Source organism: Catharus ustulatus, chromosome 1, assembly GCF_009819885.2.
Source record: "Catharus ustulatus isolate bCatUst1 chromosome 1, bCatUst1.pri.v2, whole genome shotgun sequence".
Taxonomy (NCBI): Eukaryota; Metazoa; Chordata; class Aves; order Passeriformes; family Turdidae; genus Catharus; species Catharus ustulatus.
Genome location: NC_046221.1, coordinates 138,490,926 through 138,551,873, shown reverse-complemented (window position 1 = coordinate 138,551,873; position 60,948 = coordinate 138,490,926). Strand labels below are relative to the sequence as shown.

Here is a 60,948-nt window from a genome sequence, read left to right as displayed (position 1 = left end):
AGCCAAGGGGGCTCTTGCTCCTCCTACATCCCTTATCTTTAAAGGGAATTAACTGTTTTTGTGCTTGCAGAAGAGCATTCTTGAAAAAGTACCAGCACTCATTAGCTTCTTTATCCTCCAGGAAGCTTTTCCTGGAATCTCTTTTTGAAAAAAATTAACACTGCAGTGATTTCAGACATGGCTACAGGTGTTTTCCACATTTTCTAGCTGCCTCTGTGTACAGGTGAAAATGTGGTGTTACCGATCTTTCACAGACTTGGAAGACTTCTAAAAGCAGAAGCAAAGCTTGCACTTGTAAGTAGCTATATGCCCAGCCACCCAGCCCCTCAGCAGCAGAAAGAAAGCAATTGATACTGTTCCCACTCTTCTGGCTAACTGGCTATAGCCCAGAAAGACACTGGTCTCCTGGGTCCCACACCTCTTCTAAAGATACATTAAAGCCTGGCTGTCTGAGAGCAAGTCCAAGTTACGGACTCACATCAGTGAGGATTTCTCTCCCATCCAGAGCTTTGTTTGCAGACATAGCTCAAGGCATGACTTTGTTAGCTACATAGGTAAGGTTGGCCAAGGAAATAGCAGTCGTGAAAAACAAACTGTGGCAGCCTTTGTAAGAGCAGCCTCTGAAAAAACCCATCTCAGTAACAACATATTTGGTTTATACTTCACTTGGTGAAGTATTTGAACTAAGGAACCACTTAAAGTCAGAGTCTATCGAACAGCTAAGAGGAAATGCTGTTAGCACAGGACTTGGGTATGTGCGAGGAAACAGGGAACCACTGAGTTCATTGTGGCAATCTGGTTCTGAGTGATCTAAAAATACTGAGCCACATTGAGGGAGCACTTGTCATGGTTTAACAGATTGTTTAGTTTTTATTTGGGGAGGGAGTCAATGGGCTGAGGGTGGGGTTCCCAGTGGGGACCTGGCAGAACCAATCAGCTGGCTAGTTGTGAAGATTGACCTGGTTAAACTACAGTAATTTCCCAATTACAAGCCGCACCTGATTATAAGCCACAGGTCCGGGTGTCAGCAATGTTTAGTTCTTTGTCCATATATAAGCTGCACTGGACTATTAGCTGCACTTTCATTCGCAGCGAGGATCCATGTGCAACTTTCACAAAGTTGCCAATTAGTAACAGAATTGCAGGATCGCGGGGTTTACTGGCTTGGCCCTGCTCAGGGTGGCCGCCAGGGAGGGGCCCCGGCCCCACTTGCCGCTGCCACCAGGAAGCAGGGAGCAGCGTGTCCGGCTGCTGCCACGCCCCCCGGGGCCAGGCAGCGCTGCCGCTGCGCCGCCACTGCTCCGCCGCCCGGGGCCAGGCGGGCTCTGGCTCAGCTCGGGGCTGCTGCTGGCTTGGATTTCCAGGTTGGGAAATTTCCAAAATTTGTTCATATATTGGCCGCTCCTGAATGTAAGCCGCATTTCCGGTTTGGGAGCAAAATTTTAGTCAAAATGGTGCGGCTTATAATGGTGAAATTACTGTACTTAAAAGAGCTGAATATGCCTCTGAAATCACATTTAAAAATGAACAAAGCCTGGGAAAAGCTCTCTTGCATCCTACCTTTGAACAGGGTGCTGGTCCCTTCTTGGGGAGCTCGCTGCTGCTTGTTTTTATGGTGGTGCCACTGGGAGCCATCCCAACTCCAGGAACAACCATGCGGCCAGGACCAGGGCTGGGTGTGCCCCCCAGCAAGGGCAGCGCTGCGTGGCTGCGGCTCTCTCAGCACGGCTTGCAGTGAACTTTGCTTAGCCATTTTCAGCCAGCCATGCTGCGGCCAGAAGGACAAAAGCAGCGGCAGCAGCTTCTCTTGTTTTTGGCACCCCCCATGAAAGGAAGGCGCGGGGTGGCACCGGCAGCCAGCAGGACTTGCACGTTTTGGCGGGGACCAGGTGACCGACAGAGACATGGCGAGCCATTTCCCTGATGCAGAACCTGGATGAAATCAACTTTCCAGCCCGCAGAACTCTACAGAAAGTTTCAGTTGATAAAAGCTTGAGAACAAATGAACCTATGAACATCAGGAAAAAGGAAAGGGTGGAGACACGTAGAGAAAGCAACATGGAGACAGCAAGGTCAGTGAAGGAGTCAAATTCTAGTTGAGAGCCTTAGTCTAGGGCTGAAATTCTTTTGTGAGGCTATGGTGAAGATATAATTGATATATCAGACTTTTTTTCTTTTCCCCTGTAACTCATAGAATGCACCAGTGAGCAGAGGCACCAGTGCTGAAAGAAGTAGATGCTGCAGTAGCTGAGATCCAATGAGAAGCTTGAACAGAGATGAGAAACCATGCCCCAGGGATGGAAGACTAAAACCTCTGCTCCCAGCAATAAAAGAAGAGAACTTTTGTTTCTTAAAATTGTACCCTAACAAAGTGAAATGACCCATGGCGGTAGTTATGAGAAAAACGTACCAAAATGTAGGAAGGACTTCATGATTGCAGACTTCCAGGTGGTTGCTGATTCACTGAGATCAAAGTCACGAGAGAATTGTTCCTTGAGAAGTCTCCATGGCATGGCAAGAGACTCCTCTCCATAAGAGAACTAAAGAAAGACTATTCTAGAAGTGGTAAACTGACTGAAAGCCCCAGGTTTTGCCTCTTTACATTGTTAGTGGGAAAGAAAAGAGGGTGGGGGGGGGAAGGAGAAGTATTCTGATGGTTCATTCTGATTTTCTTACTATTTTTCTTGTAATAAAGTTTTCTTTATACCCTTTAAAGTTTGAGCCTGCTTTGCTCTCTTCCTAATCCTTATCTTGCAGCAGAAAATGAGTAAATGGATCCAGTGGGTGCACTGGCATTTGGTTAGCACTAGACCCACTACAGCACTTAATGCTACAAATAAGACAGAAAATATGTTTGTTTATAGCAGCAGATATTCCTAAGCATGTTTTTTTAAAGAGTATTTAACATGAGTTCATGTCAAGAGTTTTAAGCACACTTTTCAAAATACACCAAGATATCACAGTTTCAGTTAAAAAAACAATATTCAGTGAACCAGAAACCTTCAGGTTGGTACAGATAGCCAGAAATTCAAAAAGCAGAAGTTCAATAGTTTCCTCAACTGAAGGGACCTACTACGGAAAACCGACAATTTTAGCAATACAACCAAGTTTCAACAGAACAACCCATGAATCATTAACAAGAGATTACAGGATACAGAACACAGGCAACAATAATTCCCACCCCCCACCCATGAAGAGACAGAAATCATTCCATCTTGCTCCCAACATCCACCCAAACTAACAGCAGGTCTGTTAGTCTTGCAGTGAGCAAAACCTATTGTGCTGCCACTTCAGTTTCAAGTTAAGAACTATCAGTCACACAGCCCTTCCTGCTCCTTCCCCCCTAAATTCATTCAGCTGATGCTCTTTGTTCTTAAATGAAGTAATCCACTCTGAATTTTAACATCAAAATATTTTTAAAGAAGCAAAATTTTCAGCGTTTTTTTTCCCTTTCCAGTTACAGCAGAAAAATGAAGAAATCTTTTAGTACTGGCCTGAAAAATCAGAACCGCTCATTTTTACTCAGTCTCACAAGGAGACTCACAGGTACAAGTGAGAGACCTGCAATTTGACCTGCAGGCTGAAATCCTGACTGGCAACCTAGCTGAGTTAAAGGCACAACAACTAATATATGAAAGTCTGCTTAAACCATGCGCTCTGATGCCTACACTTTTCAAAAGCCTCATTGACAGGAAAATCCCATGGCTAGGAACTATTGATAGGGTGGTTTCAAATGAGATACAATTCAGTTACAACACAACAGTACTAGCAATATTTCTATAAATTTTGAAATGCTTTTAATATGTACATTCTTTCTTAGTAAATATTAAAGTAGTGCTCTTCATTTGCACTTTTTCTTTAGACTTCTAAAAGGGCATCAGAAACACAGTTTTCACCCCCCTCCAAACCAATGCACAGTTACCTTTGTAACAAGCACATACCAAATTCTGTACACCTTTCCCTCCCCACAAAAGAAATAAAAATATGCCATGACTATCCAATTACACATCATCACAAGTTTAAATTACACATACAAATAATTCCAAAGTATTTAGAAAAAACAACATATTGGATTTATGAAACCATTCCATGCATTCAGCAACAGAAAAAAAAGCCACCCAAAGAAAAAAGAAAAAAATTATTAAGTTTCTTTAAAATGGTGTTTTTTGCTCTATCCAAGTACCGAGGTCTGGATTCAGTGTATCATTAAGACTAACCACTGCTTGAATCATAGAAACATGACAGTACATAGATAACCAAGTTTCTATTTATAGACAATATGATATAGTTCCTACCTCTTCAATGAATGTCAAATAAAGCAAGTCTTGCTTTCTAAGACATCGAGACTGCACATTAAGAAAACAGTAAGAGGTGCTGCTAAATAGATAACATTTTGAAAGGAAGGCTAGGTATTTATACGACCCTGCTTAGCAGTAGCTGTTAGTTAGCAGGGTTCCTATGTTTCAGCTAGTTTGTTACTTTTTCCAGAATGACAAGCTGACTAACCCAGAAATATCACCAATTTTCTTTTCAAGAAGAAAAAAAAAAAAGGAATTTATGCAGTGAAAGTCTTTGTGGGTAGTCTCTTTCATTACATAAACTCTTTGTATTTTCCATGAAAGAGGCTTGTAGCATAACACACAGATTGGAAACAGATTTCAGACATACATTAAAAAACCTGATTTCAAAGGGCATTTTTTAATCTTTACTATGAAGACAAGTAAAATGATAATATTATTTACGTGCAAAGGACTCTGCATGATTTTGTAATATCCTATTTTTCATGTTTACCTTAAGACATTCCTTGAAAAGCTGTACTTCAGTTCTAAACTTATTTTACATGAATCATGACAAGTATTACTCAAACATTACTCTCTCCCAGTAATTAAATCAATACCATCAATATGCTCAATTTATTTTAACAGATCAATTTAGAGTGTCATGTTCCTGATATACAGGAGTTAATACCTGTGCAAGTTAGTATCCATTTATTAGGAAAGCTCTCCATTTAGCAGGTGCATTCTCAGTACAATTAAACCCAGCTTGCTGCATTCTCTGCTCTTGCCTTGCAATACTGTCAAACTGCAGTCAAGTACAGTAAGAACACAAGATTGTTGATCAGTACCATGTGTTACAGCTGTTAACAATTCTGTTTGTGCCACAAAACCAGAAGTCAATAATTTGAAAAGAATCCTTACTCTTTAACTGAACTTACCAGGTGATGTTAAATACCATCCTTAGAAAACCAATTTTTGTAAAGGCTATTTACAGTGTACATGGCTGAGCATGTACCTTACAGACACAAACACATCTCCATACCACATCATTACAGTGCCTGAAAATGACAACACATCTTCAATGCCATTTTAATTAACAGTTTCAAGCGGGAAATGGTCTTTATTTTACAACTGCTTTACTTGCATAATTTTTTTTTTTTTTAATATAAAAACACTAACTCCTGTCCAGAAGTCTAGACACATTCTACATACTACAGGTTAAGGCAGTAAAAAAATGTGTTCCTGATAACTGTTTTTGACAATGTCAATTAAAGCTGTCTGAAGCTACTCCAGTTCTCCAACAGATCTTTGAAATCCAAATAATTTGTCAGTGAAAAACTCACTTTGCTTTGTTCAGAGTTTTAGTAATACAGACGACAGAATTGGGTATGGCAAGTCAACAAGTGTTAGGAGAAGGAAAAGTTTGATTTCAGTTAATTTCATGAGTTTAGAAGTTGAAAGAATACATTATTTAGGTGGGATTCTGAATCAACCAAGAATTGTAGGGAATGAAAAAGATAACCAATTTTATGCACATTACTGCATTCTTAAAAATATACTGTTATCTTCAATAATTCAAGTAAGGTAATAGACATTATAAAAAATAACTTCATGAACCATACTCAAGTTTCAAATCACATTCTCAAACTTTTAACCCAAAGCAGTTTTATTGTGTTAACTTCATATAATAAACCATGAAGGTCTGACTGTACAAATGGTTAATGATTTGCACTTGTGATTCCTGCAATAGCTAGCAGATTTGCTAACCAACTTACTGTAAAGATATGGCAGATTACGTATTTAATCAAAGCACTTTGATTTAGGCATGAAACAAATTCAAATGGCTGACATTCTGTGCTTCTAATGCATCACTCGTAAGAGAGGCAAGAAACACCCACTATTGTACAGACGATTATTTTTACAGAAAACCCTTCCTTGAAATTAATCTTTTATCCGCAGCTGTAGATGAGAGTATAATCTGTTGTAAACAGGGCACTGTGTTGTAAAACCAGTTTTTTTAACTTAAGATCTCTCTCCAAAAGTTGGAAAAACAGACTCTTCAGAATGTCTTTCAAATGTAGCATGTTCTGTTTGCTATATCATAAAGTTACTTTCATTTGATTCCTTTTTAAAGATGTTTGTGTTCACAGCAGTTCTGTTTTTAAAAATTGTTTGAAATTTATATAAAATTCTGTACATGTTCACAAATTATTGCATAAACAGCATAATCTTCATGACAATATTCAGCAACACATGTCCATCTCAGGAAGTTCACGTTTCCCTTCTTGCTTTTTTCTTCTTTTTAACTTGTTTGGGAGATTCCCAGCTTTCTTCAGACTTTGCTAAAAAACATAACATAATTATAGTGTTAGGACTGAGAACATTTACACAGAACTAGCTTTTAAAATCACATAATCAATCAACTAGAAGTTTTATTCCTCTGCTTCAAATGAAAATCATTTCATTTGAAATGCATCTAAAACAATGCCTGCCAATTTCATCCTACTTTTTTACCCCACAAATACTTAAGAGTGGTACACATCAAAGGTAATTCATTTTGAAAATGTATTATTTACAGTAGTCATTGTTATTTTCTGGTCTACTAGAAATAACGTACTTGTACACAATTGACATTAAATGTTCACTTTTACCAGATTACACTGCTCTTAACCTCTAAATATGTGACATGTCAGAAGAATAATTTTTAAAGCATTGAACTATGTAAAGATGTGGTTACATGGCATCCATAATCCAATACAGAAGCACTATGTTCTTAATAAAACAGACTGCCTTAAAACGTGCTGGCTGCCAAAAGTGGTAAAAAAAAAGTTAAATATTGTACATACTGAACCTGAGAGATGCTCTTTCAATTGCTGAGGCATGAATCAATGACTAAAGATTTAATATTTTAGAACCAGAACAAAAAGTTTTAAGTTGATACATTGACTTGAAATATTCCATTGTTTCATGCATTTAAAACCAAGAAGCCAATTAATGCAGCTGAATAAGATTTTGTAATTATTAAGTTATCATGTTTCTTCTGCAATCATTAAAAAATCATTCAGTACTTCAACACTTAGCCAGCAACTTCTTATGGATTGCCAGTATTTATTAATTTTATTAAAGAATCTGAATCAAAACAACTTTTTTTCAGGCAATACCTTTCACATCCTCACTTCCCTTCCAAATTTCCTGTTTTACTGCGTGAGTACCTTTCTCAAGTACTGCAATACTTGTGAATACAAACACTTTTGTCACGTACTACAGAGGGTTCATTTGACATTCCTGGGCACTGCATATTTTCACAAAACAATATACTTGCAGTAATTAAGCCTGATCTATGTGCTGTTAGACTACAAAAAAACCCTCACCCAATGCCTTTCTACTCCCAAATAAGCAACTGTTTCTCTCTATGATTACATGGAAGCATATGGAAAATGATGCTAATGAGCTAAACTGAGAAACTGAAAGACCTCAGCAGGCTGAAAATTGAATTATTTGTATTTTTCCCAAAATTTCTGGTAGCTAAATATTCTGTCAACTGCAATGTCAGTAACCATCTGTTCTCCACTGAAGACCTGCAGACAGCCCTTTGAAACAGAGCTGACAGAAGTCCTTAGTCACAGCACAGAGCTCCAGTCCCAATGGTGATGAGTGCATCCAAATGTCTGTTAAGGACTGGGCAAGCTCAATAGACATTTTCAGTCATCCAAGCATATGAAGCCAATTTTTCCTCACAATGAAAATAAATACATTAAGGTGCTTTTAACTTTAAGGAAGTTAAAAAATATGGCACCATGTATAAATAAGACACACAATGCTCTGATATGGCACTTTAAACTCAAACCCCACAGCAAAGCATTCTGACTACACTACAGGGAAAAAGTACATCCTAACTTCGGACAAACTGCCCTGAGACATACTTACTCTGTGGAGGAGGCACACTGTTTTGCTTAATATTGGGACTAGAAACATCTGTCTCTTGCAGCATCTGTGGCACTTGGGAAGCAATCTTGTCAGAATTACTCTCTGATACAATTACAGATGGCTCAGTAGAAACAGCAAGCGAAGGAGCCTCCTCAGACTGTTTGAGAAACAAAAATAAGAGTTTCCAAAAGTTTTTTAAGCAATACAAAAGTAAAAACTCTTATATGGTGTTATTTCAGCAGCATACTTAGCAGCTGCTGAGAAGATGACATTGAAAAACTAAGCCAATATTAAAATCCTTAAAAATTTAAAATTGAGACTGTAATACTATGACTGCCATCTAGTGCCAGAATTTTTAACTGCAGATAAGCAAAGATAAACAACATTCTTTCTTGGCATATGCTGTATTTTAAGAATTAGACCAATCTATAAGTCACCAAGACCCTAAAAAGATTCTAGAATATTCAACAGAGACGTAAAACAGTGACACATATGCAAGCAGTTGCAAGGCAAGAAGACAAGTTAAACAGGACCAAATAGATAACTCAAACTCCAAACAAATCAGACAAAAAACATTTCCAGTCACTCATATAATTTGCTCAAAACACTCTGTATACTTTACAGAATAACAAATATTGGCGAGTGCAGTCAGCGAGTATTTCAGTGGAACTCACTGCAAAAACAACTGCCAAGTAAAAGGTAGTCGTAGTATTTTTCCAATTACCTAGTTGTTTTGAAGGTTCCCACTAAAGAGACAAAATAAAACTGTATTCTAGTGTAACCCTTATTGTAATTAAAATGACAGTAAAATAGGAAAAAAACACTTTGACATTCCAATAGGAAAGCCAGAATATAAAACCAGAAGACCCCGCAGCAAGTCACCAAAAGGCTTCAAAGAAGAATGTATTGGAACACAGTGTCTCAGCCAAGCAATAAACCCCAAACTTTAAGATGCTATTAAGAAATCATAGTTGTGGTTGTGCCACAACAACCAAGACCTGTAACTATGAAAACCAAATGGGAAGTCTACACCCCTGGATGCAGATGTACAGATCCTACATCATAGTGACCGGTCTGCTTCTGTCGCTATAATTTAAGCATCTCAAAAATTCAGTCAGAACATTCAAGAGAACAAAATGATACAAATTTCTTGTTTAATAGTATCACACCAAGCAAGAAATTAAACAGCTTTAACTGAAAAACCAAACACACGAAATTAAAGGATGCAGCTCTCTAACTTTTCACGAATAGTTTGCTGTGCTCTTACACATGAACTGAAACAAGATTTTTTTAATGTCCATTACTGGAGTATTTCTCTCCAGCCATTGAAAAGTTAGTCATCACAAATATTTTTTATACATCAACCATGCTGATGAAATGAATTCCCATCCTACAGGAATTCCAAGCTTAGCCAATTCTAATGTCTAATAGTTAGCAATCATCAGCTACATAAATAAATCAACAAACTGTGATTTCCAAAATAAAACGAGGACATAAAGCTTCTAGTGTGAGGTAATCAATTCAGGTAACTATTAGTATCATAGTTTTGTTAGGACAGTCACACTTGACCAGCAGGTAAAGCAACTCAATTATGATTTTAATAGCTCCACTGTCTCAGGTTGACTAAGCAACATGTTGCAGCTTGAGTGTTACACTGTGCAGTGTTACTGCAACTGTAATGATACAAATATATACAGCCCTATCTGCACATTTTTCCAAATTCTTCTGTCTGAATTTTTGATACAGGAAAGTGGGTAGTGATGAAAACTTTATAAAATGGGTACTAGTGTTGGATAGGATATTCTCTGCTAATTCAGAAAGGAGGTTTAAAACAACAAATAAAGCCTATTTGATAATATAAAGGGTTATATGCATAATTCTATGCATATAACTTCAATATTGAAGTAGTGACTTGTCAAACTGCTACTTCTTTTTCCAAGTATCTCTCTTCATTTAAAACCTGTGCCTGCAGATAAAATGTAAAAGGTTTCAATGCAACCCAATATACAGCATGGGGGAATACCAACACCAGGTACTGTGATGTGAAGCACAAGGCTCAACATTCAGCTGTTGTTGATATTTATGAGGAAATACTGAATAGTAACTTGCTTGTACTCAGTTTATTTTCCCCTACATCTCATTCTCATGTTTTGGAACATTTACTTTAGATTAAACTATCTACCTTGGAAACTCAAGTAATCCATTTCACACATCAGTCACAGACTGTGTCAAAAACTTTTTACAACAGCCAAGTCAAGCAAAATCAGAAGGCATCTTTGCATGTGTGAAATTAAAATGAAGCAAAGTCTGATGTCAAAGACTGACAGACCATGTGCAGTCAGATACAGCAATTCACAAGCTGTCCTTATCAGCTTCAGCTCCAGAGAATGTTTGTCCTTTGCCCCCACACCAAGTTTAATACAGAACATACCTTGTTTCACAGTTACCACTTACACAGCTGTACATGGACATATATATGAAAAGACTGAGTCTAAGATTCAAGAGTAACAAAGCCCTCAAGCTCCTCAAAAACAGCACAGTTTGATCAACATGAGATACTGATGCCATCAAACTACCTAGGAAGTTGAGATTATAAACAGTAAAGCACTGAGCAAAGTCTACCAGAACTGGGCTTGTACACACTTTGGCAGTGCCAAAAAGTCTGAGAAAAAAAAAATTAACTGCAGATACTTTTCAAATCAATTTAAACTTCTGAACAGCAGAAGCTACAGTCTTTCACTATTATGCCTTTTTCTAGAAGTCAAAAACCTGTCACCTTGCCATCACAATCTAAGTTTTCTGTCTACACATTTTGAACTAGAATTTCTAAAATAAAATAAAACCTCCCACTTCCACAAATAAAGCCACTTGCACACACAGGCAGACGTCTTTCCAAATATAGCTTCAAAAAAACCACCACAAAACCCAACAATACACTAGTCAGATAGAATAGGCACCTGTTGCCAACTTTGATTTAAGGTTGAACTGACCTAAACTAACCAGTTGTAGTAAATAACTGTAGTAAAGCTCTACTTAGATGTAGGGTATTTAGAGAAAGTCTTAAGTACGTCTGAATGTGCTTTTCAAGACATTTTCAACCAAAAAAGGACTTCTGTGCTTTTTATTTGGTGACTTGCAGCCTCTTATAAAAGATTTCATTCTAACGTTTTCATTTGACTTTTATAACCTCAGTATTTTTATTTAATGCTTAGCAATTAAAAATTAAAACTCAGTATTCTGACATATACTCTCTGTGTCACTCTGTGTCACTCTGTGTTGTTCTCTCTTTATGGAAATAAAAAAGTCAAAGCCAGTAGAAATATTAAATATTTTACACCTCCCTAGAATGTGATGTTTTTTAGGGTAGTGGTATCTAAGCTGCTATTTGGAGAAAGACTGAAAGAGAATTTGTATTCTCTAGAATAAGTTTCAACTGTGAGCTGAAGCTCACAGTTTGTGAATTGGCTCAAATAAAACCTTTTCTTATTCAGTCATTAAGCTCAGTACAGCTATCAAAAATCAATTTTAGACTGCACTTAAGTCTGAATATATTAAGTTTGTAACATTTAATTCTGTTGCAATATATAACAGTAGAATACGCCACTAATCTCATGCTCAGACCTTTTATTTCTTAGTTTTCTACATTTCCAAGTTTTAAACCATTGCTTGAATATTCAAAACAAGAAAGTAACTTGCCAGTAAAGAAAGTTACTATTGATTTGGAAGATACTGCTTTGCAGAGCAGACATACTTTTTAAAACTCCTAACTGCCTCTACCTAAAATCCAACTGTGTTCAGTTACCTTTATATTCATAAACATACAGCCTGAAACAGTATTCTCACTGTAACCTTGTCTACACAAATTAATGTGTCAAATGACTTGAGCACTTCCAAATCAAATTGTAAGATAAATCAAATTTTGCATCCCTACCTTAGCTGGTTCACTAGTACTTATGGTCTTCAAAGAAAAAGCTCTTTCCTGCTGTGCTTGAACTTTTGAGGTATCCGCCTGAAATTGCTCTCCAGCTTCTCTATCCAGTTCTTCAGCATCCTACAAAAAGGGGAATGGGAGGGGAAAAAAGAAGAGCCTGTGTTTGCAGTCAAGTTCTGACTCTTCTCCCCTGTGAATGAGTTTTGTTGCCATAATCAGCTTCTACAACACAGAAAATCTATCAAAAAGAATAATTGAAGTAGTGGGCTCATACTAGCCTATGCTAACACTCAAAACGCATAGAACAGTATAAAAAAAACCCTGAAGAGAATCCAATAAAGCCCAGAAAGCAGGATGCTTCATGCAATTTACTAACAAAAATGCCCATCTCAGAATGAACTGCACTTCACACTCCTGTTAAATTATAGGAATGTGAAATTAAAATGAATTTAAACCCTTTGCAAAAGTATCACGATAACACTTGACTGCTCTTGGTTGCTTTGTTACAAGTTCTAAAATGCAAGCTGTATAGTTTTCTATCCTTATTACATTTCAATATTTTTGCAACCCAGTTTAGCTTGCCGTAAGGCCTGTAAAGAAATTGAAAATATGTCCTAAGTATCCAAGAGTCTTATCCTTTACTCCTTAGACAATCTAAAGTGGAAAGTTTTAATTTAAAATGTGGAATTAGAGTGGTTACTCTTGTTAGTGGCACTAGAAGAATCCTGTGGTTGTGGAGAGGTCTCTGAGCTTAAACTGGAAACACTGTTCATTCACTTATTTCTTTATGAAAATGCAGTCACAGCCTAATGTTGATTCCTGACAGGAAGGAACACATACTGGCTTACTCCAAGCTCTTCAGTTAGCTTCTACTGCCTTGAAAAACACTGAAGTCAACAAGCAAGTGTGAATATTTAAGAATACTCAGTGAGAAAGATGAAGATGTTTCAATGAACACATTCCATTTTCAGAGGATAAATATACAAATTTTAAATGGGTTTGAAGTAGGACTGGCAAGTGAAGTTACTAAACTGGTTTCTGTGATGTATTAAGCAGTTCAATCTGCTCCTATCAAGCAAAATTCCCAATTCTACATAAAAATTTAATACAGGTAAGTTCTTATCTGTAAAATGATGACTTCATAGACTGATGGACTGAAAGAAAACGTAACAAAAACTGGAATGGTTGGAGAACAATGAGTAGAATAACAAATCTGATTATATCAATATAGAAAGTAGGACTCTACTTGACACAATTTGAAAGACAGCTCACAAGAAGTGGGAAAAAATTCAGAATGCCCTCACTCACCTTAAGATTGATGTAGGACACTCACAAACACCTGTTAACCCTAACCTATTCATCTTGACTTACACTTAGTCATAGCAGAGACCAGAACAGATTTCCATTAAAAAAAAAGGTGCAGCCCTAGTGCTCCCAGACTGAATTTGCCTCAAAAGTAACACGGGAAATCAACACAAGCTCCACATCCACATAGCCAACTTGAAAATAAAATTTTATGTGACAGGAATTTAATGTTTTAGAAATTTTAATAAAGTGAGTATGTGGTAACCATAAGAGCAAAGCCAAAGCAAGTATAACTGAAATTTTTGCTTTCCCTCTCTAATTCATCTAGTCAGATTCCACTTAACATTGGTCATTTTGTAAAGAACGTAAACTACGAATGGCTGTCACAACAAACACAAGTAGGATGCATTCTGACCATAAGCTATTAAAAATTTACTCCCACTAGCAAAGTACTTGTTTCATCTATTCAAACATGATTCAATTGCCACGTGACGTGCAATCTGCTTTTGCTATTTTTACAAATCTGCTTAAATGAAAGTCTTCAAAAGCTATTTAAGTAACACAAAAACTCCAACCATCTTCAGTTTGAAAATATTCTTTCCCTCATTGAAATCTGACTCACAGAGTTGCTCCACCGAGTCTGAAGCATTGGCACTTACCATTTCACATAAATCAAATTAAAACAGTACTTCAAAAAACCCCATTATATTCTCACAAAACTGTACTTGAAGACAGCTTAAGAGAAAACTTCAGTACTGTTCATTCTAACTAGCTATATTCACCAAAGCAACTGTCATTCAAAGGACATGAGGAAAAGGCTTCTCAGGCAGAGAACAATTCCACATGGAAGTATCCCTACAGTACAGAATCCAGATTTGATAGAAAATAAGTAATTCAGGATAAATACTTCCCATGTTGCGCTTTTCATAAATCCAGCAAAACTACAAATTATCCCACAGTCAACTTGTGAATACAACAAATTAAGGAAATAATAGTAAAAGAAGAACTACTTTAAGTCTTGAAAAACAATTGTAGACACTTCAATTCCATAAAGAAATTAATTTCCCCAAAATAATTTTTGTTCAAAATACTAATTTCCAAAGATAAGGTAATTTTGTGAATTCCTTGCAATTGCCTTTTAAACCATCCAGATTTTACCTGTGCAGGAGAGTTAGCTTCTTCACCCTGCTTCTTCTTTTTCTTCTTCTTTTTCTTGGATTTGCCACTTGTAGAACTCTGAAGAATTGGCTCTGCTTTTTCTCTTTCATTATCTGAAATCTTCGTATGTGAACAGAAGGTATTTAGCATTTAAAATGACAATGAAACATATCTTCTATAGACAAAACATAAATTAATAGCTATAAGGAACTGGATATACTAGTGGAAATGAACACATTCTCATCTGTTCAGCTCATTCTGGAAAGACCCACATTCTTTATATGCTATCTGGTAATACAGGTAGAGGAGTTGGGAATAGAAAAGGCAACAGACCACCAGGCACTAAAGGCATGGAAATGCTGTTTTTCATACTGAGAATTAAATATTGTCAAGAAGTATTTATAAAAACAGATCTAAACCCTCCCAGTCTATACTGGTAATGTAGTCCTTATAATTATGGCAAGATAGAAAGATTTAACATGGGGCTAAGTGATTTCTCTCTTCTCAATAACATTCAGTGTTTTCCTATTCTGTGTACACAGCAAACACAGTCATGCTATTCTTACCAGTGTAACCCTGGTAAGAGATTACCTTTACCATTACCCTTCAAGTTACTTTAAGAAATGGCAGTGGTAAGGACAAAGTCTTGGAGCTAAGAAAATATCACCTTTTACCTTCTGAGTATCAGATCTCTCTTCACGCTGAGGAACAGAAGCAACTTTTTCTTCATCCACCCAGTTTCCCCACTCTTCTGCTGGTGCATTCCAGTCAGAGCTTGGATCAGCTGAAGAAAGTCCATCTACAAGGATGAAAAGGTTTTTTCAGGAATATTGCCTTACTCTACATGTGGTCATTTCCAGTTTAAAAATTAAAAAATCCCTACACATATATCTACTTCTGGATATCACTATATAAATAGTCATTTCCTGTATTTCTGAAAAAAGGTAAAGACTTTATCAATAAGTGGAGGACTTTTTAAAGTAATGAGTATGACTGATTTTACAGAGCCTAATCACAGCAGCAGCTGGCTAGATGCAGTTGCTTCAAGGTATTTTTCTACACTATGTGAAGAGGAACAAATTTAAGAGTTTTTCTCTATCTTAAGCTTTTCTATGTATTTTCTTTCTAGCTTGCAAAAAAATTAGGATGAACTGCAACACCGATCAACTTTACCTTAGAGTAAGATTCCTTTACAAGTGATATATCTGAAGCCGTAAATCCTACTGATGACTTATAACACTGATTTTTTTAATAATCTTTTCGAGGACTCTTAAGTCAATACTTTATTTCATTATTATTCATTTATGACGGAATGATAGGTTTAAAGGGTCAGTTATATAAAAATTAAAAGTATCAGAAAGGAAGAACTAAGCCTTAGACTGTCTGTTTAGTAGAAAGTTGAAGCAAGTCCATTTTAAAACAGAACAAGTTGTAAAAGATTGTATTTTCATTTCACATTTATATTAATATCACAACTATTTCTCCCCCTACTCAATACCAAACTGAAGAACAGGCAAATTTGATCTGCCAACTATGGTGGGATTCAATTTAAACAACTAAAAATAAAGTCAAAATAAAAAGCAGTAATATAGCAAATTAAATTTACTGTCAAACATTATGAAGCCAAAAAACACACTAGTATCTTAAGATTAGTGAGATTATTTAGAAGTTAGAAACTTTCCTAATAAAAACATTATCTTAATGACACCTACTTCAGATGCTAAAATTTACTGATTTGAAAAAGAAAAATATTACTCAACATGTTTCAGTTTATCTACTGCCCTCTCAGTAATTGCTTAAGAAAAGAAATCCATTCTTAGTAATGATAAAAACTAGCAATATTTGTACATACAGTTGATTTTCTTGTCCTGATCCTGATAAAGCAGTAGGGTGTATCTGTGTATCACTTTGGCCTAACCTCACATTCGCCCACTTCTGTTAGTATACTCTTACTTGACAACTTTGATGCAATTCTATTAACAGAAGCTTCAGCCATAAACATTCTACACTCAGATGTGAATAAATTATGTTTTTGATAAAATATAAAACTGATGACTTTCAAATGATTAAATGAAATGTGCTTTCTTTATCCTTAAACTAGATAAAACACAAATTATAAGCTTCAAAATCATCTGGTAACAGAGCAATCATACCAATGGCAGTGGAGTTCAGGACTGCATTAATCTATTCCACTTTTCCAGTCATTTAACTGCAATAAGTTGTTCTTAGAGGGAAGGTAACATGCAAGGCTTTTGTCAGCTTCTGGAACAATTCTTCAGGACAATGCCAAATGAGATGCACTATGTTTTTTCATAAACAGCGAGGAGAAAGTGACGAGTGAATGCTAATTTTACTACAACTCCCAAGTAATTTCAGTTATTTCTATCCTGAATATGCTTCCTATATATATAAGATCTTCCTGATGTTTGCCAAATGAGAAAGCAAGTTAGATTAAATACAAGAGTATGATGTCACCTTAACTCTCCTGCAAGGTACAAACATGTAGAAACAAACTGACTCAAATTCTTTCTAGTACTAAATACATACTTCGCAGACTTGCAATAGATTTTTCTCATCACCTGCAGCAAGACTGTTATTATAAAGATTTTCCTACCTTAAAATGCACGAGCTCTCTCACTTTTGAGTTTGAATATTCAAGTATTTTTCCTAAAAATTAACCACTTCCTATCAGAATTTACCAAAATACTTCTAATACTTTCCAACTGTCCATTAACTTACAGAACTCAAGCATTCCAGGTTTTTCCTCAGATACCTACCACTGTCTAATACAAGTCACTAATATAAAAAACTACACTGTAACAGTAATTAGCACACTGTTAATGAACATTTTAGAGGAACATACTTAACCCAGACCATTCGTCATCAACAGGGGGTTGAGCATGACTTAAATCCCACTGAAAATCTGAAGTACCAGCCTGAGAAACCGATTCACTGTTGGAACCTGAAAGAGAATCAATAAAATTGTACTTGTGAGTTAACAAGCTTCCTGAAGTTTTCTTGGGGGCGGAAGTCCAATCAAAGTAGGAAAGGAAGACAAAAGGCTCAAAGAAACACATCAGATTAAGGACTGAAGAAGACAGGAAAATTAGTAGGTTCTTGTGCATGAAGTATATTCAGAAAACAAGGAAGTTGAAGAAGGAAGACAAAGTCATGAGAAGAACATGAAAAGAGATAAGGGTGAGTAAAAGCAGTCTCCTCAAACTGAAAAACACAATGAAATTTTATGGGTAATAAAACTGTTACCCTGTATTAATAAGATCTCATACAGAGAGAAGCTTAAAAGAAAAGATCACTAGAACAAAACTTCATTAATCACACTGCAGATCAAACAAATTATACATTACTAAGAATTAAATTCTCATTTAAAGCAAAGGTTTGAAGAACATAAAAGCAGCAGGACAGTAAGGTCAACACCAGTCACAATAACGAAGTGTTACACATCAAACCCAATTGTTTTCAAAAAATAAACAAAACCATTTCATAAAAAAGTAAAACAAAAACTAATTGCAATAATGAAATAAATTAATATTTTACTGTATGACGAAACTTCTGAAATTCACTTTGAATAGAATCCAGGTTTCTATTTTACATAGACCTCTGCAAGAGACACCCCAGATGACAGAAACATGAACATGTTCTCATTTCTTTTGTGGTCACTTTGCATTACAACATTGCTGGCCAAGGTGCACCAAAGAAAACTAACATACTTCACCTTTTCATATTTCTCTCAAAGTTGAAATGGTGGTATTGCAGCTGAATCTTAGCTCAGTGTGCTATCCTACTTTACTAAATGGGCTTTCCTAGAAAGAAATCTTCAGATCTGAGACATCATAACACTAGCAATTTCTTATGCCCATTATTTAGGCTTGTATACACAAACAAGAAAGTTAAACAAGAAATCACAGAATCATAGAATGATTTGGGTTAAAACATACCTTAAAGATCACCTCATTGCAACCCCCTCTAATTTCAACCTTCTTACTAATATTCTGTGATTGATCTAGCTTTTGATTATCAACTTAAAACAGCTACTTTACTGCATAATTTCAGCATAATAAAATAGCTTTTTAAGTGTCTTCCACCTCTTTGCAGTACTGTTTTCAAAGAAAAAAATCAGAAAACGCATATTAGTAACACTTGGCAAACTCTACTCCACCTGGTGGAATAGAAGAGAGTGGAAAAATCTTTGGAAAGGCACACATACCAGAAACTGCAGGAGTTAATCCAAATGAGGAGAAAGAAGTAGAATTCTGTTCAGAGGTATTAATCCGTGCATCCACATTCCAAGCAGCTGTGGGGGAAGGGGAGAATGTTCAAAATTTAGCTACTTAATTATGAATCGTATCAGAAAAACATTGGCTAGTCCAGCCATGATGACATTTCACCCAACTGAGGGCATTAATCAGTGCTGATAGAAATGTTACTTTATGAACACACAGCTTGAAACAATTTTCAAGCTTTCCAAGATCATCTTCCCTTTACAGCCTTTTCTATATATAAACTTCACATGAAAGAGAAGTCAATTATTTTTTGAGCCCCAAACTATTATTCCTCCCACTACTGCAATCATGAAGTTCTGAAAAGCACACCTAGATGGAACACAGCTTGGAGTATATTATATATATATATGTGTTAAAGAATGGAACAAAATTCAGAACAATTTTTCACAAATAGGAGATACTGCTTAAAAATGAAGGCATACTCGATGGTTATATGTAAGGCAGTAAATAAGCAGAAATAGCCAGTAAAGACTACAGGTGGTTTTTACTTAGAATTACAGTTAGTTAACTGGGGGAGAAGAGGTAAAAACTGGACAGGTATTCCAGATGTTGTCCAAAAAGCAGACAGTTACCATCCCCCCAATTTAGACTCCTCTGTTAATGCATTCTAGTATACTGTTGGTGTCCTTTGCTGCTAGGATCAACAGCTGACTCATGTCCAACTTCGTGTCCAACAAGACCACTTATCCACAAAGCTGCAATTCAGGTAGTCAATATCCAGCCAGGGTTGCTTCCAACCAGATTCAGCACCTGACATTTGTCCTCACTGAACTTCCTCAGGTTCCTGTTGGCCCATTACTCCCATCAGGTTCAGGTTCTTCTGGATGGGATTCCTGATCTGGACTGTTCCAACTGATTCTTGCCCTGCATTTGAATTTGGTATAATCTGGAAACTGGATGTGAACGACATGGTTGCCTCCTCCAGGTCATTTACTAAGATGATAAACAGGACAGTTCTAAGTACTGGCCTGTGACATCCCCCTTGTCACCAGCTACCAGCCTCATTACTGACCACTACCTTGGGCCTGACCAATTTTGCACCCTTTCTAGTTTGGATACAATACTGTGAGAGACAGTGTTGAAAGTCATCATGACTAATCAAGTCATCATGGAAGACTTTCACTGCTCTCCTTCACCTACAAAATTATTTATTTTACCAGAAGCAAATCAGCTTGGTAGACACAATGCATTCTCAGTAACAAAACCAACAAAAAGCTGGTCAGTCACTATGAACTGCCTTATTACAATACACAGCACAACACAACACATCTAGCCAGAACATGAGAAAAGCCCTTTACTTCTGCTTGGCAATGGTAAAGCTTCCAAAGGTGTACCAGATCTAGCCTCAGGAACTCCATTTCAAAATACGCCAGAAAAGTAAAAGGTGGTCTAGACTTCTGCAGATTATGGTTGGGGTAGGGCTGTGTTTTGGATTTGCGTTGAAAATAGGGTTGGTAATATAGGGATGCTGGTGAACAGTGCTCACACAGAGCCAAAGCCTTTTCCACTTCTCATATTGCTGGCAGTGAGGCAGTTGGGGCTTGTCTTCCCAACAAGAAGTTGGAAGAGACAGCCTGGACAGGTGACCCCAACTAGCCAAAGGTACATTCCTTATCATGTGGCATCATGTTCAGTATATAAAGTTGGGGGAAGAAGGAGGAAGGGAGGGACATTTGGAGTTATGATGTTTGTCTTCACAAGTCACTATTACATGTGATGGAGTCCTGCTCTTCTGGAGATGGCTGAACACCCGCCAGCCCATGAGAAATAGAGAATTATTTCCTTGCTTTGTTTACATGCAGGGGTTTTGCTTTCCCTATTAAACTGACCTTATGTCAACCCATGAGTTTTCCAGCTTTTCTCCTTCCAATTGTCTTCCCCAACCTGCTGGTAGGGGAGTGAATGAGTGGCTGGATGTGGCTTGGTTGCTGGCTGGGGTTAAGATTCAACAAGACTGAAGTAACTGTTGACTACAAAGTAACACTGCTTTCTAGAAGAGATGAGGCTTCTTTGGACTGAACCATGAGAAGGGCCATGTTACAGCATTTACTAATGAACTGATGATTGTTGCCCAGAGAGAAATAAAAAAAAAAAATCTCTTCGCCATTATTACTATGGACAGTACAAGCAAAAAAGGCAGAAAATTGTACTAAGCACTAAAAAACAATTTCTAATGAGAAAAACACTCTAACACTAAGTGTCACAAGAGCTGAACAATGTTATGCCTGGGGTCTAAAAAAACACCTGCCAAAACTATATACACAGTTGATTTGATCATGTTGGACAAAGAGAATAGACTTACAACCTGGGTTTTAAGACACTATTTAAAAGAAATTACTCCTCAAAATGACTTAGTAATCATCTTCAGAACTTTACGAAAGTGATATACAATATTGTATTCCTTCACACAAATAATTTTATGTCAGATAAAAAACTCAGTTTAATTGTACAGAGACATAGATACTAAGCCATCAGAAATTGGAGTAAACAGAAATTGCGCAGTTAACATTTCACTAGACCCCATCAAGATATAAACAAAAACATTTCAGAGATCCACTACTAAAAAATACATTTATGTAAAAGTGCTTAAGTGAAGCAAGTTCTTGGAAACTGCTTACCAATAGGATTGAACAAAGAACGCTCTTTCCATGGCCTGCCCACCAGGCTTACACCCCAATCCTTTCCATTTCCATTAGCATCTCCAGTGTCTTGGCCCCAAGCCAATGTTTCAGTCTTCCTCTTCCCAGCTGCAGTCGAAGGAACAGATGTCCATTTCTCCTCCCCTACACCAATCTGTGACGAGATTTTTACAGACTTCTCATTCCAGCTTCCTCCATTTACTGTATGGCTTTCACTCAATCCTGGAGAAACTTAAATGCGACAATTACAAAAGGATTATTTAAAATAAGAACTGGATGAAGAATTAAAATATCCCTTACATGCACATTCACTTATTAAAAAACCCCCAAATGAACAGCAGCTTTGCTACCCCAGTGTGATACAGACAGGGCTGCTGCTCTGTCTCAGCTGATTTTCCAGTTCAGATGATATGCACCATCTGCTTACTAACTTGAGGAGGGAGGAAAAAACAGCACCAACTGCACTCTCCTTCCTCATCCCTTCCTTTATAGAGCTGATGTACTAGTGGGTGCCTCTGGATTAGAAAAAAGAGGTGGGGATGGTACTTTTAACACTGTCACCTAATTTCTCTTAGAGAGTATGGAGATGACTTGTGGAAAAGCCCATGCACTAAACAGAGTATTTTCTGTTTCATAACTGCATGCAGTAGTTCTCCAAGCAGGATGTAGATGAATTTACCAAGAATGAGAAAATACTTCCCAAATATTACACAGTATTTACAAACAGCACATATCATACTGACCATAGAGTCCCTCACAGTAAGAGAGTAAAGTCACAGTAACACTCAATTTGTAACATATTTTGTTACACTAAAGTAAAAGACCACAACACTGCAACAGTCTGTTACATATTACCCTGATGAGAAATTACTAGCCACTGCAAGTTTAATGTATACTTTGAGAAGTCAGCAGTACACTGAGACAAAGATAACAGAAGTTTTTAAAACCTATGTCCCTATAAAATATAAGGGCTAGTGCACCCAGCCTCACTTCCTATATATCACAAACCTTTCTCAAAGTGCTTTGTATATCAAAAAGTATATATTTCTCTTTTCGTATACACAAAAACAAACTGCTCTTCTACATACAATTAAGAAATATTTGCACATAACAAATGTAACACTTAAACAGTAAGCCAAACCCTCACATCAGTATCAAGTTTGGTCAGTATCTTATGCTAACAAAAAATACAGACCAAACATTTTATTTTACAAATGAACTCCTAACTCAGGCAGCATGAACATGCCCAATTCAAGCTGGCCTTGCTGACATAGAATTAATGAGGTGAGATATGCCTAGATTTTCTCAGACAAATCAATTCCAAACACAGACATCTGTAAGGTCACCACTGCTGTACAAAAACCACTGCCCTTTCTCTACAGCACTAGCATTGCTTCTGTCAGTCAACGTCCTCCCAGTGTAATATGGGAAAGGCAACAAAAGAATACTGAAAAGACAGAAACCTAACTGCAGTCAGTAGAAAAACCTTTTTGCAACTTTACAAAGACAGCAGAGGTCCTGAAGCAGGAGTTTGATTCTTCTGTTTATTATACTACACTCTTTTCACTGAATCACAGAAAACTGAAGATTGAAAATAATCTCCCGAAGTCACCTAGTCCCACCTTCTGTTCAATGCACAGCTAACTTCAAAATTATACTATGTTATTGAAGTTCTGGAAACCATAAAGGCTGATTGCCCAGAGATGCTCTGAACTATCTCATTAAGAGCTTTTTTCCTCATGACCTATCAGAATTTCCCCTGCTGAAACCTGATTATTGCCTCCTGTCCTCCCATTAAGCAGCTCTTGTACCATGGTACAAGAGGTTTGCATGTGAAGTAAAGCTCTCAAAAACAAGCAGAAAGGGATTCACTTTCTGGATCAGTGCTTTTAATAACTCACTTGTTGACTTGCTTGTTTACACTAGCTAGTTTTGATTAAAGCAACACAGCTAATGTTGGCTATATGTAGATAACAACAACCTTGATTTTATTACATCAAACGAATTCACTTCAAGTATTATTACAGCAGTATCCATTACTAGAAAACTAAGATTCACTAGCCAAATATTTTAAGTGTCAAGTATATTCTTTTCATAAAGATGCATACATATGTAAAAACTTTCAAAATGAATGTATTTTTGTATCTCAAAGGAAAATTTAAAGAACTGAGTAACTTGTATATTCAACCTGAAACAAGGTTTCAATCAAGGACTTGTAAGCCCTTTGCAGTTATAAGGGTTTTCTTTGAGCAAATAATTAATTACCACAAATAAGTGAAAAGCTAGCATAAATTATTTCTCAGAGGTTAAAATTAGATGCCACTGTTCTGTACATGAAAATTTTTACAATAGGTAATCTCTCCGAAAATTCTGAATTGTATTTCTACTTGTAACAGACTGTTTTCAACTTCTAAAGAAATAGCTGCAACCTAGAAATGTAACATTTGCATAGCCAAAAGAGCCAGATGTACAATAAAGTTCTGTGTCAGTAACTTAAAATCCTGCACCAAAAGTTGCTGTTTTCACTTCTGTAAAATACTTCTGTAATTACTTAGGATGCCCAATAATGAAAATTTTTTACCTTGTGGAATTGATGAGTCCCCCTTTGCAGATTTAGAACTGTTAATCTGTGCATTCAAAAGTGCATCACCTGATTAAGAAGAGGAAACAAAGCTAGATGAAGCTTTTTTAAACCGCAACACTTGTAAAAACCTTCTAACAATTCAATACTAATATTTTAAGAAAATAATATATTAGAACCTCTCAGTAAATTAAGACAATTCCAGAACATTTAGGGATAAAATTAAAATGCTCTGTTTTTTATTATTCATGTTTATGTTGTGGACAGAACACACTCAAAGTGACTTAAGACCCATATACCAAGTAATTGAAGATTTCAAAGAACTTTAGCTACTTTAGCTCTTTTATGAAGAGCATAAATCTAAAACACAGGTTGTCATTTACAAGTAAAAAGTGGTTCTAAGTATTTCAGATCTGTAACTATTTCTAAACTTCTACCTTACCATGAAAACACCAGATACAGCTGAATTCTTTTTGGATTAGTCTTGTACAAGGTGATAAATAAGATACAAAAAAGTATGGTACATAAAGGATTCTAACTGGAGAGGTTACAGTAGTTATAATTAGCAACAGTGCATAGAGATGGTTAGAACTACCATTTCTTGAAGGTCTGTATAAACAGATAGGAAAAGAAAGGCAACAGGAAACAACTGATCTAGTCCTCAGGGCAACAATTATGCACTCAGTCAAGGTGCAAATGAGTGGCAATGAAACAGGAGGCTGAGGCATACAAACTTCAAGAAATTATTTCAAGGTACCAGAGTTGTTAGGCTCAGTCCTTCTGTCACTTTGCTAGAACATCATCAAGTTTCATTTAATTAAAGCACCTATTTCTCAGTTTTACCCAAATATGCATTCCTGTGCCTACACACACTTTAAACCAGCCCATGCAATCTTTTGTGTCTGTAACAGCAGCAGCCATATCTATTGAATCCTCAGCTACAGTAACTGACTACTAAATCTCAGCTACATGCGCCTTACCATTACAAACAGCTTTAGTACAGGATGCCACTAAATCTACATTGGAAAAAATGTCTACATGTTAAGCAGCGAATGATATGAATTTCAGGGGCATAACCTTCCCACAAGGAAGCACCCAAAAAGTTAAGGAGTTGGTGCTGCCTGCAGCAGTGCTGAGGATGCTTCTGAAGTTTCTGGAAACACAGGGCAGAGTCAAAGCACAAGTGAAGGGACAGGCCTACACAACCGACAGTGCACTAGTGTGGATGGAGGTCAGTGTCTTAGCCACTTGCTCTAAAACACTCTCTTGAGCTTCCCCAAAACTATGGCAAGAAAAGGTGGGAGCAGCTTTGCACAATGAGAAAGTATTTTCACACAGTTTGAAATAATTTCCTCTAGAGTTTCACCTCCAAATACACCTAACACACATTCAAAAGAGTCACTATTTGAGCATTTGAGTAAAGTCATCTTTCTAGGACACGTACACAAACTTATCAAGCATCATACCTTTATTTTTTCTGAGACCAACTGGAAGTGATGGTGTAGGCATCAGCTGTTCAATGGACACAGTAACTGCGTTTTCTGTACCCTGGAGATTTGGTTCTCCTGAGCCACCATCGTTCAGCACCTTGTCTCGCTTACGTTGCTGACGCTTCTCTCTGTTACTGACTTTTGTTTCCCAGGCTCCTAAAACATCATCCAAATGAAAATATTACTAAGAGAGAAAGGAAAGATTTTTAGCTTGTACCACATCAAACCGAAGTCTGAGGGCAGTTTAACCAGTCAGCTTTAACCTTAGTGTGAAAACACTAACAAAATGGTCAAAGGTAAGTTTTTTCTGTGATAATATGGCTCTGGTTTCACAGAGCAAAACATTAATAACATGAGCACCTACTATTCATAACTCCTCAGTTTTTATAAGATTATTTAAAAAATCAGTTGAAGTTACTAAAAACTGCTGTTTCAAAGATTGGATTTCCATATGTAATATGTGAGTTACGAGTTTGTTGCTTTATGAAAATCTTAAACAGCATTTAAGCCATAAGGCTTGCATTTTGTGTATGTTTGTGTTCAGTACCTTCATCAATTTCCTTTCCATCTAGACGAGACGTATCCTGAACCGTTTTGGAATCTCCCTTTGATTTCTTTTTTTTCTTTGTCTATAACAAAAATGAAACATTATCTTAATAATTACTTACTGGTCACTTGGCATAGTGATTCAGAATTCCCAGACCCCACCCAAAATACAGAAATAAATTTAAAACAGATTCTCCTGAACAACCCTCTGTGAAAGTTTATGCAGCACAGAAATGGCAGGTGGAGGGAACATTACTTACGCTGTAGAATACAAAGCCAGGTAGAAGAAGCTATGCTGGCAGCATCACAGTCACAGAGGAGTAAAGAGCTGTTTAGCAGATCCCACTCTGTCAAAATTTGTTTTGCCCAGATGTATAAAGTTACACATGGATAAATAAATAATGCCAGTAACTCCTTTAAAAGGTAAAAAAATCCCAGTATGGAAATTACTTCAAAACATAAGCTGTGATTAGACCGCATACATTACAAATTTTTTTTCCCCCCAAGGTTTCATCAGTTATGGCTTCTTGGATGTAAGAGCTAAGCTAAACAAATAGGAACAGATATGACTACTTCTGCAAATAGTTTTGGTGCAATAGGTAGCAACACAGAGCATTAAAAAGACAGTATTGAGAAAAAAGCAACACAAGACATTGGGAGAAAATATACTGCTGAAAGCCTTGGAGTAAAATGACTTGACTACCTTCGTAGAAAGAAAATACAGTACTGAAAAGCTTTTCAACCTAGTGCAGAAAGGTGTAAGAACTACCAAATAAACATGAATGAAAAAAAAAAAAAGACTTTAAAAAGAAATACGGTTATCCACTCAAATGTTATAAGGGGAACTAATCACTTACTGTCTCTGAAATATTCTAAGAATGCTGGATGCCTTTCTGGAATACATTTGCCAGAGTCAGACTAGCCATTGCCAGCTGAGTTCCCACTATTAGGTTTTCTAGTCTTAAATGTCCAAGAAGCGTCTAACAATCTCTCTAGAATACAGAATTGGTAACACCTGAATTGTTACCAAGCTGCTGCAGATATTCCATGGGTCCCCACAATGGTATGCAGCTCACATGCTTTAGAACTACCATGTCCTGAAAGTAATCTGTAGCTTCAGCGCAGGTACTGAGAGTAGTACAGCTTGCTAGTGCAGCAGAGATGATTAAAAACTCACTGCTTACATGCAATGCTGCACCACCACACCTATAACATTTAGGGAAATGATTTGAACAGTTAAATCCTGGTTTAATGTACTAAGGGACTCAAACTGAATTCTCACTTGCCCAGTAGACTACCTTAACACCAGCTAACTAACTTCTTAAAAGCCTCCAAAAGAGAAGGACTGGTTTCAAAAGCAACCTGAAAAGAATTGGTTTTAAAAATATGAACAAATCAAATTATTTGCTAGAGTAACTTCTAAGGAAAGAATTTAAAAGGAAAGTGAAAATTAGCATTAAAATTAGTTATAAATTGCCTTTTCAAGCTCCACAAAGGAAGATTAGCAAGTTTGTACCTTTGTGTCCCATTTGCAGCTACACTGAGACTGGAACTTGGGATCCTAAAGTTTCCATCCACAAAGCTACAACTACCCAACTGTCCTCTGGCACTAACAGAACATCTGAAGTTACTTCAGAAGTCTCCCAGACAACAGTCCAAGATGACCATTCTTCCAAATTCTAACTTCAGTCTCCTTAAATAACTAGCTCCTATGGAAGTTTGGCCATCAAATTTTACACTTTTCAGGAAAACAAAGTTTAACAGCTGAAAAAGAATATTGTGATTAACAAACACTTTTAAAAAAGATCAAGAATGTAATTCTTGAAAATGTGTTTGCTTTCTTAAATTGTGTTACTCTGTTCTGAAAAATCAGAACTATCATTTTTAACCCAGTTAACCCACCACCTGCTAAACTTGGTACTGTACCAGTTGCTATCTCAGTACCAAACTGACAGAAACAGCAAGAGATGCTAAAGCCAGAGCAAGCCAGCCGGTCATTCTGCAGAAGTCCATGCATTCAAAGTGTCACCTTCTGCAACACACAAAGACGCCAGTGTTGGCTCTGCCAACAGTCAAAGAGCACATGAGGAATACTGCAGGCCTGCCAAAATTTTTTGAGTCTTTAAGATGCATTGTGCCCCATGCAAGAACAATAGAAAAATAAACCTTTCTTCTTGATCCCTAGCTGAGTAATTATTTCTAGTATTCAAGACAAAGCAGTTATATGCTTGCAAACTGAATGGATGATGGCATTTAAACTTCACAGTCTTATCCACAGAGTCACTTCTTAGGTAACAGTCCCTTACACTAAGCAGCAAAAAAACCCTGTACTGTGGCAAGTCACTAATTGCAGAATCATAAACCCTGTGAACAGCCAGAGTCCAGACATTATCCAAAGCTTTCCCTCCCACAAAGCAGAAAAACACGCGTGAAATTCACAACCCTGCAGCAGCCAAGAAATACAGAAACACAAAGGATGTGTCATTTTCACTGAAAGCATATATTGAAACAAAAAACCAAGAATGCTCTTCAGGTCATAGCTTATATGTATTCATATATGTACACACATGCACATACAGCTTCAATCACAGCCATTGTCTCATACCATCCATTCCAAAGATGGTACAAAGACGCTTACACAGGACCCTTACAACCTCAGCAGGATTATGATGTTACAAATGTTACAGATGCCCTGACAAGCCTTACCAAACAATTAGAAGCCTGCAAGTTACCAGTAGTTCAAAGGAAATTCTTAAGTATGCTTTTAATTGAAGGGTAACAATTTTCTCCTGACTCAAGCACTCTTTGCCCCTAAAGAGTGATATGAAAACACAATTTGAATCATCATTCACATCCATTTAATGCTACTCATTTCCTAGAGCTGCAGCTTCACATTTTAAAATTCAGATCACTGTGTTTGCAATTTTAAGACAAACTTGAGTTTAGGATTTAAACACCTTATCTGTTTGAAAATCTGCAAATAGAGTTATTCATTCATGTTTAAACTGTGTTATGTTCTTGAGAAAAAATGAAGCAAAGTCAATCCGATATGCAAAACACGGGGAAGAGAAAGAGTCACACAGCACGGATCCTTAAGGCAATCCTGCTTCACAGAAAAGTCACTCAATTTGCCAATGGTGGAAACATTTAAAGCTCTACAGCAAACTAAAAGTAGTTTGCTGCCGTCAGTCTTTTAGTCAAACTACTAACCACAAAAGAAGTTATTGGAGGATAATCAAGTACACTTATTAAAGCTTGAATGAGCTAAAGAAATGACAACAATCATGGAATGGCTTGGGTTGGAAGGGACCTTAAAGATCATCTAGTTCCAACACCAGCCATGGGCAAGGACACCTTTCACTAGATCAGGTTGCTCAAAGCCCCATCCAGCCTGGCCTTGAACACTTCCAGAGATGGATTATCTGCAACTTCCCTGAGCAACCTGTTCCAGTGCCTCACCACCCTCACAACAAAGTGTTTCTGACTATTTACGTATAATCGTTTATTTTTCCTCAGTATAGTATAACAAAAGCATTTTACTGAAGGAATAAGTCAGAAAACAATGACAGTGGGAAAACTTCATGCACAATGTTAGCAAAAGAACCAAGCAAAAAAACTACCAAAGGCCCAAGCATAACCATGTTGCCCATAAATGACAGCATATATGATAAAACAAGAGTTGTCCTCACAGTTCAAAAAGTAACACTGCCTGTAGTATGGTTACCTTTTAGATTATACATTGCCGATCAATGTTTAAGAATTTATTTTAATGTAGATGTTCAATTTGCGTAACAAAAAGCTCACACCAGACTTCAAAGCTCACATCTATCATCACAAATCAAGAACTCTAATTACTAATGGATACATCTGGCAAAATAAATAAGCAGGCACATGGTTTTAATCCTTTGAATAGTAGTCCCTCAATTGGTAGACCATTTACAAGGCACTTAACAATACCATCATTATGCTGCATCCACATAGAAGCCATCAAGACGAAACAAACTTTATTTCTGTAGGCTTAACACTGTCACATGATGAACAGAGATATCAGTGTTTAGTGGGGGGGCTGGGAGTGGGGTTTCCTTGACAAACACTCTGTGATAAGGCATGTCTCAGAAGTTAAGAAAATACTTCTTTAGCTCTTTCCAACTCCAAATTAGATCAGTACTCTTCATAGTAAGAAATCTGCCTCTTCATTCATATAAGTGACAGGATTCCAAACCAAAACCAGAGTTATTAGCTATTGAAATTATACACATCAAACTTCAACATTGTTGCTTTGTATCCATCACTAACCTTTTCATTTTTCTTTTCTGTGTCCACAGGTTGCTTTATATTGTCTTTACGGACAGTTTGGATTACTTCATCTTCAGACACATCAAGGAAAGACCGTCCATTAGGCTGTGTAAATGAGTGTAAAAAATAAAAAAAATTAGACAAAGCAGAAGAAGCAAAGCTCAAATTACACTATTACTGAAATGCAATTACTTGTTGATGTAAAAATGCTTGTAAGGTTATTGAATACAGCAGACCAAATTGTAGATTTGTGTTCAAAGAATTTATGGCAATTCTGTATTTACAAAACACAGAAATGAAAAAGGAAAGAGAACAGGTCTTCTCCTTTCATCTCACTCCTATTCAAGCCAGGAATTCCATAACAAAAGGTCAATTTCTGAAATTTACCAGCTTTTAAAATTACCTGCAGCTGATCTGAAAACTGATTCAGACCAGCTACAGTTGTATGTGCCATAAATTATCTAATTAAATTAACACAATTACCACTTTGTACCAGTTCAGTGAGAGGACTAATTTTTAAAAGCAGTTTCTACATTGACCTAACATCTGCAATTTCTATCTATGCATATCCCTCCCAGCTCACTTCCTTCACAAGTCAAACTTCATAGTAGAACAGAAATTAGACTCAAACATGAAGCATGACTAAGCACGACACCCCATTGTTCTTTTCAGACAGACTTGATTACAGGCATTACATTAGTCTACCATTTCCCCTCACACAATTAAGGAAAGAAAATTAGCATGTATTATTCAACATATAAAATTAAAACTCTGGACAATCATTAAATGAGTCTTTATACTACCTTTGACAGCAAAGGCATACACCTTAGCCTGCATATTCCCCACACAGAAATGTAGTAATTTAGAAGTCATTTATTTCTAACAAAAAGCTATGACTGAAGTTACTCTGATTAACTGCAGAAAAGATTATACTACTGTCAGCCATTAATTTTACTGCATGAGAAACAACTGTTAAGAACAGTAATTGATAGAGTCCCCATAAAAGTCACTGGTTCATGCTCAGAATTCAAAGTTGCTTTAATTCCTACAATTCTTTAAATTTCAAGCTCTATTACCTTTAGTTAGTTTTTTGTTATTAAAAACCCAAAAGCTATTTTAACTCTGCATCACACAAAACTAATTGCTTTCAAGGAAAACAAAAGCCATATCACAACTTATTGTGGCCTATTGCTTTAAATAGATCTGATCCTCAATTTAACTGTTACAGGCATTTAAGTCTTTCCACAATGTATAATGTTTAAAAAACCACACTTGGCATGATTTAGCCAGTGCATAACATAGTATTGCTTACTGTAGTTAGCAAGCATGCCAACTTCTTCAAAGTAACTATAAATAGAAATTGAAAGATCAGGTCACCTAACCCCTCTTCTCCTGCAACAACCAGCTTTAAACTAGACTTGTCATAGCTAATAAGCAGTACATTTCCTTCAGCATTTTGAAAATAAAGTATATTTTACTAGTCTGTGTCTAGGAACTCTCTCTCTCTTAAAGGTTCTTCTCAACAAAGTCCACCTTATTGGTATAGGTATATTCCACAAGGATATCAAAGAATGGATATTTAATCTTGAAAACAACTCATTACCAAAACTCAGTTCTTGTGCCTCTCTATTTTCTCCAGAGCATGTTCAGCAGTAAAGCCGGGTAACATATTTGATGCCTTTTGTATTGCATGTGTATCAAAAAAGTTTTCAGCCAACTAACTTCTAAAATTCTGTTCCTTGCTTTTCTTCTTAGCTATTACATATACACCTTAAATTGAAAACTACTTTCTTAATCTCTCTCAACTATTCAGTAAATACAAGTTTCAATCTTTAATTTTAAAAAACTCCAGCTGTTTCTCTGAACTAATAAACTAATTCATGTCCATTAAAAACCCTCTGGAAAAATTCATCCACATGACTGTTCAAAATGCTGTCTGATCATCTGATCACGTCAACAACAACCTTTAGAAATACGTTTGAAAACTTACACTTTGATACATTCAGGGAGAAATACATCCCTTAGTTGTAATACCCTTCTTTTCAGTGGAAGCTTTCCACATTTATTTTCTGTCCACAGATGAATCATAGAATTTTAACCAAAATCCATGTGACCATTTTTGGATACACCAAAGAAAGCAACAGAAGTGGGAAAGAAAAAAGTTTTTCTATGGTATTCAGAAATGTTTGATTAAAAAAAAAGACAACCACAGCCCAAAGTTTAAAACTTTCTGTGTAATATATTAAACATCCACTGACAAAATTAATTAATTCAAAATGGTGCAATTTATTATTTTCCATCTTTTTTACCCTCATCTTAAAGCTGGCAGGCATGATGCAACAAGACAGAAGCAATGCTGCCAGTAACAGTACTGATTACTGAATGCTTTTCTTGCCAGAGGACCTTAAAATTCCAATACTTAAACCTTTTTCCACACACATTCATATGAGGATGTTAAGATATACCAAATGTAGAAATCGTTTTGCCTAGACTGTCAAAATGAGAATTACCCATTAAACATGGTAATGCAAAGGATAACTCAGTTTCATGCTTCAAACAGTATTAATGAAATTACTATCACCTCAATCTTACAATACTGTATTAACCAAAGTCCTCAGTTACATGCTACAAAGATACCTCTGCCCAAAATATCTTTGGCCAATAAAATAATCTATTTACCAATGCTTTCTGTAAGCTTCTCTTCAGAAAGAAACAAAGCAAGTTTCTCTATGAGGCCTGAAGAATTCTACAGCCCGATTTCTGCCATTTGACCACTAACACGCACACAAACCAACACATGAGTATGAACTGAAAGTATCTAAGTGCAAATAAGCACTGAACAGCCATAGCCCAGAAAGTTCTTTCAAGCAGACCAAATATGAAATGCAAATACTTTTACTAGAGTGTGTAGCATTTATTCTCCAGGTGCATGACAAACAATAGGAAGTACACAGTCAATTTGGTATTTTCCACACCTACAAATAGATGGTGTGAATGGCTTCCTAAAGTGGTAGCAAAGCACAGAAGAAGGTCACTCTCAGGTTTCTGTAGTGTTTGGCAGATTGCACAGAAATCATGTAAAAAACAGCTTCACCTTTTTCTGCTGAAGTAGGAGAGGTACAGTAATTATTCAGAAGCAGAAGGAATCAAAATTAAATATTAAGTTTCATGGACAGAAAAAAAAAATTCTTAATGGTCAAAGAGCTCTGTCTCTTCAAGGAGTTAAAATAAAAATGATAAAATAAAAAGCAGCTTCAGGTTTACTGCACAGAATCTGATGTAAAGACAGCATGATACACCTTGCTCCAAGCAGCCCGCGAAAGCCAGAACTGGCTCTGTAAATTTTAATGTTAATGAATGCTAAACAGTTTCAGCTCCATTTTTTTTTTCAGTCTGTTCACAGCAAGTAAATAAACAAAATCTCAGTTACTACTGCATTCAGTCAATGCAGTGCTACTCAAAGAAACCAATTTTACTAAGACCATGAAGTTGTACCCTACTTATACAGGTACTGAATGAAGCCACATGCAAGGAAAAACGCAATTAATACTCTTCCTCAGAAAAGCTACAGTGAAGGACATTTCTGATCCTGACTTATGAGTGTTACACATCACCTGCCATACAGTCAGCTCAGTGATTCTGTATTAAAGTAACCCTACAGCTTTTAATTAGACATCTGTAGTGTGTTCTTAAGGCCACAGACCAGTTGCGCTAAGCTTTCTGAAACGCCCGCAATGGAAATCTAGACCCTGGCATAGCAAGCCCTGTAGTAAATCTACTGGTAATAGGCTTACTCTTTTACCCTCCCAGCCCTCAGTATTAGCATCACAGCACACAAACCACATGATGAAAATGACCAGGCAGGAATCAGTAAAAATTTTTGTTTCATCTTTAACTTTCCAATGTTATTTTGAGAATTTTTCACGAGTCAGAAAACACTGGGACATGCTAATATTGGTTTCTCTAAACTTATCTTGGAACATGAGCACAAGGCAGGCCTATTAAACTTTGTCACTGGTATAAACTTATCTGCACTACAGTTAACGATTCAGTTTGTGCTTTTCCTTTTGCAGGAAGGTAGATTTTTTTTTCATCTCACCATGGAAATAATGAGCATAAAGTACTATAAAAATAGCTTTTGAAATCTTAACTACACAGAATGAGCTTAAAAACTACTTTGTTCTTTTGATTACAAAAAGATTTGCTTTACATTGCCTTAACTTTATTCTACACCTATGTAAACCAAGTTCAATAGAGTACGATTATTTATAAACAACAAAAATGCCAGTTAGATTTAAATAAAACTACAGAAGTTTGCTTTTATGAAGCCCTGTACTAGAAAGCATTGTCAAGTCAACAGTGATATCTATCTATCTCAACACTATCTTCTATGGAGGCACTTTTTAATGTATTAGGCAATGACATTGCAAGACTTTATTTGTTTTCATACTGGAGTTTCCACTAAATAAATCAAGCAAAATCGATTTAATTTCTAGGATTAGTCTTTGTTGTCAAGAAAGCATAACATATTTATTTAACACTGAAATATCTGCTTCTCAAGATGGCAAAAAAAATCACATCTTTAGCATGCCTTCTCCAAAATGGAGAACCTAGCTACAGTGGAAATATTCTGAATCATGTTTCCTCTTCTCGGTGCTCAGCATCCAGTCTCTTGCAACTTCCAGAAACAATTTCAGTAGTTCAGTGCTCAAAGACACATTGGTGGCATATGCAGAAATTTTTTTTGTCTGTTTAAGATGTTCTAGCCTTACTGTCTCATTAAAAAGTTCCCCAAACTTCTCAAATCTTAATGCTGCCACAGACTCAAATGAAGGTACAAATCCATTGTCTCTCCTTTCTCTCGTCATTAGGGAAACAATTCAGACTTTATAGAGCAAGATATAATTATACGACACAGTTGTAATAGGCAAGGGACATCTGTTACACTTTCATTCCTATAATCCATTTGGACATAAATAGGATTACAAACATCCTAACAACATAAACGCTATAGAAGCAATCCCTTCAAGTTCCAAAACTGTGACAACTGTAAGCTTTAAAAAGGACAGTTGACAATTTCTGTATTCTACTAATTTTCTCTTAAGTGGACGCATACTGTCAAAGATGGGAGGTTCCCACACCACATATTGAGGATTTTATAAAATATAAATTACAGGAATTATCTCTTTTTAGGGGACTGCTAAGACACAGATTTCCTTATTAAAGGAGATGATCCTTACTGTAACAACTAAATCAGACATATTCCTATGGAGGCACGCTCGCAGAAACACTGACACTAACATGTTCTAGTGAAAATACAATGCAAAAAAGCTTACTCAAGTTTGAATCATCACAGCATTTAGAGGGCTTAGAATGGTGCTTCCAACAGTCTTTACCTACCTATACTACAACTCCTGGCTTGAAATTCTAAGTCATGCTAAGGTCTCTACTACTGGATGCTAACCCTATTATTCAGTGAATAATAGCAGCAGTAGCAGCTTACATATAATTTTTGTTTACAATAAAATGTAAGCATTTTAGTCCTCATTACCCAGGACTAATAACACGTAGCTTACATGTGGCAGCGCTGCTCCTTCAGGTTTTCAAAGCAACCAAATAACCCAGACGACACGAGACGGCACCAGAGCAGTCAGGACCCCACATCCCTTCCTTCCACAGGCAAATATCGCACGGCGGCTCGGGGGGAATCTGTGGCACCCAGATCCTTCCCATCGGCAGCAGGCCCTGGGCAGCGGCAGCCGCGCTCGGGCCGCTCGCCAGACGCGACCCCTCGCCTCCCCACCGGGACCCGGCCGGGTGCCACTGCCCGCCCGGCCCCGCCGCTGTCACAGCGCCTTTCATCCCCGCCGCCCTCCCGGCCCTCACACCCCTCTCACCCGCGCCGCTTTCTCCGGCAGCTTCTTCCTGTTTCGCTTCTTCTGCTCATCCCCTTTGAGGTTCAGCTGCCCGGGGCCCGGGCCCGCCGCCTTGCCCTGGCCCCCGCCGGCCGTCAGGCCCGCGCCGACCGCCTCGTCACCCTTCCTCACGGCCGCGCTCCGCGCCGGCTTCTTGCGGAGGCCGCCCCCGCAGGCCGCGGCCAGCAGCAGCCCCAGCAGCACGAACCCCAGCGCGGCCGGGACCGCCAGGGCGAGCCAGGTGGGCAGCGCCTGCGGGTCGAGGCCCAGTTCGAGGCCCAGTTCGGCACGCAGCAGCCCCAGCCCGCCCGACAAGGAGTCCCGCACCCGGGCCGCCGCCTCCTCAGCCCACCGGGCCGCCGCCTCCTGCCAGCTTCCCGCAGCCATCGCGGTCCCCGGCTTCGCAGAGGCCCGAACCGGGCGGGGCGGCGAGGGCGCGCTCAGGCCGAGCGCATCGCGGCCTCGGGAGAGCCGCGCCGGCCCGCCCGAGCCGGAGGCACCGGGGGTGGGGGGTAGGACGGGACGGGACGTGAGCGGAGCCTCCGCGGGACTCGGCAGCCTCAGCCTGGGGGCCGCCCGGGTCTCCTCCTCTTCCTCCTCCCCGCCCTCCGCCCGGCGCGACGTCACGGCCCCGCCGCCATCAGCGGCGCGCGCGGGGCGGGGGCGGCACCTCCCGCCTCCTCCTGCCTGGCGCGCCCGGCCCGGCCCGGCCCAGCCAAGGGCGGTGCCGGCAGCGATCTCGACGTGGCAGGCAGCGAACGGAGCGGGAGCGGCGGGGGCGGCCGAGGCCGAGGGTTGGAAACGACCTCTGAGATCATCAAATCCAGCCTATGACCGAACACCACCCTGTCAACTAGACCTTGGCACTACGTGCCACGTACAGTCTTTCCTTAAACACCTCCAGGGTGGGCAGCCCATTCCAATGTCTGACGACCCTTTCTGTGAAGAAATTCCTCCTAATGTCCAAAGTGAAGCTCCCCCGGCACAACTTGGGGTGGTGTCCTCTGGCCATGTCGATGGTTTCCTAGGAGAGGAGGCCGCCCCCCACCTGGCTATACCCTCTTTTCAGGTAGTTGCAGAGAGCGATAAAGTCACCCGAGCCTCATTTTTTTTCCCAAGCTAAACATCCTCAGTTCAGCCGCTCCTCACAGGACTTGTGCTCCGGTCCCTTCACCAGCTCTGTTGCTTTTCTCTGGACATGCTCCAGCACCTCAATACCTTTCTTGTTCTGAAGGGCCCAGAATGGGACACAGGATTTGAGGTGCAGCCTCACCAGTGCTGAGTGCAGGGTGACAGTCATTTTTGAGGTTCTGCTGACAAAGCTATTTCTGGTACAGGCCAGGATGGCATTGGTCTTGGCCACCTGGGCACACACTGGCTGATGTTCAGTTACTCCCAGTTCCTTTTCTGCTGGGCAGCTTTCCAGACACTGTGCCCTAAGCCTGTGTGCATGGGTTTGCTGTGACCCAAGTGCAGGACCCAGCATTCAGTCTCATTGAACCTCTTAAAATTGTCCTCGGCCCATTGATCTGGCCCGTCCAGATCCCTCTGCAGAGCCTTCTTACCCTCCAGCAGATCAACACTCTCACACAACTTGGTGTCATCTGCAAACTTGCTGAGGGTCAATTTGATCCCCTTGTCGAGGTCATTGATTAGATGTTAAAGAGAACTGTACTGGTCCCTGAGTAGCACCACTAGTGACCAGCTGCCAGCTGGCTTAGTTCCATTCACCCTCAATCTCTGGACCTGACATCGAGCCAGTATTTCCTCCAGCAAACAGTGCACTCACCCAAATCCTCAGCAGCCAACTTCGCCAGGAGAATTCTGTGGGAGACGGTGACAAAGGCTTTACTAGAGTCCAGGTAGGCAACATCCACAGCCTTTCCCTCATCCACATAGTGTGTCACCTTGTCATAGAAGGATATCAGTTAGTCAGGGATGCTTTAGCATAGACTGTTTTAATTTTTCAGAAAATATTAACTTTTGTTGTTGTTTCAACCAGTTGTACATTTCAGCCACCCTAACATCCCAAATAAAGTATTCTGTAAGTATTTTAAGAAGTTTAAGATGTTGCACTATATAGATAGAGGTGACAGAGCAGTGATCATGTAGTTTTGTTTTAAATACATCAATCAAAAAACTATGCCTAACAAATCTGAAAGCATCATTCAGCTACAGTGGAGGTTTTGTGTTTTATTTATTTATTTATTTATTTATTTATTTATATGTATGTATATATTAAACCGTGGCCACAGAACAGTGGCCAAAATGAACAAAATAGTGTTCATTTTAAAGAAAGCACCGCAAGAACCTGGTGGGACTGAATTCCACAATCCAAGCAATTGACACGATGGCTTTCACTGCAGCGCCGGGACACCACCAAGTGGCAGCATCGTGAAGAGCCGAGCTCTTGTCGGAAAAACATTTCTGTCTTAATAAAGCACAAAGGGAGCAGATCCACACCTGGAAATAGCCAGTTTCGGTTTGATTCGGCTGGTAAAGTTAATCTGAAAAAGAAAATATATTTTTATTCTGCTCCAATGAGATAGAGCCATAAATAGGCATACAGTTGTAGCACATTGAAATATTTTGAAGAAAGACTGTGTGACTCATTAAAACAGTTGGGAACAAATATACTACCCTGGCTGTACTCATCAAATAAAGCAAAAATTTTATTTGGAAGCAATTTCGACACATAGTAGTCTAGTATTAATCTTCAGCTGTGTTAATAGATCTGATCAAAGTTACCCCAAGGAACTCTTCCAGCAGTGCTAATATAAAGCATCATCTTTCTCATGCCATTCTTCTGAAGATCACAGCATGAGATTCACACATTACATGACACATTAAAAAAGAGAAAATAATGGCAAAACCAAAAAAAATGGAAACAAAAATTAATCTTATTTTTTAAAATGTCATCTTTGTTGACTGTGCAAACATTCCTTGTTTTACCACAACACCTATTAGTCATACCTTACACAATACCTTGCCCCCATATTTGAAACTCCATACCTGCCAGTTGTCATAGCATGAAGAAAACCTAACTATTGCTCTGCAGTCTGAAAATACCTGTTTCAAGAGGTTTTTATGATTGTCTTGAATATGTCTTGCAGCTGTAGACATTCTTTAGACTAGAAGTCAGATGAATACAGCAGAAGCAAATGAAGCCTCTGATCAGTTAAATAAGCAAAATCCTGACAAAACACATTCAAGGGTGTTATGACAGGAAATTGAAAAAATCATGAACAATAAGCAATTTTGCTGTCTTATATGGATCGTGACTCTGAATTGCTTTAAAGTGAACTTAGTACATAATACAATAATTCACTGAAAATATTAAGTTATGTATTCATTATTTTGCTGGAAGGAGGGAGCAACAACAACAAAAACATCCCTGTTCCAAGAATCACTATCACTAATGTTAACAAATAGCAGGAGAAGGGAAGAGAAATTTTCATTGAGAAATTTCTCATCTAGGTCATGACTGGGTACCTTGAACCAAGACTCAGCCCAGGCTGAAGAATGGGCTTAGAGTTAAGCATTGGTTTAGGAGAATGAGGGTCATCATGCCTAGAGATGCACTTCCTGTGGAGCTACCAACAACTGCCAAAAAGGGGTAGTACATGGATAGAATTCTTCCCAGAAACATTTTTCATCCAGGCCATGGCTGGGCATGTTGGAGAAGACTCAGATAATGCCTGTGATTAAGGTTAATGTTAACATTAATGTTAACATCTCTCTCCCTGGGGCTACAGTTGGTGTGGGGCAGAAAAAGAGCAGCTGAAGTAAGGGGTAGGCTGCAAAAATACCTCTTTGAAATCTTTTTAATCTGGGTGCTAGTTCAGGATCTGGAACTAAGGCTCAACCCACCCTTTTCATTCAGACCAAGTTAGACTTTCCACAAAGCAGAGCATAGAGCTCCATTTTGATAAAAAGATTTGCTGTAGGAATTCTCTTAGGATAACTTGTTAATTATGGCTATGGCTTGGAATCTTTGGCTGGTGTCTGCAGATACCAGGTGTTGGAGTTGTGGCTACAATTAGGCTTAGGGATGGGAAACAGGCCAAGTTTGAATCCGCATTTGGAGTGGGGCAGGAAAGAATTATTCTCAGAGCTGAGTTTCCCTCTGGTTCATGGTTAGGGGCTTTTGGCTGTCTTAGCCTGAACTTATGATTGGGGGTTTGGTTGTGTTCAGCTTTGGGAAAAGAGAGAAAACCTAGCACTTCATTTGGTCAGAGATTGAAAAGGGATTGCCAAAGGAAGGGACAGGGACAAAAATAATTGTTCCCTGAGGACATGTTCACCTGGGCTATGGCTTGAGAATGTTGAGCTAGATCTCACCTGACACCTAGGTTTGGGATAAGAGTTGGAAGAGAATCAAAGAGTAGAAGTTCCAGTTTAGACCAGTTAAGCCTGGAAAGAGGCTGCCGAAGGAAACAGTAGAATATCAGAAGAATTCTCTCCTGAAGTCTTGTGCTGTTGTCTTAGTTTAGAGACAAGTTTAGGGGAAAAACACTCTAGAATGAGTGTTTTCTCTTAAAAAGAAAAGGGTTTCAACAATCCCTTTCTGTCAATAAGAAATGAATACTAATGGATGAAAGTGGAAAAACATCCCAACCATTTAGTGACAAAGTGCCCACATATCACAGTAAAAAGTAAATAAATGCTAGACATTGAATTGTCAGAACATAGCCCCCTCCAGCCCCATGCACACACACACCGGAACAAAACCAAAATGCCAGGGAAAGAAAATATTCAGTAGCGGTTTGCCACTTGGTGGGGACAAAATGGCATGGGTTTTCAGGGGAAAAAAACACCAAAAAGCCAAAAAATCCTCCAGTAGATTCAAGCTGCAGTTCAGGCAAACAGATGAAACCTGGTGAGTCTCTGACATTGGTCCCCTTTTCACAGCAGATGAAGCAGGTGAGCTTTCTCTTGTTGGTTTAGCTTTGTCCGAGATGTAGGGCCCAAACAAAAAGGCTCCTTGTCCTTCCCACCAGTCTCTGATCTTGGACCAAAACCAAACCATCCGGTTCACTTCGAAGAGCCGCTGAAGAATTGCTGCTGCAGCCTCTCTGAGTCCAAGGAAAGACAAAAAAAATCCCCTTCTGCCTGGGCTAACAAAAAAGCCCATGCTAGCCAAGCAAAAACTCGGATCGAATGACACACCAGATGCCTGGGGGTGAGGCTTTAGAAAAGCCCACCCAAGGCTCCCTTCTTGCCACAGACCTGCTTTAAAGCTACAGCAACCATTTTTGGGCATGAAGCAGACAATCAGGAAATAGACTAATCATCATAGAATCACCCAAAGACAGCTGGGCTTAAATATATGGGAGGACATGTTTATCTGAGTCACAGCTGGGAATTCAAGGTCTGATCCAACAGTATCTGAGGTAGTTGCGGCAAAGCCCTCACGAACACCTAAATTTGGGGTTGCAAGAGAGACAAAGCATAGAGCTCAGTTAGGAGAGAAGCTTGAAGGAGGTTGCTGAAGGAAGGTGCATGTTGCAAAAAAATATTGTCTCCTGAGAGCTTGTTTACCTGGGACATGGCTGGTGGACCTGGGCTAGTGCTCAATTTCCTTCTTGGACTGGTCAAAGCAAGACTAGAATAGTTGCAGTTTTTCTGATGCGGTGCTTCTGGAAGGATTTCTTTCTTAAGGGAAAAGGAAGAGTTCAGTTATATGAGTAACCCATGTACCTCTCTGACCTTCAAAGTTAATCTTATATTTTTTCCTGTTGGCATGATCAGCTTTTTGAGCTGAGACAGAATCCTAAATCAAAATTCACTGTTAAGGAGTAATGTGTTCTTCAAAGTCTTTCTGAATTTTACATTATTTTTCATTTTAATTCACATGCTTGTGCATAACCATGTAATTCAAATACAGAAACATTCTGCTAAAAATACTAAACTTAATTCCCTGTGTGATGGATAAGTCTATTCTCATTAAACCTTTGACATAAGTAGTGTTTAGTCATCAAAGCTGAGTTGTCATTAGGACTGATAGAGCTCAATGCCTTGGGAGGTGAGGAGCACTTTGGCAGACTATTCACATTCAACTTTCTATCAGCCCTAAACACTGAGAAGAATAAATATGCAAATACTTGCTACCCATCTGAGAAAAAAATTCCTTGAATTAATGAAAAGCAAACACCAAACGATAGGCCTGTTAGCTCATATCATTGGTTGTAAGAAATTATATTAAGTGTACATGAAATGTCTCCTGTGTGTTTGGAGAGTTTTCACAGCTTTTTTTTTTTCCATAGGCAAGACAGTTTTCCTAATATAGCATTTTAATCAAGAAAGAAGTGGTTGCTGTTCATAGAAGTGGCAATAAGTTAATTTTAGACCATGTGGTTAATTTATCAGTAGTACAATTACAGAATCCAGGCATGCAGGCTCATTTACACATTTAGCCTGTAGCACTGCAGTCTGTGTTACTCACTGTCCTGTGTTGTCAGTACCTGAGCTAGCAAGGGTCAGAAAACTGCAGGGATGTCAGTGTAGACATGTTCAAGTTTTTTTGGTTGTTCATGTATGTCCTACTCTAAATGATTTTGTTACAGACTTGGATTGTTTTTGTCGTTCTGTCCCAGAGAAAGGTGGAAATATTCCAAAATACCAAATCAGCTCAGGGAAATGATAGTAACAAAGGAAAATGTCTGTTTCAGTGAGCTTTCAGTGCAGCACACCTTAGGCATCCAAAGGAAGCCTAATCTCATCTTGTTCTCCTTGATGGATCATGTAGCAGGGTGCTGTGGGTCCTGGGCACCCTTGGCTGTGAAGTCTACCACAGAAGAGATCTGTTCTTGGCAGCTATAATCTTGGAAATCCAGAAAACCAGACCCCTTACCTGAGGTAGAATATTGTATGTTCTCCATCCCCTTTTTTAGTCAATGGAAAGCCGTATAGTCCCATGGGAGGGGGAAAACCCACCAGTCAATCATGAAACTATGAATAATGCATAGAACATATGTGAATTCAGTCTGAAATGTCAATCCTAGACATAGTATTTCCTAATTTTTGGGTTCTTGATTTGGCATTCTTAATTACAGTAATTTCACAACTATAAGGCGCACCCTTTTGACTAAAATTTTCCCTCGAGCCCGGAAGTGCGCCTTATAGTCCAGTGCGCCTTATCTGATGGACAAAGTTGCGAAATTTGCCAAACCGGAAATGTGAGCTGTGAGCCGTGGGAGGAGCCGGCAGTGCCACGGCAGCCGGCTGGAGGCAGGCCCAGGGGTCCGCGGCACTGCCCCTGCCGGGTAGAGGCGGGCCTGGGGGCCCATGGCTGCCGGGTGAAGGCAGGCCCGGTGGCTCGTGGCACCGCCCCTGCTGCATACAGGCGGGCCCAGGGGCCAATGGCTACTGGGTTGAGGTGGGGCCTCGGTCAGCAATCGCATGGAGGGAGCTGGGGGCAGAGCCTCGCTGCAAAAAAAAAGTGCACCTTATAGTCCGGTGTGCCTTATCTGATCTACAAAGTTGCGAATTTTGCCGACTCCCGGGGGGTGCACCTTATAGTCCGGTGTGCCTTATAGTCGTGAAATTACTGTATTCTTATTTGAAAAATTTGCATACAAATTAGACTGTTTAGAAAATCAAATTTAAAAAAATAATTTTCCTGGTTTTAAAATCTACTTCAGAGAGACATTATTCCCATACAGAATAAAAACTTCAGCCTCATTTAAAACTAATTGAAACCTGACTTTCTGAAATATTGCAGTGTCTATAGTATATGTGTCTATGGTGCTCAATAAAACAATTGCAGAGATTGTTTCAGTTCCTGGCCCTGGGGTGGCACACTCTGGCTCACACCCACACTGCTTTAACTGAACTGTGTCCGTACTGAATAAGTTGTGCCTCTGGGTTTCATTTGGCTACCATGTGATGTTCCTTTGACCCTGAGAGATAACTGCTATTTTTTGTAGTTTTTTCCTTAGGTCAAGCTCTCTGACACAATGTGAGGACTGTGTTGCAGCTTGCCAGAGAGAAGTTTTTACAGAATGAGATTGAGGGTTGCATGCTTTGCTGTGTGCTGTAAGGATCTGTGAAGATATCTTAATACATGAGGGTTGTGTAGGTCCGAGAAAGCCAAACCACATCAACTGTGCTTAATGTAAAATATCCTGAACATGCTGCCTGAGTTTTGGTTGAAAATTAGCTGATGTGGTCCAAACCAAGCTCAGGATACAAGTTTCCTTCTCAACAGTGGCCAAGCTCAGCCTGAAAGTCTAAAGTAGAGCATGAAATACCACTTGGATTTCTATGGAAGTGTGCATTTGCTGCCAGACCGGTGCTTTTTGGTAGTCATGTGGCTGTTACTCAATCATTCTGTGTATTGTTTTGATCTAACCCAGACCATTACTATGCAACACATTCACATTTGGAAATACAGAGTAAATTAAATTGGAGTGACCCACGTATTCCCATCACCTTCAAGAAGTAGGGCTTATTCTGAAGTTTGATCAGGATGCTCAGGCTTGCCCAATCAGGTTTTGAAAGTCTCCAAGAATGGAGATTCTTCAGGTTCTCTAGTTTCATGTGCCAGTACTTGGCCACAGTCTTGTGAAAAATATTATCTTTATCTCCAGCTGGAATGTCCTGTGGTGTGGCTTGCAGCCTCTTATGGTTGTTTTCTTTACAACTCTTTTTTAGTTAACTGAAGATGGTAATTAATTTCCTCTTAACCTTCTCTTTTTCAGGCTAACCAAAACTGAATCTTCTTCTAAGGCATATACTCCAGCCCTGTAAGTAGGGAAAAATATTGAGAAAACAGTAACTTTTACACTGAGAAAGTATATTTCAGAGCCTGAAATCAGTATGTAAACAAACAAACAAAAAAGTAAATAAAAAGAAAGCTCAGAACTAAACAGATACTTGGGGATGAAAACTAAACCTGGACAATAATTCCTTTCTGAAAAGGCAAAACCAATTGTGGCCAAAGAAAATGTGAAGTGTGCTTCCCCCCACATTTCTTTTAGAATTATGTCTTCTGCTTAGTCTTCTTCTTGCTTTAGTTATTTTTAAAAGGAGGGAATGTTATTTTGAAACAAAAATTTTTATTTTCAAGTTTTTGGCATGTCTGAACAGAAGTATTTTATTGTAAAGAAGTTTAACTGTTTCAATCTGTATGGGTTTTCCACCCTGTCTTCCAACTAAAGCTTCTAGTCATCAGACTCAAATTCATGAACACTTCCCTTTAGTTCCATTTTACCATATTCACTATTAATTGATTTTTCTGTGTGTTGAGTTTTAAGAAACATTTTATAGCTTCCAAAATGTGAACAGGCATGTTTCATTTAAAAAAATGAAGACCTAAAAAGTCACAGGTGTTGAATACCACATATTTTTCAAGGCGTTTCCATGATCATGAAGCAATGGGATCACTGGCAATCACTGAGGACTGCACGCTGAACTTCTGAGCAGCATCCCAACTTTCTACCTGCAGCTGTGCTGTCTCTGTGCCATCAGAACATCTTACTGGACTAGGGCCTTTAAGGGCCTTAAGAAAATTCTGCATATTTCCTTTCCTTCTTTTTTTCCATTCTATTTGTAAAGTCCCTTTGAAGTAAAAAAAAGAAAAAAAAAAAGAAAAAAAGAAAAAAAGATCATTCCTCTAACCTAAGGAATAAGTTTTTTGATAATTAGATTTATTATGTGTCATTTGTGCAGACTATTCAACTATTGCTTCTCCTTTTTTACTGTGTCTGAAATAGTCATTCTGTTTCCTGTAATAAAATCATACTCTCAAATCCTCTCATGAAGTATAGGATTTTCTTTCAGGAATTCCACTCAAAAACAGTAAGAAAATATTCTCAGTACATCAGCAATCTGTGTGCATTAGGGAAGAAATTACATTTCTTTACAAGACAATGGACTCCTATTAAAATCCAAGGTGACACAATTACACAGGTGCCAAAGTGCCTCCAACAGTTACATTCAATTCCTAATTTTTTTAGAGTAGTTTTATTTATAGTGACCTTTTTTCTCAAAGTTTTCTCTGATAAATTCTGAAATACTGCATTTCTTGCAGTATCATTTGAACAATAATGGAGGGAGGAGATTTTTAAAAGGCCAATAGATTGTTTGTTTATTCTACAGGGCACAAATAAGCTGCTGCATGCTCCAGAGTGGATGTTAGGTGTTTTTCCTTTCTTGTTGGCACTGTTTCTTTTACTGCTATTTCTTCAACCTCGTCTTTTATCCTCTGACTTAGCTTCCCCCTAGACCTTTCAGTTCCCTATGACCCTGCTATGTTTTTCATTCCAGAGCTATGCCTGCACTCTTGCCCTTTTCTATTTCCATAGTTCCTGTAATTAATTCTTGGCTACTTCTTGTTATAGAAGATGTAATGCTATAATATATAATAATATAACTGAATAAAATCCAATATAATATAGTTTAAAAGTTTGCTAGCCTTAACTAGACATATTCCATGTGCACGTTACATCTAGTTTGTATCCTATCTGTGTTACCATAAATTGTCAAACTTTCTACAGGCGTTGCCTTAAGCTAGTGAAGAATTGCTGAGGCTGGTTGGGAGAAACATGAGCTGAGCCTGTTTCTTATCTTGTACGTGGCTCAAGTAAGGCCTAAAAACTGAATGATGTTCTGAGCAAAGTGGAGGCCTCACTGCCCAGTGTTGTTCCAGTGAAGCACAGAAGAGCACTCGTGCATCCAGACCAGCATTGGCTTTGCTCCCCCTTTCATTGTGCCAAACAAGTCTTGCTACAAATCTGGTCCTTTAAGGAGATAAGTATGTATGAAAAAGCTCTCTGGTGAATGTCAGTCTTACTGCCTCTTTCCTAGTTGGGAGAGGACCAAAGTGTCTATTTTACTCTTTGCATCATCTATGAGTTCTGAGCAAAAGTAGCCAAGACTGTCATGGAGCCCAGTTTGCTTATTAACTTTCACCCCCTAGGAATGCACGTGAAAAGAGAACATGGCTTACATATATTTTTACAGTCACCAATCCCCACGTGTAACATGGGGATTTTTCTGTCCTTTTCGCAAGAGGGGTTTGGGGCAGAAAAAGAAAGAAAAAAAGGTAAGAGAGGGGAAAAAACACCTCTGTTTTTTTGGGATCAGTCAATGGACTGTGTCTCTCCTCCTACCCAAAGAGAAGCATTCAGGTGAGCATCTCTATTGGAGCAGTTCCAGGAATGTTTATTTACGGACACACATACACACACACACACACACACACACACACACACACACATATTTATAATAGATCTCTGTTACTGTACCTTTGGTACATATTAACTCTCTGCAGTTAGTGCATTTATCACTGTCAATCCAGAACCTGTTTTCCATTCTATTTGTGACTCTGGATCATGTAAATGCTTACTGAACTTGGCTAGAGCTCTAGTATCAGAGTGGTAAATCACATTATTTCTGAGTCTGTGTTCACACACATTCTTATTGATTACACTTGACTCATACTGTTGAAATTGCACTACTTGTGAACCTGTGCTCATCAAAGTTCTTATTGAACATGACCAGACTTATTGTGCTGAAGTGGTTATAATCAAAAGTTAAACCCAACAACACCCGGCCTCCCTGATCTCTGAGGAACACAAAAGGTTTATTTTCTGTCAAATTTCTATATTCTTAATGGAACAAGTGCAAAGTGTTCAGGGCAAAGTGTATCAAAATACCTTTTTTGATGCATCATCTCAATTTTTTTGGTGGGATTAGGTACAGTGGCATCCCCTTTATATCCCTTGGGACATGTTTGCATAATTGCTTTTTGTTATGGTTGTAAGAACCCAAACACTTGAATGAATCAGACTGGCTAAGAAAGGGAAGAAAGAGGCTCCATCTGCTATATGATTTAGAGGAGAATGACATCCTGAAATAAGGAAAAAAAATTGACTTGGTGTACTCAATTTTTGGCTCCTCTTTAGAGATCTCATATCAGTCTTGGCTGCTAGGGAGTATTTGGCACATTTCCATCCTGATTAAATTGTCTGTCTAGACTGATAACTATCCAAGCCTCAATGAAATGCAACTTTTGGAACTGTCTTCTGAAGAAGTAGAGAACTAGAGTAGTTTAATCATCAGGAGAGGGGAGAAGATGCTATGGTACTGGAGAAGGACCGATCAGGAGAATGAAGAGTGGTCAGAGACTTGCAGTGTTGGAAAATTGTCTGGGATAGCTTAAAAAGAAAATTTTTATGTGGTCCCTTGTGCATACTTCACCAGCCGTGGTAGCAATATACTGGGGTGCAAGAGTAATAATGAAAAATGGCTTAATTCCTTTTATTATCAGGATTCCGAATCAATTAAGTGACTTTGTAGCAAGAAATAACTGATTAGGAACACTGGATATTGTTATTAAGATGCTGCAGCAAAGCTTTAGAAAGTAGGATTTCCAAACTTGCATCCATTTAATGAATTTTGTCTATTGTAAGACTGTCAGCTTTATCCAGCATTGAAGAATGACATGGGTCACCTAGAAAGCTTTGCACTGTGGAGTCAAGTAGAAAAGTCATGTGAGGAGCACCCAGAGAAAAAAGACCAAGTGTACTTCACTATGCCTTCCTTGCATTAATCCCCTCAGTCAGAAGCCACCAAAAAGAATAGCAGGACTTCACATTTCTTTTTGTTTTCTAAGGAATGTGCTGATCACATTTGCATTTTTACTCAGGATTAACAATCTTATAGTGTTGAAAATGTACAGTAATTTCACAACTATAAGGCGCACCCTTTTGACTAAAATTTTTGCTCGAACCTGGAAGCGCGCCTTATAGTCCTCTGCGCCTTATATATGGGCAAAAGTTCGGAAATTTGCCAACACGGAAGTGTGAGCCGTGAGCCGCGGGGGAAGCCGGCAGGGCCAGGGCCACGGCTGCTGGGTGGAGGCAGGGCCGTGAGGCCGCAGTTGCCAGGTGGAGGTGGGGCCATGGGGCCGGGGCTGCCGGTTGCAGGGGGACCCGGGGGCCCACGGCGCCCCTCCTGCCGGGTACAGGCAGGCCCAGGGGCCAATGGCTGCCGGGTTGAGGCGGGGCCTCGGCCAGCAACCACACGGGGGGAGCTGGGGGTGGATCCTTGCTCCAAAAAGAAGTGCGCCTTATAGTCCGGTGCGCCTTATATGATCTACAAAGTTGCGAAATTTGCCGACTCCTGGGGGGGTGCACCTTATAATCTGGTGCGCCTTATGGTCGTGAAATTACTGTAGTCTTTTCCATTCAGCTTTTCTTCAGATAAAATTCATGTTAGACTTGCACATCTTGAATATTAGGTGTTGCTGAACATTGCTTGCACGTGAAGAATTTAAAAAGGGGCAAAAAAGTGGCTACAATTTACGATTTAACTACAGTAATTTCACAATTACAAGCCGCACTGAGTATAAGCCACACTTCCGGGGTGTCGGCAACGTTGAGGTCTTTGTCCATCTATAAGATGCACCGGACTGTAAGCCGCACTTTTGTTAGCAGCGAGGATCCGTGTGCAACTTTCACAAAGTTGCCAAATAGTAATAGAATCGCAGGATCGCGGAGTTTACTGGCTCGGCCCTGCTCGGGGCGGCCGCCAGGGAGCAACCCCGGCCCCACTCATCGCAGCTGCCAGGAAGCGGGAGAGCAGCGTGCCCGGCCGCCACTGCCGCCGCGCTTGTTGGGGCTGGGCAGCACTGCTGCGCTTGCGGGGGGCGAGCGGCGCTGCCGTGCTTGCAGGCTCTCACTTCTGGGTTTGGAAATTTCCTAAATTTGTTAATATATTAGCCGCTCCTGAGTGTATGCTGCACTTCTGGGTTGGGAGCTAAATTTTGGTCAAAATGGTGCGGCTTGTGATCATGAAATTACTGTACTTAAATGAACATTGGATTTTCTAGGTTCTTCAACTGCCTATTTTTTATATTGTTAATTGAGTTCCCTTGAGAAACCCAAGGGAATTTGGTGTAATTCCCAATATTATATGTATAATGTGCATACAGAATATGTGTTGTGTACAAACAGAATAGTATGTGTAGTATGTGTAGTATGTGTACAAACAGAAAAAAAAAAAGACAGTTTCTGTCTATGAGACCATACTTTCTTTAAGTGGGATCTTTGTCAATATTTCCTATCACTTCTACTTGATGCAGAAATATTTATTGAGCATATAATCCTTAGTCATGTTATCCTTGGTCCTAGGTACAGCATACAGAAATCTTGAATCCTGTGCACATGCAGTGTGTTCTCTACACAGGTACTGGGTGCCTTCTTCCAGAAATACATTCGCCATGCCCTTACCCCTTTTGTGCCTCTCTCCTAACTTGAGCACTTTAGTGACTTTGAAAATTTGACCTTATTTTAAAAAGTGGGAGGAATTTACAACAAAGATGAATTACCCAGAGGCCAAGGAATTAAAATGCTCCTTAATGAAGACAGAGGCATAAATACTTGCCAAAACCATGAAATCATACCAAGAAGAAAAATGTCACAAACGATCCCACGGAACTCAATATCGGTTTTTGTATTGGCATGTACTTGTGAATTTAAGCCCAAACATCCAGAAACTGGGCTACAGAGAGGCAGCAGCAAGTTCCAAGTGAGTCTAAAAAGGTTTTTTTTCCAGCTCTGCTTCAATGGTGCCAGCTAGGAGATGGGGGCGGGGGGGAAAAAATTTTGTGCATGGGGAATAAATATACATCACCCCATATGTGAAGTGTATTTGTGTGATTTGGATTCTGTTTTCCTGACACCAGTCCAGGAGAGTGAAATAATTTTTTGATCCTACCAAAAAAAAAAAGTAAGAATATTTTCAAGATGTCATTATTTTTCTTTTTGGTTTTGTTCCTCCTGACACTAATTAGCTGCAGCACATAAGACAGAGCTGCTATTGCACAGCACAACTTTTTCTGAGTACTAGGCAGCAATACCACAGGACTCTGCACTCACATGAACCCAAGACAGGAACAGGCATGGGTGGACTGAGAAAGAAGAAAGAAAATAGCTTAGAACTTAGAGAGGTTTTTAAAGCTCTGGTTTCGACCACTTTGGAAAGGTTTGATGGCCAGGAACCTTTGCCATCAGAGAGCAATGGAAGCTTTTAAGTACACACATCACCCACATAGTTTAAAAGACTCGCTTGTCTGTCACTGAATAACATGGGTTGTTCTTTCATATTTGCTCTGATTCCAGTGTAAAAACACTACAGGTCAGTTGTGGTAGTAATGCTCTCTTAAAAGTATACAAGTTATACTCTAGATACAAGTATTTTAAGTATTTGAAATACTCTAAATATTTGAACTATTTTTTTTTTGTTTAGTTGGCAAAACATACATTTTACAAGACATTAGATATTTTATATACAGCTTTTTAGGGAGCAATGGATATCTGTCTATTCTAAATTTTATACACATGACTAAGTTTCCTTTAATCTCATGTGCATTTTTCCTCTTACTCTTATGTAGATGAGCATCACAGTCTTCAGTGGACAGGGGCATTACGCAGTGTGTCTGCATTACTTTCTCCCTGTTCCTCAGTTGCATGAGAAAATGTCATCTCTCTGTTGCTGAAGTCACAAAATAATTGATAATCTAACCGTGGTTATTAAAATCCAAAAATAATTAATTACTTATGGTTTATCAGTAGAATGTCCCTGAGACCAATGCAGTCTTCCAAAATTATGAGTAAACTTGGGTGGGGGAACTCTTGAGATTGGATTTCTCAACAATGTAAATGTATGGCCAGGGGCTGAGTGGGATTTTCATATTACCCAGTGCAAGAAACGCAGCAACTTCTAGTCAGCTTGTGCTCACTGCCAGCTGCCCACAGCTCTGCCCACACATCTTGTCCTCTCCAGCCTGGGGTTCTCAATGTGCTGGCTCTCCAAACGTGAGTTTATACTTTTCAGCTCTCTTCATATCAGAAGAAACATGAAAATACTTGAGGTTCATTTTTAAAGCAGCATGCAGGAGCGAGCACCTCAACAACAGTTTGAGATGGTATCCTCCTTCATATCTCTCTCCCACTCTGTGAAGGAAAGGTAACCTAAGAGAAATGCAGGCATACACACACATGCATAGCCTTCCTAAGGGCTGTGGATATACCTGGATATAGCCAAGGTAAAAATAGACAGTCTTTGATAGGTGGTAAGTTTACTGAATTAAATTCTTCATTGGCCTCTGTTAAAAGCACATTTTGACCAGCAAAGAATCAATTTCCTTTACTATACTTGTAGTAAATGCATCATCAGAGCAGATGAGTGAACAAAACAGAAGCAAAAGATAATGTGTAATGACATCCCTTGGGGATACCCAGCCTACAGTCCATGCCTTAGAAAGTCCACTGGGACATATGTCTCATATTGACCGAGGAGCCTTGAAATAAATGATGGCTGAGAATACTGAGTCTGGCAGACTTCTCAAGCCAGTACTAATCTCTGCTCCAACTAAATCCCATCTCTACTCCCACCCTGTCTCCTTGACTGGCCCCCTTTCATTCCTCAGTTTATGTTTTCATGCCTGTCTTGCCCATACTTTTTCTTCTCTCCTAATTCTCTACCTAGTCTTTCTTCCTCAGCTTCCCCATTCACAATGATTTCCAGTCTTCTCCTTTAGATTTGTCGTCTGCTCTTGGCTACTTGTTCTGGTGTCTTTTCCTAGACATTTTCCACTATTTCCAGCATATCTGATCACTAATTGCATCCATCTCCATTTCATGTTTCCTTCCTGCCAACCTATTTGTTCACTTTACACTCTAAATCTTCATCTCAATCCCACCTTAAGCTAGGTCTAAGGTAACCACACCAACCTTTTCCTTTCTCTTGATTGTTCCCATCCCACTGCTCTCAGCACTGTTGCAACCCTTCCCAGCTTTCCTCTCATGCTGCACCACACCGCACCGCACCGCACCGCACCGCACCGCACCGCACCACACCACACCACACCACACCACACCACACCACCTACAATTACCATAACATTGCTGTCCTGGCCAGCTCCCCTTTTTTTCTGTCCCATAGCACCAGCACTCAGGGTTGGGACTGTTGAAAGTGTGTCCTTGGTCTCAGACCACAGGCCAGACCAGCCAGCCATGGTATCAGCATGGAGCCTGAAAGTTGTGAAAGCAGTGTGCAGCCCAAGGCTGGAGTGGGAGGATGTACTACAGTCTCTACTGGAAACATGCTATGCAAAGGCTTCAAGGTTTATAACATGGACAGACTTTGATAAAATTTTGTGAGGACAGCAAGAAGTTTACCTTTGATTAATAAGCCACCCGCCTTGAAACAGGAAGTCCCTGTACCAAAGGATGAATGTACTATAGCTATTAAAAGAAAAGGCTGCCAGAATATTTTAATATGGTCAAAACAATGTGGGGTGTTTTTTTGGTTTTTGGTTTAGTTTTGTTTGTTGTTTTGGTTTTTGTTTGTTTGGGTTTTTTTTCCCCTTTTTTTTCCTCTCCTTAATTTGTTTTCAGAAACAGCTGAAATCTTTTGACTGAAGTTTTCTACAAAATTGTCCAGAGACAAACATCCACCAGCATGGAAAATTCCAGACTGAACTATTCATGTATGGCAAAATTACATGCTGTTGATAAGGGGGAAGTGGGTTCAGAAGTGGTGGATAATTGTCATAATAATACTGCATGTCCTACTCCAGCACACTAATGTATTAACCAGGTAGTGTACTGCTGCTACCCAAGAGTAGCAAAGGCAGTGTGCAATTTCTGTTAGCTCAGGTAATTATAGCATTTCTCTCCATTCATTCACATCATGGAAATGTCAGTTTGAAGCCTGATGGAATACTTTTAAGGGCATTAAAAAGCAGAGACAAATAGCAGTGTTTTGTCAAAATCCCAAGGACATATATGGTTTATCTGTATGCAATACATATGTATGTGACAGTAGCCATCTATGTTTGTAATACCATTACAGGAACACTGGGTTTGATTCCCTTTCCAAAATGTTCCTTCATCATGTTTAACTTAAATGCTTTGCTTCTTGTGTAAAATGAAAAGTCCGAGACCCTTTGCTGTTCAAATATGCATGATTGCTGTATTCTGTGTTTCTGGCAAATAGTTACAGAGTGGATAGAGGAAAATTGCATTTTGAAATGCTTTGAGTAAAAAATAGGGTTTAGTGGGATTTACTACCCCACCCTCTTTTTTTCCCTTTTTTTTTTTTTTTTTTCCTGCAGTAGCAGTGGTAGCATGTGGGATGCCATACCTAAAAGGGGATTTGAACTTTGATGAAATCTCTAGTCCTGTTCCATTAGGTTGGTCTGGAAATAATTTATTCAGTGACTCATTTGTCCACCAGTAAACAACATACGAAGCTCTTTATTGTACTGCAGATTTGAGTTTCAATTTCTCAACAACTTCTAGAATGCTGTTAATTCAATTTCTCTGTATTTGGCCACTACCCAAACAATGCCAGCCTCATCAGTGCTAGAAAATGTCCTTCCAGCAGATGGCAGATATTGCTTATCCAATGTAATCCTGTCATCCTGATCAGTACTGCAGCTGTGGGACTGGAAACATCAAGAAAAGCAGGAGCTAAAACCTGAATAAATGATTCTCAAGACACACACATTTCAAGAAATCTTAGGTAGCATTATTGAAGTTTGTCTTATTTTTTACACATTTAGTTAGTACAAAATCCCTAGAGTATGCTTCTCTTTCATTATGAAGTATTAAAAAAAAAAGAAATATTTAAATGAAATAATGATTAAGGATCTATCAGTTCAAAAATAGCAGAAACTGTTCTTTTGTTATGATGTATGTGTTATGATGTTTGTATGCTAATATTTCCTTTTACTGACACATGAATAGCCTCTGATAATGTGAATTAATTAGTCGGAATTCTTTTAGTCTTGAAGTCACTTGGTTATTTTGTAACAGGAGAAACTCATAGAAGTCTGCACAATTTATAGTGGATTTAAAGTCATGGTATGCTTTACAGTAAATCATGACATCCACTCTACTGCCATTCATCCTACTGTCCTCATTAGTTCCCCCTATCCTTTATATAAGTTCACAGAGCCAGAGAAGTTACAGTAAAGTTCATCTCACGGTGTAAAAAGCATAAAATAGAATAGCTGATGGAAAGCTCTAATTTCACTACAATGTGCTCCATTTTGTTATTATTTGTCTACTGTTTAAGAAAAATGGTCCAACTGGGAAATTACAGGACAAAGGGAATAGTAGGAAATAGCTTGATCATTGCAAAAATTCACAGCCTGAGTTATTTTCCCAATCTGAGCTATGGTATGAAAGACCATCTTATTTATAAATGATCTGAAATTTGATTTCCATTCTTATTTTTCTTTGATACTTTCTGAATCAAAGCTCTTGAACTCCCGCACAGGACATGCTATACCATCTAGTATTTTTTTCATTAGCTGTTAATCTGAGGACATCAAAACTGCTCTTCCTTGGTATCTTAAAAAATGTTCTACCAAGGAAACTAGTTAGTTTTGTAACATTTTATTTTTTCTTTTCTTTTCTTTTCTTTTCTTTTCTTTTCTTTTCTTTTCTTTTCTTTTCTTTTCTTTTCTTTTCTTTTCTTTTCTTTTCTTTTCTTTTCTTTTCTTTTCTTTTCTTTTCTTTTCTTTTCTTTTCCTTTCTTTTCTTTTCCTTGGGATTTAGGCTTCTTTTTCCCTAGCTGGTTATTGTATTTGTATGGTACTTTAGGAAGCTGTTTCTTTCCAGTATTTTATTTTAAAATTTCCTCTGTCCTGTTTCTATAATTTCTTCTGTGAAACACTCTTTAGATAATGATCATCTTCTCTCAGGACAGAGATCCTCTTCACTCTTAATGTGAAATATTGCTTGATATGGTTCTGTGAATATAAATTTAAATGCTTCATGGACACCTTGAAATAAACAGGTCTTCAATTTCTTTATTATGAGAACAAGTCTCTTGGCAAAAAATAGATAATGCCAGCTGACACTTTGTTGATGTTATTACTATTGATGGTATTAATATGTTGGTAGCAGTTTTATCCACATCTAATTTTGAAGATATTCCATAGATCAGAAGGATCAAAAAGAGATTGTAAGACCATTTCTCCATTGGTTATCTAGTGTAAGCTTGAGTGACATGACACTTATTTTTGCTGAAGTCTGTTTAATAGGAATAAGAATTTCAGAATTTGTTTGTGAATTAAGGGAATTTGCTATGAAGTGTATGCCAAAGGTCAGTTATTGAAAGTGTACACTAGCAACTCTAGCCTCCTTCTTTGTAGCTAACAGGGATAACTATGTCCAAGAGAAAATATATTACTTTTTGAAAAGTCGAGCTTTCATGCCAGTGTGAAATACAACATGAAGTGTTTATTAGCACCTACATCAGCATGTAACATTGGACTGTTAAGACTTCAAACACGAATAAGAAGAATTTAGTATTTAGAATTTAGAATGTAGTAATTCTAAATTATCTGTGCAGTCAGATGGGAAACCTAAGTGTCAGTAAATTTACTTTAGGTCTTGCATAGCATAATTTTTTGCATGATAAAATTTCTATCACATATAGGAAGCAAGTATCTCTTGATCATAAATAGTTATCCCAGGAGCATATTTATAGAATATTATCCTTTATTCTTCTAAGCATGCTGTGCTGTTGTGTCATTGTCCTGACAAGGATCAGGAGATTAGCCTGGTATTTATTTTGGTTTGTTAGGAACTAACCATTGTGTGGTCTCCCTTTCATGCATCTGGAAGGAAAGACAAAAAAGAGAAAAAGATAAAGGCTGATTGACTAGAAACTTCTGCTTATCTTTCCTCATGCCCTGTTCATTGCTGTGGCTGCTGTGAGGCTGACATATAAATGTTTTTATGCAACAAGTGCAACAACAATCCTCTCCTGAGAATCTTGACTTTATGAGGCATAGCTTTTCTTTCTTCTTAAATCAAAACATAAAACCCTATGTGATATAAATATTGGTATATCTGTCACATTTATCATTTCACATCTAAGCATCTGTACAGACCAAACCATGAAGAAAAATATCAAGAAAATAACAGTAAGAGGAACTATTGAGGTTTAAGTGTGATTTAGTGCTGCTGGCAGTTTCACTGTGGGATTAAAAAATTGTTTATATTATCTGATATATAAAATTAGTTGGAACTTAATCATGTCCTGGACTGTTTATTTGGGCATGAGAGCTCCAAAGCGTGAAAGTCCTATACCCCCACATTGCTGAAACTTCATGTACAATATTTTCCAGAAGCAAGGAAAGATAGAGAAAGGAGAAGAGAAGGATAGTTGTGGAACTTCTCACAACTCAACACATATTAAGAACAATCCAATTTGAAACCAGACATGCGCCTGCAGAAGGAATATCGCTCCTGTTAGAGTACCCGAGGGTGCAAAGAGATAGGGTCGATTTTCTCAGCCATGTTGCAAAGCACTTACATCATCACATTTCCTTTCATTGGAAGCTCTCATGGGAGATAGGTACCTCAAAACTTTATTCATCAGTAACTTCATTTCTCTCAGTGCTGAGATTAACAGCATGTTCTTAATTAATAGAGCTGTGACTATAACTGTGCAGCACTCAGGGTGAACAGAACAGAAGGCTGTTTAAAGAGCAGAGAGGGATACTTTCCATTGTCTATGGTGGGATTTTTTATAAATCAGAATTGAGCAGTTGCAACCAAACGATGAGAATGAATTTGTACTACAACTGCTATAATTGAAATAAAATCTTAAATCAACCTTAAATATAAATGGAGAACATGTAAATAGATTTGTAAAACTTGTGGAGTTTTACTGCATGTACATTTTTTGTGAAAGCATTTAATGGGTAAGTCTCTTGTAACACATCTCTTCCTTCAGTTATCTGCTCTGCTGTGGCTGCCTTTTCACAGTGTGCTCCTTAAGGGCACCCTTTATATTTTCTAAATAATTTGCAAGGAACTACACTTCTTTTTTACACTCTTTTTTGAGGAGGATCTCAGATGTGAAACCTGTGGAACATCTGGGAGTGATACAAATCTGTGAAAACATGGAACTGCATGAAACACTAATTTTCTCCAAGCAATCTTTCCCAAATTATCCATACCTTTGAAAAATGCTTTTTCTTAATGTTTAATCTGGTTTGAATCTTTTAGACTTTAGCTGCTTATAGTTATTACATAAGTATTTGCTGCTATTATTCAATGTTTTCCTCTCCCACTTATCATTTGGTCTTCTTCCAGACTGTGTTTTACCTCTCTTAGAGCAGGGGGAGCATTTAACTGTGTTTCTGCAGGGCTTGTTACAATCAGATTCATAGGTTTCTACAGGTATATGTATATAACTCAAGACTTCTTAAGTGTCTAGACCCAAAACATTTACACCTGGTGAATCATGCTGCAGGTTTCTGTGTAGCCTTGTGACCTGGCAGAGACTCAGCACCACTGCAATGGGATAGCCCTTGCCCTTTCAGAGGGAATGGGACCAGAAGTCAATTTATCAGAAACCGGCAGAGGAGAATGCAAATAGCTGGTGTTATTTTCCCCAACCCGGTTTGTTATGGCATTGCGAAGTGTCAGTGTAGTCCTAAGAGAAGGCATAAGAAACCAGCTCAAGGTATTTGTGAGGTATTTGAGAAGGCTTTTCCTGTCCAGTTTGACATCAGCTGGCCACATGTGCTGAATCAGTGAAGAAGTGACAGCATGGTCAGTTGGCCTCCAGGTGAGCCCATCTGTCCAGCAGACAGGGATCCCAACTCTCCAGCCTTCCCATAAAACTGCACACCATGATGTACCACCTCAGATGAAATAAAGCTTGACAGAAGTTACAAACTCATTCCTTTATGTAAACATGATATCAGAATCCCTTGCTCTAGGTGTCTGTCTTTGCCATGGGACAAGAGTCAGCTAAAACTGGCATTTGAACTCTCCTTCTGGGTGGGAAAGATATATGAGTAGCTGTAGCTGATAGGGTGATGGCAGCTAATACTTGAAATTATGCCTGTCTTTTCTGGCTGAAATGCTAGTAATTATGGTTAAATTTTCAGCCTTCCAACAGTAAACTTTATGGAAATGGGCATCTCCAAAAATCCCTGATGGAAAATACAGATTCCCTAAAATGAGGCGAGAAAACAATTTCTGCATGAATAATCACAAGAAGCCCCCCACATCTGCGGAAATGCCATTTGCTGCTTCTCAATCCACTTCTGTGCCATCAGGGTCAGCAAAAACTTTTTTAAGTCCCAGCTATCTGAAGCCAGTGCTGGATCTGGTGTCCTCCCATGGTCTCTGGCAGCACCCTGCCCACAGCAGCCTGTCTCTTCTCTTTGGAGCCAGGTGCCACCCTCCTGACATTATTTGACAGAGTGTTTGACGTTCTGTTTATATTACTGAAGGAATACACAGAGCTACATTTGGTGTCCTGTACTTCTGTATTAATGGCTACAAATCTGTACATCCATACTCTTACTGCTTCACTGTCCTAGCTTTAACCTAACAATACTCGTTCTCTCATTTGTTACCAAGTTCCTTCTGCTACAACTCCTGTGTTGTTTATCATCTTACTCTCTCTCTCTGCCTTCCACTTTCTTGATCTCAATACTCCAGCATCTGCTTATGTAATTGAGAAGGACAGAAGAAAAAATTAAAGATTTTTTAAAAATGTAAACTCTAAACTCAAAATAATATTAACTGCATTATTACAAGAAAAACTTCAACACTGTGAACTGTTAAAAAATTTAAAATATTTAAGTGCTTAACATTGAATCTAACTTTATTTCAACTTTGGATTGTAGGTTTGCTGTAGGGGGCTTAAAACATTCATACTGTAAACAAAGAAAAGCCAACACCAACAGGGCTAGTACAAATTGCATTACAGTCCAAAGCAACTCTACTTTGTACTCTATTTTGTAATCTCTAACTTTTTTATCTTTCATCTTTTTTTTTTCCCCCTAAATTCACTTGTTTGATCTGCAAGCACTTCAACTTTTCAGTTTTCCATATGTGAGACATTCCACAGGATCCAACGATCTTAAATACGGTATGTTTAAGAGGCCCTGGTCCTTTTGAGCTGTTACACACACTTACTTAGCATAGGGTATTGCAAGAGATCCGTGTGATGGGTGAAAAATGAATACTTTTACAGGATCATGGCCCTAAAGTGTAGAAGCTTCAAAATAGGGCACAAGTACTACATTTGTTTTGAAAATGCTATGGTGTTGTAGAGCTAAATAGACATGATCTGTGATAGTGGTCATAGCATTGCTATTCATGAAGTAATCACCATCATGTTTTCCTTATAAAGCTATATTTAACCAATATCTCTCATTAAATTATGCCTTAGTTTCTGGTTATTTTTCAAAAAACTTTCCCCACTGAAGAAGCATTCAGTGATTCTTGGTCATTCCTTGCAATGTGGCAGTGAATTTAGACAACAGACTAAAAGGTGGAATTGATACAGAGAAATTGTGAGAAAAACCCAGTGCTACCTACATAAACATGCTGCTGCACAAAGGCATGGGTTGTCTTTGTTCTGCAAGTTATGAGATCATATGTCAACATGGGAAAACAGATGTTTAGATGAAAAAAATAATGAAAAGGCAGAATGAGGAACACGTCCAAGTTCCTTTGGCTTTTGTTCAGGTGTTCCATGGACAGAGCTAATGGGAATCATGTGGAGTCACTGATTATCATTGGA

At 38.7% G+C, this 60,948-nt stretch overlaps 1 protein-coding gene across 2 annotated transcripts; it reads right to left on the bottom strand.

Moving 5' to 3' along the window:
• Positions 1 to 3,774: 3,774 nt before the first annotated feature.
• MTDH (metadherin) lies at positions 3,775 to 36,963 on the bottom strand. 2 transcript variants are annotated; one of them, XM_033070159.1, is made up of 13 exons: positions 36,349 to 36,963; positions 30,452 to 30,556; positions 26,157 to 26,238; positions 25,586 to 25,765; positions 24,120 to 24,188; positions 21,518 to 21,769; positions 18,824 to 18,910; positions 17,462 to 17,560; positions 15,273 to 15,397; positions 14,599 to 14,718; positions 12,136 to 12,255; positions 8,205 to 8,361; positions 3,775 to 6,619 (listed from the first exon to the last, which is right to left on the bottom strand). In XM_033070159.1, the coding sequence occupies exons 1-13, from the start codon at positions 36,751 to 36,753 to the stop codon at positions 6,549 to 6,551; spliced, it is 1,872 nt and encodes a 623-aa protein (XP_032926050.1). In that variant the 5' UTR covers positions 36,754 to 36,963; the 3' UTR covers positions 3,775 to 6,548. The 2 variants fall into 2 exon arrangements, with proteins under 2 accessions (XP_032926050.1, XP_032926058.1); XM_033070167.1 differs by lacking the exon at positions 12,136 to 12,255.
• Positions 36,964 to 60,948: the final 23,985 nt, after the last annotated feature.

What these genes read in the sequence shown, in the direction of transcription:
- MTDH (XM_033070159.1), bottom strand. Translation starts at nt 36,753, where the DNA reads ATGGCTGCGGGAAGCTGGCAGGAGGCGGCGGCCCGGTGGGCTGAGGAG. An exon ending in GGACTCATCAATTCCACAAG is followed by an intron (nt 21,770 to 24,119) that starts GTAAAAAATTTT and finishes GTCGCATTTAAG; the next exon opens with TTTCTCCAGGATTGAGTGAA. An exon ending in AGAGATCTGATACTCAGAAG is followed by an intron (nt 14,719 to 15,272) that starts GTAAAAGGTGAT and finishes TCACATACGAAG; the next exon opens with ATTTCAGATAATGAAAGAGA.